The following is a 72,089-nucleotide window of genomic DNA, read 5'->3' as shown; positions in this document are numbered from 1 at the left end:
CCCATTTATAACAGTATAAAAACAGAATAACACAACTTTCAATTCAAATACTATATTCACAAATATTTCTAATTGATTGAGCAACGGTGGGGTGAAGCTTACAGGCAGTTACAATAATCACAACTCTTATTCTTCACAGTTATGATAAACAGGTCTTCTTAAAATAGCACTTACTGCAGTTGTAGAGACTATTGATGGGCAGAATATCAATGGGGCTCATCTGAGTCGCCTGCCAATAACTGCATTATTGTCAGGGATTGGAAGAATGGTGGGCTGTCTGTTCCTGGAGAAGGCAAACCTGGAACCATAGGGCAGAAAAGCTCTCACGCCATCAATTGAAATTAGAGGATGACTTGAGTAGACTATGAAAGGGAAAATTATCTTATTTTAGCCATGTAACATTACAGCTGTTATTGCAGTAAAGAAAACCTTTATATTAATTTCCTCAATTTACCTTGAGTAGTGCATGACAGAATTATAGTCATATGGAGTCCCCAAGTTTATCGTGTTGATCTTTCTGAAATTGAATTCCTTTCCTAGGATGGAAAATGTATGATAAGAAATGCTTTACAGATTATTATGAATGTTGTAAATGCTTATTAATTGTAAAGCTTATCATTCTTATAAATCATTCTCAATGTTTCTACATGTTTACAAATAATGCAATACTAATGTATTATTATTATTATTATCAAATAGTAGTACACTGTAAATAGTTTAATAAGGCTTTTCCATTAAAGTTATTAAAATATTACTAAGATTTCAGGAATAATATTTACATATCTTGTACACCATAGTATTCATTATTTTCCTATGAAATTATGTAAAAAATAAGCCAGCATCCATGGACGTAGAAAGCACTAACCAGGAATAATGTTCTGAGTCAGGATCTGAACATTGCTATCACGGTCACTGCGTGTTTGCTCGTGGTTGAAGCCCAAGGCATGCAGCAGTTCATGCTGCGCCACAGACAGAAAGATACATCCGTTCCTACTGAGACACCACCTGGCCATTGCCCCGGCGTCCAATAAACTAGGGTGTATACGGAAGACATAAAGGTGATAAAGTAATATTTTTATGTAGCAATAACAGTAAAGTAAATTGTCAAGTAAAAACTAAGTAAATAAGAGTGGCAGAAGACAAGTATAGCAGGCCTAGTACTGTAATGTGCAGTGGTCATACCCTGACTGAGACTGGATGTCTCAGATAGACCCTTACCCCTGTAGATCGGCCCTGAACAGGTGCCTTGATAAATGACGGCAGGATGCCCAGGATCAGTCTGTTGTGAACATGAGCAGAGCCCCACCTGTTTTGAAGCCCACATTTTTGGCCAAAAAAAAGAAGCCTGTTTTGCATGTTGTTTTCGCATTAATACGTGTCAGTTGCCAGTTGTCTTGAAAGCACCAGAAATCCAGAGAATGCCAGACTTTGATGACAAAGTTTGATGGCAAAATTTGCCCACGAAGGACCGCCGCGCCACCTTCCTGTTCAAGTGAGCACAGCACAACAAGGTGAGTCCAAAAATGTATTGTATGCTGCTGCATAAATTATGTAATATGCCAGGGAGATATGTATACTATAGCTAAGAAAGTAATATTAAGTGTATGTTGTGTAGTAAACTGTTAGTAGCCCATGTGCCTCACCCTAATAATTTGGTCTATTTTCCCGTCTTAATTTCGCCTACGGTTCTGACTTGGTGTACAGGGAGAATACTGTAAGAACGGCCCATGTTCTGAATTCTGTCGCTGTACATTTTTCAAAAGTGCTGAACAAGTAGTTATATTGACTACGTCCGTCCTAGCTCGCTCATTAATGTCTTAATCAAAATTACAGATTGCCTCTTATCTGCTTGTCGTCCCCTTATACCAGTTTGTACATCTCAATTGTCAGTAGAAACCACATTTGTTTAAGCAAGTCAGCCATATCAGCTATGTTTTTTTAAAAGGCAGTAAATGAGGCTGAATGAACTGTTTCGCTGCCAAACATGGCTCCGCTGATAGCCAGGTGTAGCAGTGGTAAGGTGTTGGGACTCTGCTGTTGGGACAGGTTTATGTAGGCCCTAACAGTTTGTGGGCACCGTTTGTCACCATTATAGTGCAATTAATGTATTGTTTTGTGTTTTGTGGCTTTTCTGCCATGCATCCCCACCAAGAAATGTTTTGTTTGCCCCACCAAGATTTAAATGCTAAAATTGCCACTGTATATGATAATCACCGTCAACGTACCATTTGCGATCAGAAAAATAAACATAAACCAAAACAAACATAGAGCGGGCTATCAAATACACATTACTACACGTTTATTGTGATAATGCTTCAGTAGTCTACAGTACTTTGCTTTGCCATACCAATGTTCTATCTATGATTGTCATGCCTGTTCCCGCTCCTCCTCCCTGGCGCTCAAGGGCGCCAGGCTGCCCATCATTACGCACACCTGTCACCATCGTTACGTGCATCAGCGCTTCATTGGACTCACCTGGACTTCATCACTGCTTGTCGTTATGTTTCCCCTGTCCAGACGCTGTCCGTGTTTTGTTTCATGTCTGTTTATATTAAATATTCACTCCCTGTACCTGCTTCTCATCTCCCAGCATCTGTCCTCACAATGATAAGCTATATCAGATCTGATATACGGACGTAAAGATATACTTGCACAAAAAATGGTTATCTGCATCTCAGTTCATTCTTTCAGCATAACATCATTTGTTTCTTGAGTTCATGTTCAAAGCTGAAAAGCAAGCTGTAACTGCAGTTACAATCCTCAGCAGACGCTCTACCATCGCACTTCTCAAATCAAATGTATTATTTATTGTTGTGGTGCGTAGTGGCTTTGATGGCATGCATCCCCCGCCAAAAAATGTGTTTGCCCCACCAAGATTGACATGCTAAAATCGCCACTGCTCTCGTGGCTGAATGGAAGCAAGTCCACACAGCAATGTTCCAACATCTAGTGGAAAGCCTTCCCAGAAGAGTGGAGGCTGTTATAGCAGCAAAGGGGGGACCAACTCCATATTAATGCCCATGATTTTGGAATCAGATGTTCGATGAGCAGATGTCCACATACTTTTTGGTCATGTAGTGTAGCGCTATTCTCCCAGGGGTTGAAGAACACAATCTTTAGATACTGTAGGCCTAATATCAAAGCAGATATTCTCTTTAATATTACATTTACATTTACATTTTAGTCATTTAGCAGACGCTCTTATCCAGAGCGACTTACAGGAGCAATTAGGGTTAAGTGCCTTGCTCAAGGGCACATTTACGTCATTTAGCAGACGCTCTTATCCAGAGCGACTCACAAATTGGTGCATTCACCCTATAGCCAGTGGGATAACCACTTTACAATTTTTTGGGGGGTAGAAGGATTACTTTATCCTATCCCAGGTGTTCCTTAAAGAGGTGGGGTTTCAAATGTCTCCGGAAGGTGGTGAGTGACTCCGCTGTCCTGGCGTCGTGAGGGAGCTTGTTCCACCATTGGGGTGCCAGAGCAGCGAACAGTTTTGACTGGACTGAGCGGGAACTATGCTTCCGCAGAGGAAGGGGAGCCAGCAGGCCAGAGGTGGATGAACGCAATGCTCTCGTTTGGGTGTAGGGACTGATCAGAGCCCGAAGGTACAGAGGTGCCGTTCCCCTCACTGCTCCATAGGCAAGCACCATGGTCTTGTAACGGATGCGAGCTTCAACTGGAAGCCAGTGGAGTGTGCGGAGGAGGGGGGTGACGTGAGAGAACTTGGGAAGGTTGAACACCAGACGGGCTGCGGCATTCTGGATGAGTTGTAGGGGTTTAATAGCACAGGCAGGGAGGCCAGCCAACAGTGAGTTGCAGTAATCCAGACGGGAGATGACAAGTGCCTGGATTAGGACCTGTGCCGCTTCCTGTGTAAGGCAGGGTCGTACTCTCCGAATGTTGTAGAGCATGAACCTGCAGGAGCGGGTCACCGCCTTGATGTTAGCGGAGAACGACAGGGTGTTGTCCAGGGTCACGCCAAGGCTCTTCGCACTCTGGGAGGAGGACACAACGGAGTTGTCAACCGTGATGGCGAGATCATGGAACGGGCAGTCCTTCCCCAGGAGGAAGAGCAGCTCCGTCTTGCCAGGGTTCAGCTTGAGGTGGTGATCCGTCATCCATACTGATATGTCTGCCAGACATGCAGAGATGCGATTCGCCACCTGGTTATCAGAAGGGGGAAAGGAGAAGATTAGTTGTGTATCGTCAGCGTAGCAATGATAGGAGAGGCCATGTGAGGATATGACAGAGCCAAGTGACTTGGTGTATGGGGGGATTCAGGAGGGAGGAAAATGTGGCAAAGAGCTTCCTAGGGTTAGAGGCAGATGCTTGGAATTTAGAGTGGTAGAAAGTGGCCTTAGCAGCAGAAACAGATGAAGAAAATGTAGAGAGGAGGGAGTGAAAAGATGCCAGGTCGGCAGGGAGTTTAGTTTTCTTCCATTTCCACTCCGCTGCCCGGAGCTCTGTTCTGTGAGCTCGCAATGAGTCATCAAGCCACGGAGCTGGAGGGGAGGACCGAGCCGGCCGGGAGGATAGGGGACACAGAGAGTCAAAGGATGCAGAAAGGGAGGAGAGGAGGGTTGAGGAGGCAGAATCAGGAGATTGGAGGGAGAAGGATTGAGCAGAGGGAAGAGATGATAGGATGGAAGAGGAGAGAGTAGTGGGAGAGAGAGAGCGAAGGTTGCGGCGGCGCATTACCATCTGTGTAGGGGCAGAGTGAGTAGTGTTGGAGGAGAGCGAGAGAGAAAAGGAAACAAAGTAGTGGTCGGAGACATGGAGGGGAGTTGCAGTGAGATTAGTAGAAGAGCAGCATCTAGTAAAGATGAGGTCAAGCGTATTGCCTGCCTTGTGAGTAGGGGGGACGGTGAGAGGGTGAGGTCAAAAGAGGAGAGGAGTGGAAAGAAGGAGGCAGAGAGAAATGAGTCAAATGTGGACATAGGGAGGTTGAAATCCCCCAAAACTGTGAGGGGTGAGCCATCCTCAGGAAAGGAACTTATCAAGGCGTCAAGCTCATTGATGAACTCTCCAAGGGAACCTGGAGGGCGATAGATGACAAGGATATTAAGCTTAAATGGGCTAGTGACTGTGACAGCATGGAATTCAAATGAGGAGATAGACAGGTGGGTTAGGGGAAAATTTTAGAATGTCCACTTGGGAGAGATGAGGATTCCTGTGCCACCACCCCTCTGACCAGATGCTCTCGGGGTATGCGAGAACACATGGTCAGACGAGGAGAGAGCAGTAGGAGTAGCAGTGTTTTCAGTGGTAATCCATGTTTCCGTCAGCGCCAGGAAGTCGAGGGACTGGAGGTTAGCATAGGCTGGGATGAAGTCAGCTTTGTTGGCAGCAGAACGGCAGTTCCAGAGGCTGCCTGAGACCTGGAACTCCAGGTGTGGGGTGCGTGCAGGGACCACCAGGTTAGAGAGGCAGCAGCCACGCGGTGTGAGGCGTTTGTGTAGCCTGTGCAGAGAGGAGAGAACAGGGATAGGCAGAGGCATAGTTGACAGGCTGTAGCAAATGGCTACAATAATGCAGAGGAGATCGGAATGAAATGAACTAAACATCTGGGAGAGGAGAGAGCAGGGCCTCCCTCACCAAAACTTCCACCTCAGAAACTATAATTGTTTCACTGAACCACCCGAACAAAAACTCTCCCAACTTCCACCTTTAGAAATCAGAATTGTTGTGAACCACAGCGGTTCAATGTTTAAAGGAATAGACTCAACCCACTTTATTCAGCTAGCTAACTATGACACCATAGCTAACTAGCATGCTAGCATCCAATAACACACAGTTTAGCACCAACACTTGGTCACAACAAACCACCAATAGTGTGTTAACACACTAAGCAGATAATTCGTGTCCGTGTCTAGTTCCTTTCATAACGCAGCAATAATTAAACGTTGGCTAGCTTAGCACAAATATATTGTATTTAGCTGCCACAGTACAGCACACAATGGCTACTGTGTTGACTCTGTTCGAAAAAACGGCTAGCTAGCTAGCTTCGTGCTACACCCGGCACCGCCGAAGACAATGCCAACCTACAGTAACTACCCACAACAGCCCACGATGCCTAACTATATTGAGTTCGACAGGTGGCCGAGGGACCTTGTGTCACACCCTGGCTTTGGGGACTCTATATGTTGAGCCAGGGTGTGTAGATTCTATGTGTTTATGTTCTGTGTGGGAGTTCTAGTTGTTGTATTTCTATGTTGGCCAGAGTGGCTCCCAATCAGAGGCAACGAGTGTCAGCTGTTGCTGGTTGTCTCTGATTGGGAGCCATATTTAAACAGTCTGTTTCCCTTAGTGTTTGTGGGATCTTGTTCCGTTTGGTTTGTTCCGTGTTGGTTGTTAACCTAGGACGTCACGTCATCGTTTTGTTTGTTCGTATTATCACTAAAGATAATAAAGATTAAATATGTTCGTTCATCACGCTGCGCCTTGGTCTACTCTCTTCAACGATCGTGACACCTTGCTGGTGAAAATATTTTTTTGTATCACAATGAAAGCAGATATACTATGAACCAAGGGGGAAATAATTATTAGATTTGTTTGAATTAATGTGGATGTATAGCAAACGCATTCTTGTCTATCTAATGCTAGTCTTGTCCATCTGGTCACAGGATCTTGTTCCGTTTGGTTTGTTCCGTGTTGGTTGTTAACCTAGGACGTCACGTCATTGTTTTGTTGTTTTGTTTGTTCGTATTATCACTAAAGATAATAAAGATTAAATATGTTCGTTCATCACGCTGCGCCTTGGTCTACTCTCTTCAACGATCGTGACAGAAGATCCCACCATACCAGGACCAAGCAGCGTGTCCAGGAGCAGGCAGCCTGGACGTGGGAGCAAATATTGGACGGGCAGGGGTCCTGGACCTGGGAGGAAATCCAGGCCGGGATGGATCGCCGTCCATGGAGTGAGACGGTAGAGGCGCGACGGAGAGAGGAGCAACGGCGTCAACAGTGTCGTCGTCGGATGGACGAGAGGCAACCCCAAAAAATTTTTAGGGGGGGGCCTACAGCATGGGCGACGGGGCAGCAGGAGGCAGCTACAGGGCGTAGTAGGAGGTTAGGTGAGGAGGCCACCAGGTTAAGGGGGCTATTGGTGCAGAGGGAGCAGGAGTTAGTGGTGCAGAGGGTAGAGTTACTGGAGGCGATAAGGGAGAAGGTGAGAATAGAGGCACGGCGAGAGGAACTAGGTAGGCAGCTGAGGGAGCGGAGGGTTATGACGAAACCCAGTCCCGCTCCTCACACCAAGCAAGTGGTGTGCGTCACCAGTCCGGTCCGGCCCGTTCCTGCTCCCCGCACTAAGTTAATGGTGCGCGTCGCCAGTCCGGCCCGACCTGTTCCTGCCCCTCGCACCAAGCCTAGGGTGCAAGTCGCCAGCCCGGCCCAGCCTGTTCCTGTCCCTCGCACCAAGCCTACGGTGCGCGTCGCCAGCCCGGCCCGGCCTGTTCCTGGTCCCCGCACCAAGCCTACGGTACGCGTCGCCAGCCCGGTCCGGCCTGTTCCTGCTCCACGCACCAAGCCTACGGTGCGCGTCGCCAGCCCGGCCCGGCCTGTTCCTGCTCCCCGCACCAAGCCTACGGTGTGCGTCGCCAGCCCGGCCCGGCCTGTTCCTGCCACTCGCACCACGCCTACAGTGCACGTCGCCAGCCCGGCCCGGCCTGTTCCTGCTCCACGCACCAAGCCTACGGTGCGCGTCACCAGCCCAGCCCGGCCTGTTCCTGCTCCACGCACCAAGCCTACGGTGCGCGTCGCCAGCCCGGCCCGGCCTGTTCCTGCTCCACGCACCAAGCCTACGGTGCACGTCGCCAGCCCGGCCCGGCCTGTTCCTGCCACTCGCACCAAGCCTACGGTGCGCGTCGCCAGCCCGGCCCGGCCTGTTCCTGCCACTCGCACCAAACCTACGGTGCGCGTCGCCAGCCCGGCCCGGCCTGTTCCTGCCACTCGCACCAAGCCTACGGTGCGCGTCGCCAGCCCGGCCCGGCCTGTTCCTGCCACTCGCACCAAGCCAGGGGTGCGAGTCGTCAGCCCGGTAAGGCCCGTTCCGGCTCCACGCACCAAGCCAGGGGTGCGCATCGTCAGCCCGGTCCGGCCCGTTCCTGCTCCACGCACCAAGCCAGGGGTGCGCGTCGTCAGCCCGGTCCGGCCCGTTGCTGCTCCACGCACCAAGCCTGCGGTGCGCACCGTCAGCCCGGTACGGCCCGTTCCGGCTCCACGCACCAAGCCGAAGTGCGCATCGTCAGCCCGGTCCGGCCCGTTCCTGCTCCACGCACCAAGCCAGGGGTGCGCATCGTCAGCCCGGTCCGGCCCGTTGCTGCTCCACGCACGCAAGCCTGGGGTGCGCATCGTCAGCCCGGTCCGGTCCGTTCCTGCTCCACGCACCAAGCCAGGGGTGCGGCGTCGTCAGTCCGGCACAACCCGTGCCTGGGTCACCGGTGCCTGGTCAGGTACCGGTCAGCTGCTCCACACCGGAGCTTAAGCAATCCGCTCCTACGATGTCCAGTCCAGCTCCAGCCAGCGGGGCCAGACCGGACCAGGGGCGCTACGGGGGATTATTGGAGGGTGGTGGGCAAGCCCGGAGCCGGAACCGCCTCCGAGGAGGAATGCCCACCCAGCCCTCCCCCTGGTTTGTCTATGTGGAGGCGCGGTCGCAGTCCGCGCCTTTGGGGGGTACTGTCACACCCTGGCTCTGGGGACTCTATATGTTGAGCCAGGGTGTGTAGATTCTATGTGTTTATGTTCTGTGTGGGAGTTCTAGTTGTTGTATTTCTATGTTGGCCAGAGTGGCTCCCAATCAGAGGCAACGAGTGTCAGCTGTTGCTGGTTGTCTCTGATTGGGAGCCATATTTAAACAGTCTGTTTCCCTTAGTGTTTGTGGGATCTTGTTCCGTTTGGTTTGTTCCGTGTTGGTTGTTAACCTAGGACGTCACGTCATCGTTTTGTTTGTTCGTATTATCACTAAAGATAATAAAGATTAAATATGTTCGTTCATCACGCTGCGCCTTGGTCTACTCTCTTCAACGATCGTGACACCTTGCTGGTGAAAATATTTTTTTGTATCACAATGAAAGCAGATATACTATGAACCAAGGTGGGAATAATTATTAGATTTGTTTGAATTAATGTGGATGTATAGCAAACGCATTCTTGTCTATCTAATGCTAGTCTTGTCCATCTGGTCACAGAGAGGTAATGTGATAACCTGCCTGCTCACTATGGTGTTTGATACAGTATATGAGCACCTTAGTGGGTTACATCACTGAGGTAGTATACCTACAGCATACAGACAGACAGTGACGGGTTTAAGACCTTGTTGAAGAACAGATGCTGGTTAAAAATACAACAGTTAATTCTCCTGATATGCTTCTTCTGGGAGAATCTGAGCAACAGCGGTGTATTGAAAATGTTTTTCACCCAATGTCCTCTGCATTATTCATCACTGTAATTATTGTAAAATAATAAATCCTTGTCCCTGTTTTTCTGGGACGACTTGTTTGTGTTGGAATACTTGCGGTTATCTGAGGTATTGTTGTGGACTAGGGGAGGGGGTTTGTGAGGTAGAAGTGCTTAGAGGGTTGTGAAAGGGTGATATGGCCAAGGTTATTGGGTCAGGAAATCCTTACATACTGCATAAAGATATCTATTGAAGTTGAAAACTCGTGTAACAGAGGTTGTTTGAATGTGGAATCACTTTAAAATAGCCTATATATAAACCACAGAGACAAAGGAATTGGCTACAGAGCAGGCCATCAGATATCAAAAGTTCAAGAACCTGCAGTGCTAAATGGGCCTATACTATGGCAGCACTGTAAGCACTATACCAATTGGTGGCTCAGTCTGACCATTGGTGGTCTCAGCAAGCTGGGTCTAACATCACTCATGGGTGCAGTCTGATAGTAGGAGGGTATGACACCATTTCTTTCCACAGGCTAAGTGTTGATTGAGTAGAAATGTTTGGTCCATGCCCCTCATGAGGTTAGCCCTCCTCACCTTTTGTCCCAAGAACTGGGTTTTGTTTAACCACTGGATGGCAGTAATTGTATGTCTATTGTATTGTATTGTATTGTATTTAATGTCTTTCATCAAGCTTTCATAAAACTGCATAATGCATAATTAGATATAAAAGTGTCAAACCAACATATTTTCTATTTTAAGAAATCAAATATTTGAAGTAGGTGTAAGCAAAGTATTTGAACTAATACTGAATATTCTAACAGAGGTTTCAGACCCCATCCCCCATACTGTGCGATGGCTGTTGTATCATATCTTCCCACTTACAACATATTTCTCAGTTGTTGCTTGGCTGACGGGAGGAAGGTTATTAGCTGTGAGATGGCGTGGCCGGTACACTGGGGCCTCCTCCTGCTCTGCATAGTGATCCTCTACTGCCAACCAGTGTCCACCGGCAACCGCAGCCCCCGGGGGCAGTCAGGTAGGTCCCAGAGCCAGCCCACACCAGCCCCCCCTGGCCCCCACAGGACTCATTATGGCTCCTGGCCACCAGTACGCCTAGCTCCGCTGGAATCTGAGCACGGCCAATACTAATGAGGTGAAAATAGGTGTTTGTGGTCAGCATGTGCTGATGCTACAATTACTGTAGTCTCTTGCCATGGTTCTCCTACAGCGACTGTGGGAAGAGTATACAAAATACTACAATAATCAACTATACATTCATAAATAACAAACAGGTAATTTTCAGTAATTGATTCCCTTGAGTTTTAATGACCAAGTGTTGAAATACACTACAAGTTTACATTTCCTGATGTGCAGCAAAATTCTCAACAACAAAAGAGTGATCAAATGAAGATCCTACATCTGTATGTGAAGACATGGAAGTGCACAAAAAACTTCACATCTTTTTGACTGATTTTAAGGACCTGTTGAATTTTTTTCATCCATCTCTATGCATGCTAGTCACGTTACCACCTTTCCTAAACCCTTTGTCTCAGGTTCATCACGGATAAAGACAGGTACCTGTAAAGTGGTGGACGCCCATCGCTGCTGAAATAAGAACAAGATTGAGGAGCGCTCTCAAACAGTCAAGTGTTCCTGCTTCCCTGACCAGGTCGCCGGGACAACAAGGGCAATGCCCTCTTGTGTTGAAGGTAGGATGCTTCATATAAGATGGTAGAGTTTCAGTACTTCAGGGGTTTGTATTACACCAACATATTGTCAATGTTACAGTTGTTATCTCGCCCATTTTTCCAGGCGGAAATCAGTGTTTCTTGAAGTGCTCTCCAAACAACACGCTGCATCTCATCTCACTCCAAGTGACTGACTGCCCACTGTGCTGTGTTCTCTCCTGTTCTCTTCAGCATCCATCATGCGTCAGAAGTGGTGGTACCAGATGCAGCCCTGTTTAAAGGGAGAGGAGTGTAAAGTACTGCCTGATCTCACTGGCTGGTCCTACAGCTCCGGAAACAAAGTCAAGACCACCAAGATTAGTTTATGTGAAGGGACAGTAAAGGAAATTACATTAATGACTTTGAATTCATGCATTATTACAGTACAGTTCGAAGGCAATGAATCCGACCTGTTAAGAAAACAATCATTAAATGACAAGCAAACTACACATCTGTTTCAACTAGCATTACATCAGGGAAATGGCACCAATGATACATACATGCTTCAAAGTGGTCCCTGTGTAAAGATTATGATAAATAACCTAAAGGCAATGAAATTGATTGTTTTGATAAAAGTAAGAAGAAATGTAAGCACTCTCTCTCTCTCTGCCCCCCTCTCCATGAAGCCTAATTATGTTTGCACATCTAGCTAATGCAAAGATTGAATGAGCACGTTTGTGCACAATCATCAAATGGGTTTACAGTACCTGCAATAAGCCTTGCTTTGATGATCAAATATCCCACAATCAGGCATGATTACTGCTCCCATATGCAGCATGATCACTACTGCTCCCAGTCAGCCACAGAGGGCTAAGCAAGCTTTATTTGGTAATTCTGTGGAAGATGGGGCCAAAAGTACAAACATGAAATGAGACCGTTTTATACATGTAAACCAGCTGATACAGAGATCTGAATGGGATGTGATTAAATCTGACAGCCTTTCATGCCAGTGGACAAACTGCTGCCTTTAGGAATGTGCAAATCTGTGATGTCTTGGCTTTTATCAGCTTGAAATTGATATGCAGTAGGGAAACGTATCATGAGAGTCAACTCAAAGAGAATAGAAAAACAGCTGAACATATACTGCATAAAGTAATGATTTGATAAAAACTGAAACAAACATTCCAACGTTAATCCCTCTGGACAGGTATAGTATACTGATTTGTAATTGCCTCAGGAAGAAACTCTGTTCTGCCATTTTCCTGTCCACTACATACAGTATGTCTAAGATTTGGATCAGGCAGTAGAAATAATGATGTCTAGTGAAGACTGTTGGTACAGGGTGACCCAGCATTTAATGGACCTTTTGAAAGTTTGTGGATTGCACCCGGTTGCAGGAGAACTTTCCTGCAATGCAGGAATGTTTTTACTTGTAGTGTATTTGAGGTTTAAAAAGGCTTCTGCAGTTTGTAATTTCCACTAAAACATTTCAGACTTGATTTTCCCTTGTGAAAAATTTATCAACCCCTACAAAAATGTCAATTAATTAGAATCCACATAATATATCCTGTTGCAGCAGGATTATTTTCCTGCTGTAGCAAACTGGCTCAAATTAAGATCCTACATCTGTTCTTCCTTTTACCTTTTCCAGGTGGCGCGATTGAAAAAACCCATCTCAGCCAATCGACTGAGACCCCGAATGTGCCCTGGCCTACAGTAAATCTCACTATTTTTTTTGCTTTGAAAAAAATGAAGATCTCCTTCAGTCCCTGGGATATAATGAGGAATACACTACCAAATGAGCAGCCCTACCAGATAAGTAAAGTGACTGGTGTGAATTAAAAGGAGAACTCAAGAGGAACTCAAGGATCCTATGCCATACAGTGTGTATCCCTACTCCCCTGCCTGGTCCTCTGAGAGACAGAGATGGGTTTAGCCATGGCAGCCAGCTTCTACCTAAGACTGAGGGGCAGATAAAAAAATATTGCTTGGCACATCTCTCAATTGGATTCCATATTGTGTTCTGTCAGATGGACATTGTCTTTCAGTGGTAGATAAATGCTTAGCTGGTGATTGGATGAGCCACACCCAGAAAGACAACTGGACATTTGAAATAGATTGTGAACTGGGACCAATGACTGTATGAACAGAGGCTTTTGTCTTGACTGTCTCAATGAAGCAATGTGCCCTGCTAGTGACAAGTGGAAGCACATTTGATTTGGGCATTCTTATCGATACGTTATGTGTAGAGTCACTGTCTTGATGTGATTTGTCCTGCCCAACGTTTTGGAGAAAGGGGCTGGATATGCCTGGGCTGTTCCTCGAGCTACTCCAGATTCAACCACACACACACACACACACACACACACACACACACACACACACACCGCAAGGATGTGATGGCATGCAAATAAACATGGAACTCAGATGCAAAACAACGGCTGTTTGAAATGCTAATCACTAGGAGAGGAGGAGAGAGGAAAGGGGCTTCTTCACTGCCGAGAGTATTTACATTATGCTTTAGTTTGTCTTTCTAACTCCTGTCTCCTGTTGAGAGCCGAGAGTATTTACATTATGCTTTAGTTTGTCTTTCTAACTCCTGTCTCCTGTTGAGAGGACCTGCGTTATAGTAATTATGTGAAATGGTACAGAATTGCCTGTGCCTTCAAGCAAATTGTGGCTACAAGCAAAATAGAACATTCACTCTACTGTAATTTACTTTCATCAGTTTCTGTCCTCTCAACACTTTTTGTACATCTATGTTTAGTGTTAAGTTGCGTAATTCGAATCTGGTATCAGAACAGAATTTAACACTAAGTCACTGAATATATTCTCAGCTTTTTTATTAATATAATTAGTCAAGCGAATAAATGGTAAATGCAATCTTCGTATATACGGGTTCACTGTAACACCTCGCAGGGCAAAACAGAGAACTAACTGTCCCAACTTGTCTCGAGAGTCAGCAACCACAGACATAGTTTCTTCTTCTTCATTGTTGCAGTACACGTCCTTGAGCGGTTTAACAAAGAGGCAGTGTGTGTGTGTGTGTCACAAGTCTATCTCAGCCTCCCCCTAACGGTTCCTCACATTAGTCACAGCTTGTTATGTTAAACAATCTATATCAGTACAGCACAAACCTATTATGTTTAATCATTAATGTATTCTTTTTAAGCTAGGCATCACATCTAATTATAAGAAAATAGATCCCAACATTAGTCATAATAATTGTCATTCTTTTGTTCATTCTTTAAAGTAGTTTAAGAAAGCAGTAGAGTTTTTAAAAACATTTTAACATGACAATGCAGAGATGATACAGAACTTCACTGATAGAAACCTATTTATTCCCAATACAACATTACATGACATCCCATCAGAACATGCCAAACAGCCATTTAGTCAGATTCAGCTTGTCAAACCTAACATAAGAGGTTTGCTCACCACCGCCAAAATTATTACCCTGTAAAATGATTTGGCAATTATATCTTCTGAGCTGGATCAGATGTAATGTTGTGTTTATGACATAATAATGAATGCTAGTGTACATGATGCCTAACCTACAATTTTACTCAACATTAACAGTTCTTCACAATGATTTATCTTCCTAATTTATTCAGAACAACTTTCTCTTAATGACCTAGAGATGACACAGCTAATTAATAAAGTGTGAATATGATAAATACAAACCATTATTGCACTGTGTGTTTGTGTGCATGCATGTGGGTGTGCATGCTTTGCCTGGAGAGCCAAGAATTAAAATCACACCGGTTTTAAAATGCCTTCAACTTACTCGGTGCAATAGACAGTGTAATTTGGTCATGGCTCAAAGATATGTACCATGTGTGTGATGGGTGATTTGAAGGAGTCAGGCGCAGGAGGGTAAATCACAGAATACATAATTTATTCCGGATAGCGTCAAACAGTCCAGTGCGCAAAACAGGCGCACTGGAACAAAACAGGCACACAGGGAAAATATACCCCGGCAATACAAAATACACGTAGCTCAACCGACCTACTCTCTTCTCACATTAAACAATCACCCACAAGGACATGGGGGCAGAGGGAACACTTATACACATACTAATGAGGGGATATGATCTAGGTGTGTGTAATAAACAAGACAAAACAAATGGAATGATGAGATGAGGAGCGGCAGTGGCTAGAAGGCCGGTGACAACGAATGCCGAAGCCTGCCCGAACAAGGAGAGGAGGCAGCTTCGGAGGAAGTCGTGACAATGTGTCTTGTCTTGTGCATGATGTCTAGAATTGAAATTACATTTAACATAATTAGAGAGTTGAACAATTATATTTGAATGAATATAATATTAATTGGAATAACAATGTTAGTTCATCTGCCTGTGTATAATTCATTCATGGTGCATGTATGGTCATGGCTCATGGTTGTAGGCAGATTGATGCATACTGTAGCTACTTGTAATCAAATGCATAAAACCATAGTTGAGTCTTTCTCCCTGTTTTCATCGTGCTGTGTCTGATGTCAATGATATCATATGGTAACTATGAGCTTTTCTGCAGTTAACATGGGTATACATGATTTAATATTTAAAATGCATGATGTAAACTACTGTATGACTTATAAAGCAACCATCATATCAGGACAGCCTAATTTCCTGAACTATTTTGAAGGTATCTTGCATGTGGGTAATTGAAATGTACTGTCACACTCTATTAAAGTCAACATGGTGAGCTCACAGCAGAAAAAATAAAATAACACACAGCAGTACACAACAGATAGGGAGAACACACAAAGACTCAGGCACTGCCTGTTTCATGTCATTCAAGGCAGTGTGATTACATTTCACATTCTGGACTAAGTAATATTGGTGTAACATTGTTATGTCCTGTTGTTACCAACTATGAATATGCCATCCACAGCAAAATGTATCTTCTCCAGAAAACTCTTAACATGCATTTGACAATTAATCAATTATTCACCTTTGTCTTCCGTGGGTTTACTTTACAAGGAAAATACTGTACGTTTAAACGTTTTGCCTCCTGAACATCAGCGGGGTAATGTTGATGTAAGGTACACTGAGTTTACAAGGTCAATGAGACAGGCCCACAACACATTAGCCCCGTTTATGCCTGGTTCTAACATGCATCCTTTGTCTTGATCTTATCCACATTCTGAATGTGCCCACATCTTTAGACAGGTGTGGACGATTAAAAGGCACATCATGATCTGATTGTGATCAGATCTTCCTGACCACCTCCAGAGGTGGTACGGGACCATTTGTATCTGGATACCAATCAATTGTAAACAGATCTGGATGATCAAACCATTTAAATCATCATTATACTGGTCTCTAAAATCATTGACAGGTAGCACCATTGACTTATGGCATCAATAATTGTCTTAAAGTAAATAAATGCATATTATTTTGAAAGGATATCTGTCAAATAATCTGCATATAGGGAGGCACCAAGAAATCTGGTCACAATGCAGAGACTGTGGACGGATAAGAGACACATTTTAAATACCATGTGTAGATGCAACGGCTACAATGTGGGCGCAATCAGAATGTGAATAAGATCAGGACAAATTACGCTTGTTAGAACCAGGTATAAGCGAGGCTGTAGTCAGTGTCAGTTTCAACACATGTCAAAGCAGGTCACCACTGACAAACTACCAACCCTGTAGATTTATCACTCTAGCACTTTGACAAAATATAGTGATTATATTAGAAAATATTTTAAAATATCACTTTGCCTGACCTTCATTCTCATTCGTATACTGTACAAGTATGTTATTACCGGTCATGCTATATGTATAATTTATAGTAATGAATCAGTGCATTAGATTACTGTCAAATTAATGTCATGACATGATGCCATACAGCAACAATTGTTACACAAACTCTTAATGATAACATGTTTAGTGGTGCTATGAGTCAACGGGCCTGCAGCCGTCAGTGCAGGCGACTGCCGACTGACTGATCTACAAATCACCTTGCATCATAAATAACTACTCATTATTTGTCGAGCATCTGCTAAATGACTAAAATGTGAATGTAGATCAGTCAGTCATAATTTGCCCACAATGCATCATGGATGTGATGCTCTCGAACACGGCCAACATCTCCTGGTATGTACTGTAGTAGTATGATTCATACATGACTCATTTGATGTCAACAAACGTTTTTAAGATAACAATCTAGGGGTTTTTAAACCATAAGAATCCGGTACTGTTTGTAAATGTGTTATTGTTTTTGTTTGCCTGATCAAGTCTTTAATCATTGATGGAGCCCAAATGGTTTGGCGGCACTGGTGTTCTCAGCATGAATGATTTAGATGAACGCTGGAGGAGCTGGGAGAGGAACCTGATGTCAACTTGAATTAGAATCCAGTTTGGTCCGCATTACCTTGACTTTGAAATCCCTGCATCCCACAGGGAAACAGGGAGACATTGCCTGGTTTGAGAGGATGTGATTAGACTTGGTAATATCTTGGTGGCTGGCTGCTGCCTGTTGTACTTGGAGAGAATGGCAAACACTAGAGCAGTTTGCTTTACTCTACTGTAGGCTATGTATTTGTATTTGTATTTATTATGGATCCCCATTAGCTGCTGCCAAGGCAGCAGCTACTCTTCCTGGAGTCCAGCAAAAATAAGGCAGTTATACATTTTAAAAACATTACAAAAACATTACAATACATTCATAACAGATTTCACAACCTATCTATAACACAAAATCCATGTGTACATGTGTGTATAGTGCGGATGTTATCGTGTGTTTGTATGCATGTGTCCATCTTCACAGTCCCCGCCGTTCCGAAAGGTGTATTTTTATCAGTTTTTTAAATCAAATTTTACTGCTGGCATGAGTTACTTGATGTGGAATAGAGTGCCATGTAGTCATGGCTCTATGTAGTACTGTGCGCCTCCCATAGTCTGTTCTTGACTTGGGGACTGTGAAGAGACCTCTGGTGGCATGTCTTGTGGGGTATGCATGGGTGTCCGAGCTGTATGTCAGTAGTTCAAACAGACAGCTCGGTTCATTCAACATGTCAATACCTCTCACAAATACAAGTAATGATGAAATCAATCTCTCCTCCACTTTGAGCCAGGAGAGATTGACATGCATTTTATTAATGTTAGCTCTCTGTGTACATCCAAGGGCCAGCCGTGCTGCCCTGTTCTGAGCCAATTGCAATTTTCCTAAGTCCCTTACCACACGGCTGAACAGTAGTCCAGGTGCGACAAAAGGGCCTGTAGGACCTGCCTTGTTGATAGTGCTGTTAAGAATGCAGAGCAGCACTTTATAGATATACTTCTCCCCATCCTAGCTACTGTTGTATCAATATGTTTTGACCATGACAGTTTACAATCCAGGGTTACTCCAAGCAATTTAGTCACCTCAACTTGCTCAATTTCCACATTCTTCAATACAAGATTTAGTTGAGGTTTAGGGTTTAGTAAATTATTTGTGGCCTGCTTAGTTTTTAGCCAGTTGTCCACATAAACTACTGTACATTACACATTCACCTAAATGTAGTGGTGGCTGAAGTGGTGGTATACACTTATTAATTGACTCCCTCTTGATACAATCATTGACTTTATATCTGACATCACCCATCATGATATTGAGTTTGATACTGACTGACTTAGAAAATGTGTAAATGGGTTGGTGCAGGTGTTGAGCATGAACACTGTCAGTGTCACCAAGTTTGAATATCACATGGGGAGCCAGCACTGAGGTATAATAAGAACTGGAGACTGCATCCAAGATGTTTCAAGGTAATCTACTCACGTTCGTAGACGTCGATTCATGGACCGTCTATATCCGGGTTGCATCCGGTTTATACGGAGCAACATCACATACACACTAGCACTCAGGGAGCAGCGCGAGCAGCGACGACGTCATCACGTCATCCAAAACCATGACACACATTGGATTAATAAAACATTTTAATATCTTTGGCTGTGAGTGATGAGAAAAAAAATCGGCCTCAGTGACAATCATTTAAATAATTCAATGGATGTTTTGTGCACAAAGGTGATAACTAAAGTGTCTTATTAGGAATGTTTAAATCTGACTTTTCTATGTGGCCGTCTACGGAAATTGTCTTTCTTGGGTGGGCATCAGTTAAACTGCAGTACCGAAGCAAAACTGTAGGAGTAGTCAAAACCGTGCTTCTAGACCAGAACCCTGGCCCCTTGGGATCCAGCAGGGAAGGGGTCCCATGGGTACCTCACTGTTGTCCCATGATGCCTCACTCAAGTCCTGACAGAAAGTCAAGGCGGATCAATGTCAGTTGTCACATATTTGTTACCATTCTGCACCCAAATGTGAGCCATCAGGCCCCGCGGGACCAGCCCAGAGAGTATCTGATTTTATGGAGCTGGTGCTTCTTCAGAATATCCTGCAGTTAGCTAACATTAAATTATCATTAGTGTCACAGTCTTTGGTAGTGTGATGGAGGATCTGTTTTGCTGTCAAACAAACAACTTTAGTTAGAAACAGAATATGGCTGAATGTCAGGTTCTGTGGAAGAGGGGGAGGAGAGCTGAAAGAGACAATTGGAAGCTGTGGTTGAGTAGCCATTGGTAGGATGAGCAGCCATGTTGGGAATCTATCCAGGCCAGGGCACTGGGGTTAACACCCCTGCTCTAGCCACAAGATTTTTAATGACCTCTGAGTCAGGGCCTCAGTTTCAACAGCTCATCCACAGATAATTGCAGATTATAACTTTTCAGAGTACTTCAATTTAGCCAATGATTCCCTCCATGAGGCACAATGCTGCATACCGGGGTTTCACCTTCAACTGCTGTTCACCTCTGTCTTATTTATCTTTTTCACAGAATCCCAGTAGCCCAGTCCCACCAGCTTAATCGTTTCATCTGCAGCATGATTGTAAAGGGAGCCTTTAAAGGAAGCACTACCTCCATTAAACAGCGGTTTAGTAATTAATTTGCTCTCTTAGGCTGTGTGCTTACACAGGTACCGTATGCACACTATCAGTTTATCAATAGTTGTTCAGATTGGAATACACTTTAGAACAGATTTCAGGATACAGTGCATTTACTTGCATGTTACATTGTGCTGTCCCTAGCCATGCCTGCCACTGGTGCGATGTGATTTCTGTGTGTGTTTTTGTACGCTGTGTTTGACCCACCAGCACATATGGAGATTCCAGACAACATGTGCCAGAGAGCAACACTAAGAAAAATCCCTACGGGGTGTCTGGTGGTTTTACATCTGCATGCTGACTGCTTGGTTCCCTGGTGCTTTGTAATAGAAAAATCGTTATATAATCTGCTTCATGCTTCATTGGCCATCCTTTGTTGAGCGGAAGACTTCAGAGTAAATATGTTTTTCATTGACTGTCCTTATTCGTCAAGCTCATTTCTTCTTTACAATGCGAGCAGAACACTTCAAAACCCCAGTCTGTTACGGTAGAATTCCCAGAGTGCTGCAGTTCTGTAGCTACTGTTTTAGGGAATCAACTGGTCTAGTAGGCTACCCAATACAAAATACACATGTACACAGGGGTGAAAGTAAATTGGTACGGTCCATTATGGCGTCCCGGCAAAATAAATAATGGGGGTAATCCTTACTGGTAAAACGTGAATCTATCACAATAATTAACACAAAATGCCAAGAAAACTACAGGCTATTACACTATTATTTAACATTACCACCAGTGATGTAGTGGAGGGTAAACAATGCTGTTTACCCACATGTTTTTGGGGCTGGACAGTTTACCCACCTTTTGCGGAAAAATGCATTGAAAATATAGGGAGTGTAACTTTTTTCATTGCTACCGGGGCGGTAAGAAATTAAATCTACTTTCAACCCTGAATGTACAAATTAAACATTGATATTCTGGTCATGTGATTTCCTCTACTTACTTAACCCAGTTAGCAAGCAAGTTGATTGTGATCGTTGTGCTTTCTGATATCTGTGCACTATGGATGCAATTATCATCACTTGTTATGATAAGCTGATTTGTTGATACTTCAAACAGCCAATGCAAAATAGATATTTAATTACATGACACACCGTAGTTTAATTTAATATTTATGCACAATGCAATGGTAGATTTTTTATGTTGTTGAAGAAGTTGACACACATAAGGCATCTAAAAGAGTAAAAAACAAACAATGTAAGCCTACTGTGTTTTTTGGTGAACAATCAACCGTTTGATGGATAACTGAACTATAAAAGGAAGCAACAGAGATGACCTAAGGAATTCAAATACAAAAACAGTTTTGATAACAAAAACATGTCTTGATATTGGCCAAATGTTTCATTTTAACAGTCAATGTACAGTTTCATCCTCACATGATCTACACCTATAGGTTATTGTATGTTTAAGAAACACTAGACCTTTGGCTGTGGTCTGGAATCTGGAACACATGGACAAGAACAGAACAGATCAGGGTTTGGAATCATTTACATTTCACCACCATCATACTGTAGACAATGTTCTTGTTCACATGAAGAGACTGAAACATGGTATATACAGAATCCTGAGTCCCCACAGCAAGTACTTGCTCAAAGTAACCCAGAAATGTCTCTCTCTCTCTCTCTCGCAGAGTCTGTCTGTTTGCTGATACCAGAGAACGGAGAGCTGGGACAGTGGAGGCAGTAGATTCTCAGACGAATATCAGACGCAGTTCAGATGTGCTGTACATCCAAATGCAGTGTTCCATCAAATTACAAAATTGTGAAATCACTGGGTTTCCCATTGATATCCTTCAGCTGCATCATTCCTCAGTGCCCTTGAGCAGCAGTTTCTTTGATAATTCACACCTTTCTATACAGGAAAGTTCACACTTATAACTGTAAGGTAAACTGAATGTCTGTTGGGTCCTTGGATTGATCTGAAACAAATAAAAGGGAGAGCACTCAGATATTGCGATACAGTATATTGCAGTGCAGCTATAATGTTAGTCTTGATTATTAGATGGTTTATGATAAGATGGTATACAGTAACAGCTCCATGGAAGATGGAACATGTCAAAGCTGACCTTTGCAGTTGGTCCATCTAAAGTTAGAGGTATCCTTTGCTTGCAGGTTGTTGGGTGTTCTAAAAAAGAAAAGAGAAAGTATCGCTCATATTCTTGAGTCAAAACCTTGTGCCTTTGTCTGTCAATAAAAAACTCTATATTGTTCTGTTGGTGCAAATCTCCCATGACTGTACCTATCCCTCCTCCAATATAACTCTGATTCAAATTGTAATGAGAGGTTATCTTACCCGGGTGGTTTTGATCTTGTTCCCAGCGTAACACATCCAGCCTGAGTTGTCAGGCAGCGTCTTGCACTCTTCTTCCTCCAGGCAGGGCTCCATCTCACACCACCACTTACCAATCACTATGGATGCTGCAGGCAACAAAACCATAATGTGACCTGAGTATTTCTTACCCAGTGGAAACTGAGGCAATATGAGATAGCAGTATATGACTTGAAGATGGATTGGTGACTAGCACTAAAGCAACCTTAGGTGTATTTAAAGCATTTCTTACATGCATTTTAAATCAAAGAGAAAGACAGATGTCTAGACATGTTAAGTGAAAGAGGGGGCATAGCTGTGACTAATGCAGACCGTATTCTTGCTCTGGGAAGAGAAAATTGCCTTAAATACAGGGTAAATGTCCACCACATCTTGAACATCTGACAGAGGAAAATACCCTGTCAGTCCTGACAGAAAAAAGAGACCTAAAATTCCCTCACTCTGTCTGTGTACTCTGCTCAGTAATTGTGGAAACATTTCCTAATGGTTAGAATCTAAAGAAGCATACAAGCAGGTGAGAAGTGATGCCTACTGTCAGGGCTGGCCCCAGGCATAAGCGACATAAGTGACCCCAAAAAAGAACAGTGTACAAAACATTAAGGACACCTTCCTAATATTGAGTTGCACCCCCCCTTTTGCCCTCAGAACGGCCTCAATTTGTCGGGCCATGGACTCTACAAGGTGTTGAAAGCGTTCCACAGGGATGCTGGCCCATGTTGACTCCAAATGCTTCCCACAGTTGTGTCAAATTGACTGGATGTCACTTGGGTGGTGGACCATTCTTGATACACACAGGAAACTGTTGAGCGTGAAAAACCTGGGTAGAAACCCTAGATTTGTGTCGGGACTATATCTCGTGGAAGGATGAAATAGTATCAAAATGACGTTTTTAATGAAAATATGTCAATCATCATTTGAATATGTTGGTAACCCATTGTATAAAAGTGATAATGCCCTCGAAGCTTGTGTTTGGAGGATATATTGGCACGGTTTGCCGGCCCGAGACGAAACAACACCCGTGCTGATATATCCTCCAAAACTGGCTTCTCGGGTGTTATCACTTAATTATAGTAATTATGGCCGAATACCGACTCGGTATGATTTTGTTAGTCACTCTCACTCAGATATCATTAACATGGCATAAGTCATGACAAAATGTGCAGAATTGCAAAAGATTAGCTTTAAAACTGCAAACATTTTTGCTTCACCCCATGTCAAAATGAGTAGAATTGCATGAAATTTGTTATAATATTGCAGCATTTTCTCTCTGCTGCACAGCATAGGAAGAAATACAGTATATAGTGAGTGACATAGGTTACTACTGTCTTCTGTTGGATCTCTACTAGAGATGGTAAAATTGTGCCTCATCTGTCAAAAAGCCAATACATACAATTCATAAAGCAACAGTACATTTCCACAGTACAAAATTAGGTAGTTGAGTATGGCCACAACTTCAGTAAATGTTTTGTTTGAGTGTTCTTGTCTGTCCTAGTCTAAGTGGTTTTCCAGCCATACATATTCAACACCCAAGAGGACCTCATTTTGACCTGTTCCTTACGGTAAAGAGGGTTACCGTGGTTTGTTGCCAGGAGTCGGATCGAACCAAGGTTATAGTGCATCTATTAAGCAACAACTCCTTAGGCTACTCTGCCTTAGACCTGACACGAATCAAAACAAACTGCATAATACATAAAGAACCATTGCTACTTCTCTAGGGAATGTATGCCATTGATGAATTGCGTATGTTTGCAGTGAGCTAATCAAAAGAAAGGGATGGGGCATCTCCATCTCTACTGGCCACCTGCTGTCCCAGATCTATTGGGAAAGGATGAAGCATCATATACAGTCAAAGTTATATATTGGATCACTTTTATGCAACCCTGAAAAAAAATATTCAAGAACTGGTGAATATGGGTTCTATAAGCAGCACCTGTGTGTGTGAGTCCAATCAGTGATAGGGCACACACTTCCCTTGCGCCTGCAATACCAATGGGGGTTGGGATGGTAGTCCTCCTCTACTCACCGTCGACACACGAGGGTCTGTTCCTGGTGGTCCCTGCCACCTTCCCTGGTAGACAGGAACACTTGACCGTCTGAGACCGCTCCTCAATCTTGTTCTTATTACAACATCTGTGAGCCGCAATCACCTCACACGTTCCTCCCTCTAGGAAAAGATAAACAACAGCAAACAAGTAAAAACTGTTCAGAATAACTTCTTAGGTTAGTCAATGGCAAAGTCAGCACAATCAACAATGATTTATGTAGCTATATTGGTAGACCCATTGTTGGCCTGTTAAATTCCTGTGTATGTTCTAGGCTGTATCTCTATATCAACATACTGTAGATGGTATCTCTTTATGCAAGATATCACAAGTGTATTACATGTGACAGCGATTAATATGTTTGCCTTAAACAAGAGTAATGGCTGTCGTGCGTTTTGTGCTTTGATTGAGTGAGGCCCCAGAGGCCCCTAATGTGTGTGATGGCTTGATGAAGATGCTGAAGAGAGAGTAGATAAAGCCATATCTATTAGCAGGATGAGAAGGCCTGCAGGGGCCCTCCCTCCGTCTCAGTCTGAATAATGTCCCTTCATGTAATTATCAGGAGGTTGGTTCACATTGCCTACAGGACACTGTCCCCCGCCATCAGGCTGGCTGTCTTACTCAGCCTACGGAACAGAGACTATCTCCTTATCAGGATGCCGCACCTGCTGTCCTCAACGGTCTGCCCTTACACCTAACAACACAACAAGTATGACCCATCCAGTAATTAGGCCTGTCTGTCGACCAAAGACAAGGAAAATGTATATGTGAATCAGGAGGAAAATATGAAATGTTCCCCATTTGGAGGAGTTTGTAGAGAGAAATGTATATGCCATTACGTTTTCAAAATGTGTTATGACTAGAGAATGTAATTGCAGAGCCGCAATGGTTATCACCTGCTGATGAAAGTAATACTATGGAACATATAGCCCATGAGACTTGGTTGAATAATAATGCTATCGCCTTACCCTGTGCAATATCCAAAGATTAATCAAATACAGCCAAAGGACTTTTTTCCAACTAGATAGAAATTAGATTTGTCTTCTAAGATTTCAAGTGAGACCCATATTCAGAGTCAAACCCAGATAGACATTTAAAAGAGTTTAAATTCAGGTTGGAGAGGAGTCGGTGTCAGCTTCATGCTATAATTCAGCCATCATGTTAAAGCCTGGAGAGATTATCTACCACGACCTCTCCTGAACGCTGGATGACCTCCTGACCCCTGATTGAAAGGAGACCACACAGCCCATACTCCTCTCCTACTGACTGACTCACTCATTCCACCACCTCATCTCATTAGCAAGAGGATTTCGTTTACACATTTTCAATACAACATGCAAAGAATTGTAGAGACTTTACCATTATTAGTTAGGGTTTAATTAGGACTTTTGATATACTTCACTCACACACTGCCTTTATGCATAACAATGTGTTTTTCAGAGTGTGCATTGTACATCACCCTGTCAGCTATCTGAAGTATTGTATGAGCCTAGCTCGACTGAGAAGTGACAGCAAATAACAGCAATAGAGATTGGAAGCTCCGTTGGAGACAGCCTAGAGGTTTAATTGGCAGAAATAATTGTAATAGAATAATTAAACAATGGTAATTGACTAAGTTTAATTGAGGGGGAGGAAATAAATTAAAAACCATCGCTTTCCAAATCTCTCTGTCTGACCAGATTTCCCAGTGGTTTCAGTGGGGTTTTTGTGACTCAAGGCTGGTGGTTGAGAAAACATCAACAGCCTTTGGCAGGAGTTGAGGAGAGACATAAACTGTGTCTCTGAACCTGTATAACAACGGGACATGTTTGCACAATGATAATCCTGATTTTATTTAGCAGTGGAAGCAGTAGGCCATCAGTTAAAACATCAACAGCCCACAGGGCTTTGTTCTCTTTAATGCATCTTCTTAATTGCATAAAACAAGACCCAGATTAATCCTTTGATCTATTAAAAACCACACTACTCAACAGAATCCACTTTGTTCGTTGCTTACGTTGCTTGCTGAGATGAGCAGTAACGAGAACAGAAGAAGTTTGAGTCTGGATATACTCTATATTTGGAAATCGTCACCTATGAAGAATATATTAAAATCAAATAAAAATGCAAATAGGCTTGGTTATTTCCAGCAGGTAGGTGTATTCGGTGGCTTTAAACAAAAGTAATGTGAAACTGATGAGCGTTCTTTAAGCTCAGTCGGCGTGGCTCAGTTTGTGACTGCCACACTCTTAATGCTCCGAGATGCCATCTCTACACACACACACACACAGGCTGCATGCTCAGAGACCATATCTCTGCATCATGAATATATCAGGGAGAGATGGAGAATAACATGGCTGGAGATGAATAGTGCCTCATCAGGTGACGGCTGCTGGAGCCATGCCAGGATGTAATTGTTTTCTGTATTTCCATTCCCTTTTCCATTATCAATCACTGAGAACAAAGTCAGCTGTCCTAATGACAAATGGCTTCAGAACTTGTGTGTGTGTGTTTGTGTAGTTATATGGCTCATGGAATTGTATGAAGGTTGGGTGGGTTTGTGTGTTTTCTGAAAAGCACAATAATATCCTATCTCTCCCTGAAAAGCACATGGTGTTAAGCAGGTCATGAGCCAGTTCCTGATCTCTTTCCTCATTGTTTCTCCCTCTGTTGTGTTGACTGACAGAGAACAGGAATCCTACTGAGACAGTCGTTCCAGGGGGTCGGGGGTAATGCAGGCAGGAACAGGAGGGGCTCTGCTAGTAACGCACTATTTTAGTTGCCATGCCATGCCATGTTTCTGCCAGTGCCCTCTTCCTGTCTATACAGTCATCTAAACATTGGGTTTGTCATAGGTGCCAACACACAATCTGCCACCCGAACATTTATTTAGCTAGAGACATTGACCTTTTGAAAGCACCTGCAAGTTTGCTGAGGTTATAGACTATTTTTCACTGCATATTGAGGAAAGATAAGGTACTGTCCTGATATTTGACAATGTACTTTTTGTGGCATTCAGGGGAAATAGTTGTAACACTTCAAACCAGTGTAAAAGGGGCTTGGGAGCTCTGGTTTGTGGGAGCTGCAGAGAAAGGCGTTTGTGTGAGCTCTTAATATTTTAGGAACTCATGATTTGGACAGGTCACAACACCTGGTGTCCACAGTAAATTCGTTTCTGAGGCGTAACAGAGGAGTAAATCAGTTTCTGGGGAGTAACAGAGGAGTAAATCAGTTTCTGAAGAGTAACAGGGTAAATCAGTTTCTGAGGAGTAACAGGGTAAATCCGTTTCTGAGGAGTAACAGAGGAGTAAATACGTTTCTGAGGAGTAAATCAGATTCTGAGGAGTAACAGAGGAGTAAATCAGTTTCTGAGGAGTAACATAGGAGTACAACCCAGGGAAAGCCAGCAGAAATCAGAAATTAGGACTTATTACCCCTGCTATAGAGGTTCATACTGTATTGTCAACCCATGTATGATAATACACACAACACTGACATTCTACAATCTACATCTGATAATCTCTGTGCCTAATGGATGTGAACAGGGGCCATATGGGACCAATAAATGGCTATTCACCAGTGATGAAGCTGCTATTGCTCAGAGGCAAATGTTTGCTACATCTCACTAGAAATGTCACTATATGCCATAAGCATGCCATGATTTGCTGTCTACTGTATTAAACACGTGTGAAGTAGTCTCCGGAGGATCTGAACGCATGTATTCTATCTCAATGGGTAGTGGGTACACTCTTTCCCTCTCCAGCAATCTGTGCTGTGTGTGTGTGTGTTGTGGTGTGTGTGTGTGTGTGTGTGTGTGTGTGTGTGTGTGTGTGTGTGTGTGTGTGTGTGTGTGTGTGTGGTGGTGGTGTGTGTGTGTGTGTGGTGGTGTGTGTGTGCGTGTGTGTGTGTGTGTGTGTGTGTGGTGGTAGTGTGTGTGTGTGTGTGGTGGTGCGTGTGCATGCGTGCGTGCATGCGCTGTGCTTGTCTAAAACGAAACATGAAACTGCAATTGAATGTACTGTGCTATCTCTGCTGTGTTTCACACTGCCATCCACTGATATTTGGCAATGTACTTTCTGTGGCATTCAGGGAAGATGGTTGTAACACTTCAGACCAGTGTAAAAGGGACTTGGGAGCCTTGGTTCGTGGGGGCTGCAGAGAAAGATGTTTGTGTGAGCTCTTAATATTTTAGGAACCCATGATTTGGACAGGTCACAACACCAGGTGTCCACAGTAAATTAGTTTCTAAAAAGAAATATGAAACTGCAATTGAATGTAATGTGCTATCTCTGCTGTGTTTCACACTGTCATCCACTTGGAAAGCCTTAGATGCTCAATTTAGCAGGTAACATGGCTCTTTTGCGAGGTTCTGTGAATGCACACATACTACGTTGTGAATGTATCCTTCCCATATACACACACATCTCCAAGAGTTCTGGCAAACCACAGCCCATGTTTGGAAGGGAAGTAGCCAGCCTGTCACCATTAAATAGAAGATTCGCTCAAGGTGACCTGTAATAGGCAGCTCTTATGGTTCATCCTCTGTGTCCATGCCAGCAGGCTACCACAGCCCTGTCAATGGCAGGAAATGACACAACCAGATTAGAAAATGTCAAATTAATGCAGATGGAAGACAGTGAGAGTCACAAAACATAAGCCTGCATGGTGTAAAATTGAAAGACTAGGTTTTTCCACCCAGTGAAGTCCTTGCAGTGCTGTATTCTGGTCTCAAATGCTTGGGGAAAACATGGAGACAAATATTGCATGATAAATTGTGTGCCGATCATGACAAATTTGTTTCTGCAAAAAAGAAAAACGGATGACAGTATGATATGATTGCCAATCATAACTTTGTATTTTGCAATTCAAAAGACAAAATGACATCTAGATAAATCGTGTGAGTCAAGGGAGAGAAAACAAAAACTGAATAGCTGAATGTTATGAACAATGTAAAATCAACGTTTCCTTTTCTCTCTTAGAGCAAATAACATGGCTTTGAAAAGCACTGAGAAGTCCTGATAATGCACTGATCAAGAAGGCTAAACTTGGAATTGACAGTCCCTTCTTGAGTGTGTGTGTGTGTGGTGTGTAAGTGTGTGTGTGGTGTGCGGTGTGTAAGTGCGTGTGTGTTGTGTAAGTGTGTGTGTGGTGTGTAAGTGTGTGTGTGGTGTGTAAGTGTGTGTGTGTGTTTACTTTTACCCTCGCAGACCAGAAAGAATTACTCTCCCCTCTCCCGCTCTGAATTGGATTTAGCAAAGTCCTTTTTCACAGCATGCACAATTTACACATGGCTGAAGAAAAATATAAATTGCTACTCAGAAAAAGTACGGCCCATGAGAAAATTAATATAAGCAAGGACATTTATGAAATATATGACAGGCAGCACTGTCACATAAAACAGCAGCAGCAGCTCCCTCCTCTTAGTAGTTATTTTGCATTTTAATAAAGTATTGTCCATTCTCAGTGGCCCGTTGCACAGGACCATATCTTTCACCCTCCTGTGTTAAAGATCTATGAACACAGCATGGAAGAGAGGAATCAGAGAGAGGAAGGGAAGAGAAGAACCAGAGAGAGAAGGGGAGGAATCAGAGAGAGAAAGGGAAGAGAGGAACCAGAGAGAGGACGGGAGGAGAGGAACCAGAGAGAGAAAGGGAAGAGAGGAACCAGAGAGAGGAAGGGAGGAGAGGAATCTGAGAGAGAGGAAGGGAGGAGAGGAACCAGAGAGAGGAAGGGAGGAGAGGAATCCGAGAGAGGAAGGGAGGAGAGGCACCAGAGAGAGGACGGGAGGAGAGGAACCAGAGAGAGAAAGGGAAGAGAGGAACCAGAGAGAGGAAGGGAGGAGAGGAATCTGAGAGAGAGGAAGGGAGGAGAGGAACCAGAGAGAGGAAGGGAGGAGAGGAATCCGAGAGAGGAAGGGAGGAGAGGAACCAGAGAGAGGAAGGGATGAGAGGAAACCGAGAGAGAGGACAGGGGGAGAGGAATCCGAGAGAGAAAGGGAAGAGAGGAACCAGAGAGAGGAAGGGAAGAGAGGAATCAGAGAGAGGAAGGGAGGAGAGGAACCAGAGAGAGAAAGGGAAGGGAGGAACCAGAGAGAGAAAGGGAATGGGTTTTTTCCATTTGCATCGGAGCCTCAAAACCTGTCTCCACAGCTGTCACACAGGGACTCAAAGGCTGCTGTAAAACTGGTATTGATCAAGGGCATGAAATCATATTCCCAGTCTTGAGGAGGAGGATCCTTATGTGACAAAATGTCCATGGTGATTTCGTTTTGCTGTGGATATACTATATGTGTTGTTGGGCGTGACAACAAACTACAGTAGCAACCATGCAATGAAACAAAAATCTGCCATTTGGTAAAAATAGGACAAGAAACATGGAACATTCTTCTTTATTCTCGTTTCAAAAATGTTATGTCAATGCTTTGTCTGCCTGTCTATCCATCTTGCCCTAGCTCTCTCTGTCTGCTACGTTTCCAGGTATTTAATATCAGTATGTAGCCTTCCCAGATGAAAGACTTTGTCTGCATGAAAAAGAAAGAGGGAAGATGAAAGGCGGGTACTATTCAAAGAGTCGTCAGAAAGCTGCTCAGCTTGGATCTGTAGCTACACTCTTAGAAAAAAGGTTCCAAAACGGTTCTTCGGCTGTCCCCATAGGAGAACCCTTTTTGGTTCCAGGTAAATCCTTCTGGGTTCCATGTAGAACCAATCTGTGGAAAGGGTTCTACATTGAACTAAAAAGGGTTCTTCAAACTGTTCTCCTATGGGGACAGACGAAGAACCCTTTTAGGTTCTTGATAGCACCTTTTTTGTATGAGTTTAGGTACTCTCCTCTCAGGGCTGGACGGACGGTGCAGGGTACGAGTGTGTCTGGCTTCCCTTCTACTGCACTCTGCTGCAACATGTGCTCTGTGTAAATAATGTACAGCATAATAGAATGCTTAAATTACCTATTATACAATAAGACATGTACTCTCCTGGGTTGGATAGCAATGATTACCTAAGTTTCGCAGGGTGACGGGGCTGGTAATGGGAGTTGAAGGAAATGGTTAATTACTAATCCAATATGCTTGTGTTGTGCAGAGATGTCTTAGGTAATAAGTACTTTCAATTATCTTAATTGTGCATTGAGAATAGACTAGATATGTGGGTGTTGGTGACGTATGTCGCCTATTGTATGAAAAGTACAATAATTGTACTCTTTACGCTTGCTATTAGTATACCACTTGGTTAGAGTGAGGGGACAGTACACCATTCATCATCCCTATTAACATTGTGTAGGTGTTTTCCTATCACATGTCCCATGTGAGAACAACACACACTACTCATTCTCTGCCCCAATTGATTCTCTCTAGGCTAACTCCATCACTCTTCCTATGATAGGGTTCTCGTTATTGCAACAGAGCAGTCATTTCTATCATACCACACCACTCTATCTCGGCATGCTGCATGCTTATCACCAACTCTGAACCTGCTGCTATTGGATCTGTGGTTTGAATATGCAAAGTTATTTGTGGCACACCAAGGAGGTATTAGAGGCATAAGAAGCTGAAATCTGCAACAGAGTCTGATACTCACAGTATTAATTACCTTGATTATTTATCATACCAACCCTCCCCCTTGGACCCAATTAGGAATTCAAGATGCTATTTTACTAGCTAATGAGGTTTAAGTCATGATAATGAATTGCATATCCCTGTCGAGCATTTGAAATAAATAAGAATGGAGGGTAACAACTCAGTAAGGGATCAACCTGCAGAAATACTGTAGGTGTACTGGACATATAGTTTCCTTTACTGACAAGTCATGAATTTTTATGAAAGGGTTAGGGTTATGTCTCGGGTTAGGGTTGAACCGTGGTGTGGACATGAAGCTAGGGTAAGAGTTAGGGTTAGGGTAATGGTTAGGGTTGTGGCTAGGTTTACGGTTGAACCTTGGTGTGGACATGAAGCTAGGGTTAGGGTTAGGGTAAGGGTAAGGGTGTCAAGGGGTGCTGAAGGTGGGTGTGGTGCATGAATCAAGCGCAGGACGCTGAAGCTCAGTCCAAAAGACTTTAGTGCAATATTCACGTAGAAAATAAGCACAATAAGCCCGAAGGCGAAATAACGGCGCACACAGGCGTCAATCAAACGGCGCACTAACATGTGCGAAAAACCTCTCCAAAACACTGGAGGGAAGTACGTAGCTCCAACACGAAACAGAAGAGCAATCACACACAAAGACAAACACACACAACGAGAACTAAATAGGACACTAACGAGGACTAACAAGACACAGGTGTACAACATCAAGACAAAACCAAACGAACATGAAACATAGATCGGTGGCAGCTAGTACTCCGGGGACGACGACCGCCGAAGCCTGCCCGAACCAGGAGGAGGAGCAGCCTCGGCCGAAACCGTGACAGTACCCCCCCCTTGACGCGCGGCTCCAGCCGTGCGCCGACCCCGGCCTCGGGGACGACCCAGGAGGACGCGGAGCAGGGCGCGCGGGATGGTCCCGGTGGAACTCCGACAGGAGAGATGGGTCTAGGATGTCCCTCCGCGGCACCCAGCACCGCTCCTCCGGGCCGTACCCCTCCCACTCCACGAGATACTGGAGACCCCCCATCCGGCGTCTTGAGTCCAAGATGGACCGAACGGTGTCGCCGGAGCCCCCTCGATGTCCAGTGGGGGCGGAGGAGTCTCCCCTATCTCATTGTCCTGGAGTGGACCAGCTACCACCGGCCTGAGAAGAGACACATGGAACGAGGGGTTAATATTCTTATACTCAACAGGTAGATGTAACCTATAACACACCTCGTTCAATCTTCTCAGGACTTTAAAGGGCCCCACAAACCGCCGACCCAGCTTCCGGCAGGGCAGGCGGAGGGGTAGGTTTCTGGTAGAGAGCCAGACTCGATCTCCGGGTGCGTACACCGGCCCCTCACTGCGGTGGAGATCGGCGCTCGCCTTGTGACGAAGGACGGCCCGCTGCAGGTGGACGTGGGCAGCGTTCCACGTCTCTTCCGAGCGCCTCATCCAATCATCCACCGCAGGGGCCTCGATCTGGCTCTGCTGCCAAGGTGCCAGAACCGGCTGGTAACCTAACACACATTGGAAGGGGGTTAGGTTGGTAGAGGAGTGGCGGAGAGAGTTCTGGGCCATCTCGGCCCAGGGAATGTACCGTGCCCACTCCTCCGGCCGGCCCTGGCAATACGACCTCAGAAACCTACCCACATCCTGGTTGACACGTTCTACCTGCCCGTTACTCTCCGGGTGGTACCCTGAGGTAAGGCTAACCGAGACCCCCAAACGCTCCATGAACGCTCTCCAAACACGGGAGGTAAACTGGGGGCCTCGATCAGACACTATATCCTTGGGTACCCCGTAATGCCGGAAGACGTGGGTAAATAGGGCCTCAGCGGTCTGTAGGGCAGTAGGAAGACCCGACATAGGGAGAAGACGACAGGCCTTAGAGAACCGGTCCACAACGACCAGGATGGTGGTATTCCCCCTGAGAGAGGGGAAGGTCTGTCACAAAATCCACCGAGAGGTGGGACCATGGTCGTTGTGGAACGGGCAGGGGTTGTAACTTACCCCTGGGCAGATGTCGGGGCGCCTTACACTGGGCGCACACCGAGCAGGAGGAGACATAAACCCTCACATCCCTAGCCAAAGTGGGCCACCAGTATTTAGTGCTAAGGCAATGCACTGTCCAGCCAATACCCGGATGTCCAGAGGAGGGTGACGTGTGAGCCCAGTAAATGAGTCGATCCCGAATCTCGAGCGGAACGTACTTCCGACCCTCAGGACACTGTGGAGGGCTGGGGTCGGTACGCAATGCTCGCTCGATTTCGGCATCGACCTCCCACACCACCGGTGCCACAAGGCAAGACTCCGGTAGTATGGGAGTAGGCTCAACGGACCTCTCCTCCGTGTCATACCGCCGGGACAGCGCATCTGCCTTACCATTCTGGGACCCAGGGATGTATGTGATTTTAAATACGAACCTGGTGAGAAACATACTCCATCGAGCCTGGCGAGGGTTCAGTCTCCTCGCTGCCCGGATGTACTCCAGGTTCCGATAGTCAGTCAAAATGAGGAAAGGGTGTTGAGCCCCCTCAAGCCAATGCCTCCACACCTTAAGGGCTTGAACTACAGCTAACAGCTCCCTGTCCCCAACGTCATAGTTACGCTCCGCCGGGCTGAGCTTTTTTGAGTAAAAAGCACAGGGGCGGAGTTTAGGTGGCGTGCCGGACCGTTGAGAGAGAACGGCCCCTATACCAGCCTCAGACGCGTCTACCTCAACCTGAAAGGGTAATGCGGGATCCGGATGCGCCAGCACCGAGCCGACGTAAACAGGTCCTTCAGTCTCCTAAAGGCCCTGTCCGCATCAGCTGACCACTGCAGGCGCACCGGACCCCCTTTCAGAAGGGGACGTGATGGGAGCTGCCACCTGTCCAAAACCCCGGATAAACCTCCGGTAGTAATTCGCAAAGCCCAAGAACTGCTGCACCTCTTTTACAGTGGTTGGAGTTTGCCAATTACGCACAGCGGACACACGATCCACCTCCATTCTCACCCCTGACGCGGACAACCGATAACCCAAAAAGGAGACCGACTCCTGGAAAAACAGACATTTCTCTGGCTTGACATATAGGTCGTGCTCCAACAGCCTCCTCAATACACGACGCACCAGGGTTATATGCTCGGCTCGGGTAGACGAGTACACCAGAATGTCATCAATGTACACGACCACCCCTTGTCCCTGCATATCCCGGAAAATGTCATCTACGAAGGATTGGAAGACTGATGGAGCATTCATCAACCCATATGGCATGACGAGATATTCGAAATGACCTGGTGTGGTACTAAACGCTGTCTTCCATTCGTCGCCCTCCCTAATGCGCACCAAGTTATACGCGCTCCTGAGATCCAATTTTGTGAAAAACCGCGCTCCATGCAATGACTCTGTCATGGTCGCAATCAGAGGGAGTGGATAACTGTATTTCACAGTAATCTGATTGAGACCACGGTAATCAATGCACGGGCGCAACCCTCCATCTTTCTTCTTCACAAAAAAGAAACTTGAGGAGGCGGGAGAAGTGGAGGGCCGAATGTATCCCTGTCTCAAAGATTCGGCTATGTAAGTCTCCATAGCTTTTCTCTCCTCTTGAGACAAAGGATACACGTGGCTCCGTGGGAGCGCTGCTCCTGCCTGGAGATCAATCGCACAATCCCCCTATCTATGAGGAGGCAACTGCGTCGCCCTAGTTTTACTAAACACGAGAGCTAAATCCCCATATTCAGGCGGAATGTGCAGTGCGGGCACTTGGTTTGGACTTTCCACCGAAGTCGCCCCCACGGAAACACCCAGACATCGCCCCTCGCACTGAGCAGACCACCCATCGAGAGCCCTCTGTTGCCACGAAATAGCAGGGTTATGGGTGCTTAACCAGGGGGAATTCCCAGCACCACTGGGTACGCAGGAGAGTCGATCAGATACAGCTGTATAGTCTCTTCATGACCCCCTGCGCACACATCCTAAGTGGTGCTGTGATCTCCCCTAATCAACCCCGACCCCAACGGGCGGCTATCTAAGGCATGAACGGGAAAAGGTTTGTCAACAGGTAGGAGAGGGATCCCTAAATCTAAACAAAACTTCCGATCAACAAAATTCCCAGCTGCGCCTGAATCTACTAGCGCCTTATGCTGGGAATGAGGTGCAACCTGTGGAAAACACACAGGTATACAAAAGTGCGCAACAGAAAGCTCTGGGTAAGTGGGACGTCTACTCACCTGGGAGGCCCCCAGTGCGTGGCCTGTTGTCTTCTCCCCCGGAGAACCCTCCCCAGCACCTGGCCGCAGTGTGCCCTCCACGACCGCACTTGGTGCAGGAGACAGGCCCCCTCGGGCTCCTCCTCCTCCTTTCTCTAGCGCCGGCACCCCCGAGCTCCATAGGGCTCGGCTCGGAGGTGCCGGAGGGCGGAATGGACGGACCCCCCTCGGGACGTCCACGGGTGGCCAGCAGGGTGTCCAGACGGATGGACATATCGACCAACTGGTCGAAGGTGAGATGGGTATCCCTGCAGGCCAACTCACGTTGAACGTCCTCCCGTAGGCTACATCGAAAATGGTCGATGAGGGCCCGTTCATTCCACCCTGCGTCCGCCGCTAGAGTCCGGAACTCTAGAGCAAACGCCTGTGCACTCCTCCTCCCCTGTCTCAGGTGGACTAGACGCTCCCCCGAGAACTCGGCGTAGGAGATGGTGTTGGCGTCCATCTTCCTCCACTCGGCGTTAGCCCACTCCAACGCCTTGCCCGTGAGACAGGAGATGAGGGCGGAAACGCTCTCGTGTCCCGAGGGCACCGGGTGTACAGTGGCCAGGTAGAGCTCCACCTGCAGGAGGAACCCCTGACACCCGGCAGCTGTTCCGTCATACGCCCTCGGGAGCGAGAGCCGAATCCCCCTGGGTTCCAGACCTGGGACTGGTGGACCGGCCGATGGGGTTGGCAGGGTAGGTGGAGGTGTGGGTACCCCGCTGGCCTCCCATCGGTGCAGGGTGTTGATGACGTCCTGTAGAGCGGTCCCCAGTTGTCGTATCTGGTCATCTTGGCCGCGAACATGCTCCTCGAGCGACTCAGGCGTAACTGCAGATCCTGCTGATTCCATTTTGGTGTGTGATGCTGTCAAGGGGTGCTGAAGGTGGGTGTGGTGCATGAATCAAGCGCAGGACGAGAAGCTCAGTCCAAAAGACTTTAGTGCAATATTCACGTAGAAAATAAGCACAATAAGCCCGAAGGCGAAATAACGGCGCACACAGGCGTCAATCAAACGGCGCACTAACATGTGCGAAAAACCTCTCCAAAACACTGGAGGGAAGTACGTAGCTCCAACACGAAACAGAAGAGCAATCACACACAAAGACAAACACACACAACGAGAACTAAATAGGACACTAACGAGGACTAACAAGACACAGGTGTACAACATCAAGACAAAACCAAACGAACATGAAACATAGATCGGTGGCAGCTAGTACTCCGGGGACGACGACCGCCGAAGCCTGCCCGAACCAGGAGGAGGAGCAGCCTCGGCCGAAACCGTGACAAAGGGTCACATGCTGACACCACATGTGTCGCATGCGCGAGCGTTGCAAAATAAATGTACACATACATGTTATTCAATCATTGCACCCACACTGCTCGCGCGCGTCAACGAGCGTCTGTGTGGCCAGGCGCTAAAATAGAACTTGGTTCTATTTGTGACGCTTAACACGCTGCAAGTCCTTCCTCTCCCATCTCCTCATTGGTTTTTAGGAGCATCTACCCACGTGGGTGATTGAAAGATGAACTAAAGTCTACGCTCCAGTCCAGTTGGTTGTGGTAATGCACCAAAAAGTTGGTTGCCAACCGCCATATAAAGTCCAGGAGTCCAAGCCTGAAGGAGGAGAGATTACTAGAAAACTAACTTTTACCGTTTTATCTGTGGATTAATTGTCGGAGTACAGGACCTTGTGCATTTCAGGTAAAATAACAACCCAATGTTTATATCCCAGGACAAATTAACTAGCAACAGCAAGCTAGCTAGCTAAATTGCCATAAATGTTTAATGCTTTTCGACCTGTCCCGAAATTAATATAATTGGTTCAGAGTTTGTTTTGATATTTCAACCTGCGTGTCCTGATTGTGTCTGGTGTGTGGGGACAAAATCAACTTGCGCCCGATGGCGCATGCGCGCGTGCGGTCTGGGTAGCATGTTAGGGTTATGTCTAGGGTTAGGGTTGAACCGTGGTGTGGACATGAAGCAAGGGTAAGAGTTAGGGTCAGGTTTACGGTTAGGGTTAGGGTTATGGCCATGGTTGGGGTTGAGCCGGGGTCTGGACATGAAGCTAGGTTACGGTTGGGGTTAGGGTTAAATGGCTTAACACCTTTTTTGCAATGGATAGGCATCATTAACTAGGACAAGAAAATACACTGCAGATTAAAAATTATATAAGAAAATCCCAAATTCATTTGTTTTGGGGTTGTTACAGCTATATCCCAAACATAATCTGATGGGGGGGATCTTTTTTGAGGAAGGCCTAAGAGTCCTGACTTCTCACTGAGATACACACCAGACTCACAACATTAAAATTGGAATACTGATTAGAGCCACCCCCAGGTGGTGAGGGTGGGCATCAACACATCCGCAACGCTGACTCTCAACACGGGGGTCCTCATGGGTGCGTGTTTAGTCTCCTCCTATCATTAAGTTTGCAGACGAGGCCTCCCGAGTGACGCAGCGGTCTAAGGGACTACATCGCAGTGCTTGAGGCGTCAGATCCGGGTTCGATCCTAGTCTGTGTCACAACCGGCCGTGACCGGGTGTCCCATAGGGCGGCACACAATTGGCCCAGTGTCGTCCGGGTTAGGGGAGGGTTTGGCCAGAGGGGCTTTACTTGGCTCATCGCGCTCTAGCGACTCCTTGTGGCGGGCCAGGTGCCTACAGGCTGACTTCGGTCGTCAGTTTCCTCCGACACATTGGTCTCCTTCCCGGATTCAGATCAGGTTGTAGGCACTCCTCAGGTCCAACTTGGTAAAGTACCAGTCCCTTGTAGCTGCTCGATGGCCGACGGAACCAGAGGGAGGGGGTATCGGTACTTGGTGACTGCGTTCAACCCCCTGTAGTCAATGCATGGTCTCAGTCCTCCATCTTTTTTAGCCACGAAGAAGAAGCTGGCAGAGGCAGGAGAGGTAGAGCATCTGATGAACCTGTGTCAGGGTCTCCGCCACATACTTCTCCATGGCCTCAGTCTCCGCCATGGAAAGGGGGTAAATGCGACTCTTTGAGGGGTGTTGTCCCTCCAGCAGGTCAATGGCGCAGTCCCAGGGCCTGTGAGGAGGGAGACACATAGCCTTAGATGAAGAGAAGATATCGGAGAGATCTGCGTACTCACGTGGAATGTTGGGCTTGAGGGCGGACTCTGGACTCTCCACTGACGTGGAACAACAAACCACCAGCAGGCAGGTCTTCCGGCATGAGGTGGACCAGGCTGTGATCCTCTTGGTGATCCAATTGATGGTGGGGTTGTGTAGTCTGAGCCAGGGCAATCCCAAGACGATCCGGTGAAGGGGTGACGTGACGATGTGGAATGACAGTGTGACGTCATCTCCTATCACAACATGGTTAAAACTATACTGTACATTCGATATAATGGACGGTCAGTCCTTGCATCCATAGCATTGTCTATGGATTTGAGAGTGGTTGCATTTCTCCAGCCCCATTCCTCAGCTTTTTACCGCAACTGTGGCGGGGAGGCCACTTTGTTAATGTTTCAATTAAGGATTGCCGCTTTAAACACCTTTAATAGAGTAATAGTGTTATTATATGCTGCAATCCTCTAGTGAGTGAGTTACTGTTGTGCCATTAATATCCAGCATAACTTTGAGAATGAAAATCTTAGCATTACTAACAAAAAGAATGAAATTGAAAGCAAAACATAGACTCAAAAGTAGTAGAAAACCCAAATATTGCAAGGAAATATTTTTTTTATGTGAGAGCAAATTAATTGTAAATTGACTTTTCAGAGATTTTTTTTTTCCTGCAATTTTCCCTATATTTTTTTATGTTACCCTGGACTTTGCTTTCACTACCTTTTTCCAGGTGCAAGTTTTGGCACATTCATCCCAAATCATTTTCTTTTTTTTAATGTCACATGGTTCGTAAACAATTGGTGTGGACTAACAGTGAAATGCTTACTTACGGGCACTTCCCAACAATATACAGAAATAATTGAAAAGTAAAACACGGAATAATAAAAGTAATAATAAATACACAATGAGTAACGATAACTTGACCATATACATGGGGTACCAGTACCGAGTCGATGTGCAGGGGTACGAGGTAATTGAGGTAGATACACTACATGACCAAAAGTATGTGGACACCTGCTCATCAAATATCTAATTCCTAAATCATGGGCATTAATATGGAGTTGGTCCCCCATTTGCTGCTACAACAGCCTCCACTCTTCTGGGAAGGCTTTCCACTAGATGTTGGAACATTGCTGCGGGGACTTCCATTTAGCCAGAAGAGGTTAGGCCTGGCTCGCAGTCAACGTTCCAATTCATCGCAAATGTGTTTGACGGGGTTGAGGTCAGGGCTCTGTGTAGGCCAGTCAGGTTCTTCCACACCGATCTCGACAAACAATTTCTGTATGGACCTCGCTTTGTGCATGGGGGCATTGTCATACTGAAACAGGGAACGGCCTTCCCTAAACTGTTGCCACAAAGTTGGAAGCACACAATCGTCTAGAATGTCATTGTATGCTGTAGCGTTACGATTTCCCTTCACTGGAACTAAGGGCCTAGCCCGAACCATGACAAACAGCCCCAGACCATTGTTCCTCCTACAGTTGGCACTATGCATTTGGGCAGGTAGCATTCTCCTGGCATCCGCCAAACCCAGATTTGTCTGTTGGACTGCCAGATGGAAAAGCATGATTCATCACTCCAGAGAACGCATTTCCACTGCTCTAGAGTCCAAGCTTCACACCACTCCAGCCGACGCTTGGCATTGTGCATGGTGATCTTAGGCTTGTGTACGGCTGCTCGGCCATGGAAACCCATTTCATGAAGCTCCCGACGAACACTTATTGTGCTGACGTTGCTTCCAGAGGCAGTTTGGAACACGGTAGTGAGTATTGCAACCGAGGACAGACAATTTTTACGCGCTACAGCACTCGGCGGTCCCATTCTGTGAGATTGTGTGGCCTACCACTTCGCGGCTGAGCCGTTGTTGCTCCTAGATGTTTCCACTTCACAATAACAGCACTTCCTGTTGACCGGGGCAGCTCTAGCAGGGCAGAAATTTGACGAACTGACTTGTTGGAAAGGTGGCATCCTATTACGGTGCCACATTGAAAGTCACTAAGCTCTTCAGTAAGGCCATTCTACAGCCAATGTTTGTCTATGGAGATTGCATGGCGGTGTGCTCAATATTATACACCTGTCAGCAACGGGTGTGGCTGAAATAGCCAAATCTACTAATTTAAACCCCTACAACTTATCCAGAACGCTGCAGCCCGTCTGGTGTTCAACCTTCCCAAGTTCTCTCATGTCAACCCGCTCCTCCACACACTCCACTGGCTTCCAGTTGAGGCTCGCATCTACTACAAGACCATGGTGCTTGCCGACGGAGCTGTGAGGGGAACGGCACCTCCTTACCTTCAGGCTCTGATCCTACACCCAAACGAGGGCACTACGTTCATCCACCTCTGGCCTGCTAGCTCCCCTACCTCTACGGAAGCACAGTTCCCGCTCAGCCCAGTCAAAGCTATTCGCTGCTCTGGCACCCCAATGGTGGAACAAGCTCCCCCACGACGCCAGGACAGCGGAGTCACTGACCACCTTCCGGAGACACTTGAATCCCTACCTCTTTAAGGAATACCTGGAATAGTATAAAGTAATCCTTCTACCCCCCCCCCCCTATCATAAGTTGAATGCACCAATTTGTAAGTCGCTCTGGATAAGAGCGTCTGCTAAATAATGTAAATGTAAATGTAAAGTGTGTCCACATACTTTGTATATATAGTGTATGTACATATAACTAGGAATAAAGTGAGATAATGAACAGTCGCAGAAGCGTATGAGTTATAAAATTTAGTGCAAAAAGGGTCAATGCAGATAGTCCGGGCAGCGCCTTGTGAGCTAAAGGGTAGAGCTGCCGCCTTCAAGGAGCGGGACTCTAACCCGGACGCTTATAAGAAATCCCCCTATGCTCTCCGACGAGCCATCAAACAGGCAAAGAGTCAATACAGGACTAAGATTGAATCGTACTACACCGGCTCTGACGCTCGTCGGATGTGACAGGGCTTGAAAACTATTACAGACTACAAAGGGAGAACACTAAGATAACCTCTCTAAATGACTACCGACCCATAGCACTCACTTCTGTAGCCATGAAGTGCTTTGAAAGGCTGGTCATGGCTCACATCAACACCATTATCCCAGAAACCCTAGACCCACTCCAATTTGCTTACCGCCCCAACAGATCCACAAATGATGCAATCTCTATTGCACTCCACACTGCCCTTTCCCACCTGGACAAGAGGAACACCTATGTGAGAATGCTATTCATTGACTACAGCTCAGCGTTCAACACCATAGTGCCCTCAAAGCTCATCACTAAACTAAGGACCCTGGGACTAAACACCTCCCTCTGCAACTGGATCCTGGACTTCCTGACGGGCCGCCCCCAGGTGGTAAGGGTAGGTAACAACACATCTGCCACGCTGATCCTCAACACGGGGGCCCCTCAGGGGTGCGTGCTCAGTCCCCTCCTGTACTCCCTGTTCACCCATGACTGCATGGCCAGGCACAACTCCAATACCATCATTAAGTTTGCAGACGATACTACAGTGGTAGGCCTGATCACCGACAATGATGAGACAGCCTATAGGGAGGAGGTCAGAGACCTGGCCGTGTGGTACCAGGATTACAACCTCTCCCTCAACGTGCTCAAGACAAAGGAGATGATTGTGGACTACAGGGAAAAAAAAGAGGACTGAGCACGGCCCCATTCTCATCGACAGGGCTGTAGTGGAACAGGTTGAGAGCTTCAAGTTCCTTGGTGTCCACATCACCAACAAATTATCATGGTCCAAACACACCAAGACAGTTGTGAAGAGGGCACGACAAAGCCTATTCCCCCTCAGGAGACTGAAAAGATTTGGCATGGGTCATCAGATCCTCAAAAGTTATACAGCTGCACCATCGAGAGCATCCTGACTGGTTGCGTCACTGTCTGGTATGGCAACTGCTCGTCCTCCGACCGCAAGGCACTCAGAGGGTAGTGCGTACGGCCCAGTACATCACTGGGGCCAAGCTTCCTGCCATTCAGGACCTCTATACCAGGCGGTGTCGGAGGAAGGCCCTAAAAATTATCAAAGACTCCTGCCACCCTAGTCATAGACTGTTCTCTCTGCTACCGCACGGCAAGCGGTACCGGAGCACCAAGTCTAGGTCCAAAAGGCTTCTTAACAGCTTCTACCCCCAAGCCATAAGACTCCTGAACAGCTTATCATGGCTACCCGGACTATTTGGGGGGGACATACAGACGTTTTCATGAGAAGACCGATTTCTGGGATGTCTCATGGTCTGACAAACACCGCTGTAGCTCGCCCACCTTCCACCGCAGATGCGGAAGGCCAACATAGGCGGCGGATGAGGTGGATTGAGTCGCAGCCCATGCAAAACACCTGATATCTCTAGCTTAAACTGACGGTATTTGATGGTGATTTTTTTATTATGTTACTTAGATTGACGCACGGGTGACTCTCAAGGACTTTGAAACACTTCTACATTAATGTGGATGCTACCATGATTACAGATAGTCCTGAATTAATCGTGAATAATTATGAGTGAGAATGTTACAGATGCACAAATATCCTACCCCCAAGACATGCTAACCTCTCACCATTACAATAACGGGGGAGGTTAGCATTTTTGGGGGGGTATGAAGTTTATACCTCTGTAACTTTCTCCCTCATCATTATTCAAGATTCATTCAGGATTATCCGTAATCATGGTAGCATCCACATTAATGTAGAAGTGTTTACAAACACATTCTATTCTTTTTTACAATAAAAGTGACTCCAAAATGACACAATACATTATTTACCATGAATTTCTATTGGGCACAAAATAATCTCAAACACAACCAAAACAAACAGCAAATGCATCCAACACGTTTATAGAGTCACAAGCTTGATGTAATCATTGCGTGCTATGAATATGGGACCAATTACTTTACTTTTTACTACTTTAATGCACAAATAAATGGATTTGTCCCAATACTTTTGCTCCCCTAAAATGGGGGGACTATGTACAAAAAGTGCTGTAATTTCTAAATGGTTCACCTGATATGGATGAAAATATACTCAAATTATAACGACACAGGATGAGACCCAGATGCAGACACAGGGGGCAGATGGTTCGATTCTCTGATATTTATTAAAATACAAGGGGCAGGCAAGAGGTAGTTCGGGGACAGGCAGAAGTTCGTAAACCAGGTCTGAGTCCGAAAGGTACAGGGCGGCAGGCAGGCTCGAGGTCAGGGCAGGCTGAATGGTATGGCAGGCGGGCTCAGTGTCAGGGCAGGCTGAATGGTATGGCAGGCGGGCTCAGTGTCAGGGCAGGCTGAATGGTATGGCAGGCGGGCTCAGTGTCAGGGCAGGCAGAAAAGGTCGGAACCGGGAGGACTAGAAAACAGGAACTAGGAAAAAAAGTACGGAACACCACGCTGGTAGACTTGACGAGACAAGACGAACTGGCAACAGGCAGAATAAAACACCGGGGGATAATGGGAACAAATGGGAGACACCTGGTGGAGGGTGGAGACAAGCACAAGACAGGTGAAAAAGATCAGGGTGTAACACAAATTAAAGCTGACAATCTGCACTTTAACCTCATAGTCATTGTATAATTTCAAATCCAAAGTGCTAGAGTACAGAGCCAAAACAACAACAAAATGTGTCACTGTCCCAATACTTTTGGAGCTCACTGTAGGTGTTCCTCTTGTCCAGGTGAGAGAGGGCAGTATGGAGTCCAATAGAGATTACGTCATCTGTGGATCTGTTGGGGCGGTGTGCGAATTGGAGTGGGTCCAGGGTTTCTGGGATGATGGTGTTGATGTGAGCCATGACCAGCCTTTCAAAGGATTTCATGGCTACAGATGTGAGTGCTATGGGGCGATAGTAATGTAGACAGGTTCCCTTGGCGTTATTGGGTACAAGGACTATGGTGGTCTGCTTGAAACATGTAGGTATTACAGACTGGGTCAGGGACAGGTTGAAAATGTCAGTGAAGACACTTACCAGCTGGTCAGCGCATGTTCTGAGTATGCGTCCTGGTTATCCGTCTGGCCCTGCGGCCTTGTGAATGTTAACCTGTTTAAACACCTACTCATTCCAGGGTTTTTCTTAATTTTTACTATTTTCTACATTGTAGAATAATAGTGAAGACATCAAAACTATGAAAAAACACATATGAGATCATGTAGTAACCAAAAAAGTGTTAAACAAATCAAAATATATTTTATATTTGAGATTCTTCAAGTAGCCACCATTTGCCTTGATGACAGCTTTGCACACTCTTGGCATTCTCTCAACCAGCTTCACCTGGAATGCTTTTCCAACAGTCCACATATGCTGAGCACTTGTTGACTACTTTTCCTTCACTCTGCCCAAACCATCTCAATTGGTTTGAGGTCGGGTGATTGAGAGGCCAAGTAATCTGATGCAGCACTCCATCACTCTCCTTCTTGGTCAAATAGCCCTTATACGGCCTGCAGGTGTGTTGGGTCATTGTCCTGTTGAAAAACAAATGATAGTCCCACTAAGTGCAAACCAGATGGGATGGCGTATCACTGCAGAACGCTGTGGTAGCCATGCTGGTTAAGTGTGCCTTGAATGCTAAATAAATTACAGCCAGTGTCACCAGCAAAGCACCCCCACACCATCACACCTCCTCCTCCATGCTTCACAGTGGGAACCACACATGCAGAGATCATCCGTTCACCTACACTGCCTCTCACAAAGACACGGCAGTTGGAACCCAAAATCTCCAATTTGGTCTCATCAGACTAAAGGACAGATTTCTACCAGTCTAATGTCCATTGCTCGTGTTTCTTGGCCCAAGCAAGTATCTTCTTCTTATTGGTGTCCTTTAGTAGTGGTTTCTTTGCAGCAATTCGACCATGAAGGCCTGATTCATGCAGTCTCCTCTGAACAGTTGATGTTGAGATATGTCTGTTACTTGAACTATGTGAAGCATATATTTGGGCTGCAATTTCTGCGGCTGGTAACTCTAATGAACTTCTCCTTTGCAGCAGAGGTAACTATGGGTCTTCCTTTCCTGTGGCGGTCCTCATGAGAGCCACTTTCATCATAGTGCTTGCTGGTTTTTGCAAATGCACTTGAAGAAACTTTAAAAGTTATTGAAATTGACTGACCTTCATGTCTTAAAGTAATGATGGACTGTTGTTTCTCTTTGCTTATTTGAGCTGTTCTTGCCATAATATGGACTTGGTCTTTTACCAAATAGGGCTATCTTCTGTATACCACCCCTACCTTGTCACAACACAACTGATTGGCTCAAACGCATTAAGAATGTGCTGGGGTGGTGTTGAAGGAGTCAGGCGCAGGAGAGTAAATCACAGAATAACAGGCTTTAATCCGCAAAATACAGGTTTACGCAGAAATGCGTCAACCATACTCCAGGGCAAAAAACAGACGCACTGGAAAATACAAGGCACACGGGAAAATACTCCCGTCGATACAAAATACACGAGCTCCACCGAGCTTCACTAACCTCCATAATAAACAATCACCCACACAGACAAGGAAGCAGATGAAACACTTATACAATTACTAATGAGGGAATAAGGACCAGGTATGTGTGATTGAAGACAAGACAAATGGAGTGATGATAAATGGATCGGCAGTAGCTAGTAAGCCGGTGACGCCGAACACCAAAACCTGCCCAAACAAGGAGGGGAGGCAGCCTCGGCGGAAGTCGTGACAAAGAAGGAAAGAAATTCCACAAATTAACTTTTAACAAGGCACACCTGTTAATTGAAATGCATTCCAGGTGACTACCTCATGAAGCTGGTTGAGAGAATGCCAAGAGTGGGCAAAGCTGTCATCAAGGCAAAGGGTGGCTACTTTGAAGAATCTCAAAAATAAAATATATTTTGACTTGTTTAACACTTTTTTTGGTTACTACATGATTCCATATGTGTTATTTCATAGTTTTGATGTCTTCACTATTATTATACAATGTAAACAATAAAGAAAAACCCTGGAATGAGTAGGTGTGTCCACACTTTTGACTGGTACTGTATATATTTATATACAGTATATATATTTTTTTTGGTGAAATTTCATGTGATTTAAGTTCACACGTGTCTGAAAACCACGTTTTTTTTCACGTGATTTTTTCATGTGTTTTATTGTTGTTGTAAGGGCTGCATCCCTTTTTACCCAACCACATCAACCACTGTGTAGTGAATTTGCTATGGCTGACAACATATTTTTGTTGTTGACATGTCATGTGGATGTTGTGGCTAATGGATATCGCAACACAAAGCCATTTGCCTGTGGGTCAACTTGCCCCGTCAGTCACTGAGGCATGATCTCATCCAAGGTTAGGATGAACAGCATTCTTCTGCCCTTCATCCTCACACAGTGTGTTGTGGAGAAGAAATTGTGAAAAGTGAATAGAGGATGATCAAATTGAATGTGGGGGCTGTTTGACACTGTGTTGATGGTGGCCTTGACTCCAACATGCAAAACAAAACAATTCCCCTCCACTCTACACTTTGTGTGTGTTTGTGAATGTGTGTGTTTGTGTATGTATGTGTGTGTGTGTGTGTGCACGTGTGTGTTCTTGGAGAACCCCCTGTGCTAGTAGCCACTGAGTCTGGTGGGAGTGATGTAGCATGGTTATTAATGCATGAGGATCCTCGTACAGAGTATCTAAGGCTGCTAACAGCTGGCAGAGGAGAGTGAGTGCTGGGTAATTAATTAAGCTTTAGGCCTCCGAAATTCATTTTGCACACACACGTTATGACCACAAACCATAGCCCATTGCACAATGCTGCTGCATGTACGTTTTCTATTAACATGCTGTATAAACCAATATCTACAAGCACTAAGCACACTTGGTCCAAGAGAGAACATGTAGTATTGAGTATTGTAAAATCCAATATCGCGCCTATACTGAACATAATCAGGCATGTGTAAAGTGTTGTATCCAAATATGATTACTCTTCACACAAAATAACTGACAAAATGTAGCCCAGATCCAAAATCCAAAACTGGCACATCAGTTCTCCCCTGAAAGAGACCTCGGTGTCTTGTCAGAAACCCATTATCATGAATGTGGCATGTGGCAAACGATATGGAAATATTACTTTATAGACTGGCATTAGTCTAAGAACGTTCCCTCATAGCATAATGGCAGTGGTGTAAAGTACTTAGGTAAAAATACTTTAAAGTACTACTTAAGCGGTTTATTTTAGTATCTGTACTTTACTTTACTATTTATATTTTTGACAACCTTTACTTTTACTTTATTACATTCCTGAAGAAAATAATGTACTTTTTACTCCATACATTCCCTGACACCCAAAAGTACTTGTTACATTTTGAATGATTAGCAGCACAGGAAAATGGTCCAATTCACACACTTATCAAGAGAACATCCCTGGTCATCTCTACTGCCTCTGATCTGGCGGACTCACTAAACACAAATGCTTTATTTGTAAATGATTTCTGAGTGTTGGAGTGTGCCCCTAGCTATCCATAAATTTAAAAAACAAGAAAATTGTGCCGTCTGGTTGGCTTATACTTTTACTTTTACTTTTGATACTTAAGTATATTTTAGTAATTACATTTACTTTTGATACTTAAGTACATTTAAAACTAAATACTTTTAGACTTTTACTCAAGTAGTATTTTACAGGGTGACTTTCACTTTTACTTGAGTCATTTTCTATGAAGATATCTTTACTTTTACTCAAGTATGACAATTGAGTACTTTTTCCATCACTGCATAATGGAGTTGTATGGAATGTTGGTCCCCTGGGGTCACACTGTTGCATGTATGGAGAATATTGGGACAAAGTGGGCTTGGCAGGTACCAGATGTAGCAGGGCCTGAGGCTCAGGCTGCATGCCACTTCCCGTAGACACTGCAGGTAGGCTGGGATGAGACTGGTGAGAGCATGGCTTCCTGGCTCAGAGGCAGACCTGGGTTCAAATACTATTATAATTTTTTTCAAATATTGTACCTGTGCTTGATTAAGCTTTCCTGTTGCAATGCAAAGTCTCAAAAGTGTAAACCTCTCACACCTGGTGCTCCATGCAGACTGAATCAAACGCTCAAAGTATATGAAAGATTTCAAATAGTATTTGAACCCAAGCCTCCTTAGAGGTCTGAGGGGAGGATGAGGGACATGTAAGTCAAAAGAATGTGCCTGCAGGAGGCATTATGTAAGGCTATTAAACTGTCACTGTCTAGAAGGATGTAACCTTTGTTTGCGACTGCTGACAATCAATTTTTCATGTTTGTTTCTGGCGAGGAGGTAGCGCTGTACTATGTCTCTCCTTTGTTAGAGAGCATGGGGAAATGTTTTTGCTCCTTCTTTTTTTTTATCTCACTCTCTTTTACAGAGAGATACACAATGAAAAACATGTTGCTTGCAAGCAACATTAACATGGTATAGCCTACCTATAACCACTGCCTCTAATCTAAATATTATACGTTGACGAGTGTGGTTTCAGTTCTGATTTCTATATAATTTGGGGTGTAATGTTTGGGTGTCTGTCAGTTTAAGTATGTATTTGTATTGAGAATAAACATACTGGGAGTCCAGTACACAAAAAATATGTTGATGTATTTTCAGGGCTATTAGGAAAGAACCATTCAGCCGAGTGAAGTTCAACCCAGTACTGTCTGAGTTCAAACCCTGCCAGCCGTAGTGTAGGTGAGAGGGAGTTTATGAGTGAGACCACCTCAGGCTTCTGTCTCCTCCTAACTCCTCTTTGTTGTCTCTCTGTTCACACCCAGTGCCGCCTCTAGCATTTTGGGGGCCCTAAGCAAGATTTGGTTGGGGGCCCCCCCTACCTCGCAGGCAAAACATTTTAGTGCCCCCACCCCTCTTGGCAGTGGACTTTTTTTGGTTCAGTGTTAAAGGGCCATGTACATATCATATCTGTGTGAGAGTGACTAACAAATGCAATGGGGGGGTCCCTGAACACATGCCCTGCGTGCCCGGTTGGTAATTTGGTGATGATTAGGCCTAATTCAAGATTTAGATAGCTGGTTAGACTACCTTACCTAGCAATCCCCCAAAAATTTAACTGCCCAGGGATAATTGAGGGACTGACATAACAAGTGGAAAACTGCTGATGAACTACCAAATTTCGAAATTGCACCTTGTGTATTCTACTTTTCTAACTCTCAACAGTAAGTTGAGACCCTAACTGAATTCCTTTTTTTTGGGGGGGGCTAGAGTGTGTGGAGCCGTACACGCAACGCGTAGTCTGTGTATAGGAAGAGGCGGCTCTGTTGACACCTTCAGATGGAACTGAAATTTAGGCCAACCACTCAATAGAATTCTTCCCATTTAAAAACAAATCTTTCCTCCTATTTCAAAATTACAACACAATCACTCCAGATTAATTTAAGATAGCATTATGTTTCCCTCTTCTCTATATACATCACTCTTAAGTGCACACACACCACATGGGGAAATGGACTGTCTGACAGATAGCATTAAGCATTTTAAATATTAAACCAAGTCCCTGTCAACACACCCCTTTCATACACTTAAATACTGTATAACCATATCATTTATATATAACCATATCACTACAGATTAATTGTAGGTGGCGTTGTTTGTTTGTTTGTTTTGAGCAATATGGTTCAGTTTGTAAAGTAAGTTCAAACCATAGGACAAATCCTTATGTATGAGTTCTAGAGATAAAGTGTGATCAGAAAAACACAATAAAACTTTGTAACAGTGGCAAGAGTGCTTTATGTGTGAGTGTTCTAGTGTGTTTCCTATGGTCCCTGTTGGGGGTGGATGGTTGCATGTCAACTCATGACCCTAAAAACAGAACCGATGCCCCTTATGCATGCACGACAACCACAATCGGTTCCCGCTGCTGTTCACGCTCCTTGCACGGAATAAATATGGCACCTTGTGAATCATGTGACCGTAGCTCAGCAAACTGCTCCGTTTTCACCAGAGGAGCGTAAAACAGCCCACAGCACGTCTGAGAGTGAAGCTCCAGCTGCTGCTGCATCCTATAAGTACAGCTGCAGGGTGGAGAGGAGTACACTACCTCCTCCTGATTCACTGGACATACATAATCATCTATTCAGGAATCCTACCTCCAGCTAGAGTTAGCGTGTGCTGGCCCTGGGACCCTTGGGATGCTTTGTGTTGTTTTTGCAATACATATTTCAAAATTGGCTCAAGCAATTATACACGTAGACCAACCTTTGTTCAAGGCTTTCAAAATCAATGTCTGTTGTTTGGAATTAGGTGTTGTTCGTGTTCATATTGGACCATGTGAGTTGCATTTAGCCGTAATCAGGATATTAAGAATCACAACCTTTCATTGCACTATGCCTACCATTTATCATACTTAGAAACCTGTTTACCCCTACAGCCCAACACTTTTCATTGGCAAGGAAACAACTGATCTCCAGCCACTTGTGATCTCAATTTCCTGTGGTAGTACCAGTCACTGTGAACTTAAGACATGTCACCGGCTTCAATGATTGGTCTACAGCCAATGGCCTTCCTGCCACCAATTCATGACCCGTCAACCCCAATACTGCTACCAATCCAACAGCCACACAACACACAACACATAACAAATGCCCTGATGTCACAGTCAATCCAGGCATCCCATTCTGTTTCTCTTAACACTGGCATTCCATTTATCCTAGCATGAGGACAAGCCAAATTATGGTATTCAGGAATAGCAAGGTTTGTACTCTTTCCCCTGATCCAGAAAATTAAGGATTGAATGCTTTCTACAAGATTAACTAACCGGTATTCAAATTTTTGGTTGAATTTGTAATCTCTCTCAAATGCTTGTCTGAAATGTGTGTTTGTAGAGTGTATTGTCTTTACAGCTGTATGCCAACATCCCAAGTGATTGATTCTTCAATGGGAGAATGTAATTATGGTCTGTACCATCACAAAGCTCATAGAACAGCAATAAGCACTGATGTCTCAGAGGAGATTTCATAAGGTAATTACTTGGTAGCTAGGGCCCTCGAGCTCAGCAAACATATTCTCCTTCATTGTTGTTTAGAAATGTTTATGGGACAGACACGCAACTGAAACATTCAGCATTAGAGTCCTATATTAGTCCCATCTAATCTGTGTCTCTATGCATTATGTATCTGTGTACAAGGCCATCCCATTAAACTGGGTTTTGTGTAGTTTTAAATTGCACTCTAATTTTAAATAGTGCCCTGTTTAGTTTTAAATGGCGATCTGTGTAGTTTTAAATAGTGCCCTGTTTAGTTTTAAATGGTGCCCTGTTTAGTTTTAAATGGTGCTCTGTTTAGTTTTAAATGGTGCTCTGTTTAGTTTTAAATGGTGCCCTGTTTAGTTTTAAATGGTGCCCTGTTTAGTTTTAAATGGTGCCCTGTTTAGTTTTAAATAGTGCTCTGTGTAGTTTTTACTCTCAAGGACTAGAGCTACTAATATGGCATCCATGTTGTGTTACTCATCCGTCATTGCTTTATGATTGGAGCAGCTAGGCTAATTAGCTGCTTTCAGTACCGGCACAATCAATCTTTTCAGGAAAGCTTATGATCAGGGGCGTCTAAACAACAAAGACTCACAAGAGAGCAGTAACTCCAATCAGGCTCACAGCGTTCTCCAAATAAATCTCACTAAAGCGGAGATTTGACATGGAAAAGAACAGAACCCAATAAGCATTTAGTCTACTGAATGTTGTGCTGACATTACATTCACCCAAGAAAAAGTTTGAATTAACACACAAAATGTACTTTTAGTAGTCAAAAAATACTGTAGGAAGATCTGTAAAACCTTTGAAATTGTGCATTTGAGGCTATATTGTGACACAGTGTCTTTTGAACCAGTCCTTATTGCTGCCTCAGTAGCCTCTGTAGGCATCAGGACACGAACATGGAATATTATAATGCCCTGGGATTTGGCTTGGCCTGTATTTGTCTGCATTTGATAGCACACTCACGTGTGACTGAGCGATGAAACAAAGGTGGTGTAGTGAGAATTACTGTCCTAACCACTGACATTAAATGTTGAATACAAGGATCAGTTGACATGCTTTACCACTACTAGGGCGTTGGAAATATAACAACCACTGAGGAGTGCTGCACGCTCAGTTAAAAGCATTGGCACAGCTATCTGTGCAAAGCCTTGACAAGATTCACTATACAGCTTGGAAATGCTTCTCTCTTATGTATACTTCCATTCACAATATCCATAACTCTCATCAGGCCTCCTGAAAACAAAAGTACCAGTAGTCCAATTTCAATTCAGCTCAATTTCATAGAGATTGTAATCACCCGAACCAGAAGGAGGAGAATCGTTTGTTGGTAAATTAGCTCATATATCAGCATGGGAGTTATTGGGGCTGAGGTGGACCCAATAGTAAATATTTCTGTCAGATCCTGCAAACTGTAGCTCAAAATGACTAAACACACAATCTTGCCACGTTTGTTTGGACTTTTGAAGCAAAACCTCTGTGCACAAAAGACAAATGTAACACAGTGCAAAGTGCATGCTACTTGTAACGCCAGGGTAGTGGGTTCGATCCCCGGGACCACCCATACGTAAAAATGTATGCACACATGACTGTAAGTCGCTTTGGATAAAAGCGTCTGCTAAATGGCATGTTATTATTATATTATTAGTCCTAGCTTATTAGCCTGTCATCCATTAGAAAATAATGGCTTTGTCAAAAGACGCCCCCACAGACACCACACACACCATAACCTTTTCTAAAGCGGTTAGCAGGTTGACGTTTATTGGGATGACTCTTGTCCTTTAGGCAGAGCTGAGCGACTTCCGCTAGATGGGCCAGCTGCAAAGTCAAAATTGGCTATATTGTAAGAATGTATGAATACAGAAATTCACTTTTTGGCCTTATTTTAAGGTTAGGGTTAGGTATAAGGGTTAGCAGTGTGGTTAAGGTTAGGGTTAAGGTTAGGGTTAGGTTTAAAATCAGATTGTATGACTTTGTGGCTGTGCCAGCTAGTGACCACTCTGCAGAGCTGCCTCCAGAACAAGATTCATGACGAAAAACACTAACCTGCAAGATGTTAGGGAAAGTGACTATTTACAAAGAACACACAACGTTCTACATAGAATATATGTATATTGCCCAAGCCCTTCTCCCTATCCGGTCTTGTTCCAGTAAACAACCAGTACTCTGTACTGCAATTATCCATACAAAGGCTATAAACAGGGACAAAACCTTTTGCAATGTCCATTAGACTTACATTCACACATCTCAAAGGTGGAACAAAGCAGAGGTAGAAATGGAGGAGGGTGTTGTTGATGACTCACCAATCATGTGAATGGAAGTCCTTCCAGACCGTGTCACATGGTGCTGCTGTAGCTGTATGGTCTCATAGAAGGTGGCCTGGCAGAGCTGGATGGCCATCCCACTGACCCAGAGGGCCAGGCAAAGCAGCCAGGACATGACAGCACACATCTGCTATAGCGGGGGGAGAGCACAGTCAATGGCATAGGTCATCATCTCACACACAGAAACACACACGCAAGCACAGATGCACTCATGACCAAATGAAAGCACACGCGCGCACGCACACACAGGAACACACAGAGAAAACCGTGTCCTGGCACATTGACCCAGATGAACTTCCACATAATCATCATAATAAACAGTGTATCATTCAGCGTGATTATCAACTGCTCATTTGTGTTATTTTTATTCCTGCCCTATCTTGTCCCTGAGCCACAGCGCAGCAGCAAATGTGGAATGGTCCCTGGGGACTTTTTCCATGCAGCTGAGATTTACCCTGACAGGCTGAATCCCTCTCTTCAACTCCTGACTATCTCTTCTTGCTTGCCTTTAAACCAAAATTAGAAATAAAAAAGATACGATTTCTCTCCTGGCAGTTAGCTGCCAACTCTTTTCTATGGGTGTCTTTTGGATGTCACAAGACTGTGACAGTGAGAACCATAATGGGAATCAACAATCAAATAATGTCTCTCACAAAGCTGTTTAAATAAGGGGGCTTCAAGACACATGCAGATCCCAGGTTAAGGTTAGGGTTGGGTTGAGAATTATTCAATATTTTAAATAATTGCCTCTGTAAAAATATATTTACATCAACAAACATTGTGGTGATAGCATTAAATTGTGATTGTGTTCAACAGATTACAAAATTATTCATTTTTTGTGAAGCGTGTAATAAGATTTTTATTATATTCAGTTTCAGTGTTGTTTTTTTCTCAGTGATAATCGAAATAATGACCTCTGTCAAAATATCTTTACATCAACAAACTAGAGTTGTTGCCTGCAAGCAGTGTTTCTGTTCAACAAATTATAAAATGTGAATTTTTTCAAGGAGCATGTCAAAGGAAAATTAGCATTTAAGCAGATGTCTTTTATAGGTAATGAGATGTTGTATTAGATTAGGTTTCAGATATTTTTTTGAATGTAGCCTACTGTGTCTGTGTGACATTTGACTACAGTGTGCTTCTACCTTGGATTGGCTTTCAAGGATACCACTTCCAAGAAAAAAATGTAGCTGGCCTTTTCTTATTCATTCCACATATCCTACAGTACAGATGTAGGATCTTCATTTGAGGCAGTTTGCTACAGCAAGAAATGTGAATTATTATGTGGATTATAATAAATTTTTCGTAACAGAAATTACAAACTTCAGAAGCCTTTTTAAACCTCAAATACGTTACAAGTGTTACATTTTCTGAAGATCCTATAGTAGTTCAGCCTAGATATTAATCTCTCTGTTTTCCTTGTTTAAAGGATCTTATGTCTGTAAAAAGGTGGCATAGTCTGCAAAACACATTACATTTATTTTCTTTCTGATGCTCTATCAATGTTCTCATGTGTGTTCATGTACAGTAAAGTACTGTACATAGCATAAATGGTCCAGAAAACCTCAATAAACTGTCAGTACATTTGATAGTTCAATGCATTATATATTTGAACAGGCTGGATGTAATCTTTGGAATAAATCAGCAACATGAAATCCACAAGATTATGCAAACAGTAAATATTATTTATGTAAAAGTAATGTTACTACAAATAGCAAGCAAAAGTATGTAATAAAAACAGAGCACAGCACCTCTAAGGAATTTGCTTAATGCAGTAACTATGTACAAACTCACTTAATTCTTTATGAACATGTTAAACATTTAAGTGATGCCGATTTTATAAAACTGTCTCCATATTAATTCATTTGAAGTCCCTTCGGTACAGTTTTACTTCTACTACCCTCCAAACACTAAACATCTCTTTCTCCTTTAGACAGTAAATATCTTACCTGAGTAAAGATCCTGGTAATCCTGGTAGAATAAAGAATTATTCTATCACATTATCTTAAATCGATCCATCCCGAGGCTGATGTGGAATCCCCCTACAACTCTGTCCTTGATTTAGGTGTAGAGACTCCCAAACTCCTCTGACTCTTCAAACCTTGCCCTTCTTCACTTTGTCTGAGGACAACCAACAGCAATGAGCACAGAGACTGAAACAGATTTCGGGACTTGACATTTCCTCCTTTGAAATATCACTGTATTCCCTCGAGGAGACTCTGGCACTGACACAGAATAGATTTGCCTCTTCGCGTTTACAGGCACATACAGAGCGATCCTTAATTAACTGCTGTAGAATCTCCCATTTCGCTCTCTCTTTCTCTCTCTCTCGCTCTGTCTGTCTGCGTCCTCCTCCCATTGACAGGCAGCCTCTGAGCACACGTTCTAGCTCTGTCCCCCTCAGCGAGCACTAAGTAATGACTGTTCTTCTACAGCCTGCCTGAGTGTAAAGACTGTATCACGTCTTAAAGCAAGATTGCCCCAGTATCACACTGAAACGGCATGGTACCTTATGGTCAGACCTGATTATCAGCCTCTTACCATTGCAAATCTACACAGGTGGTCTTACATAGGAACACCCACTTAAGAACACCTATAGACACTAACATAGATTATATTTACCTAGTACATCTTACATAGATTTTTGGATGCACTTCTCTCCACAGCGTTAGATATAACATGGTAATTACCTAGTCCTGTGTAGCTCAGTTAGTAGAGCATGGCGCTTGCAACGCCAGGGTTGTGGTTTCGATTCCCATGGGGGACTAGTATGAAAAAAGTATGAAAATGTATGTAAGTCGCTCTGGATAAGGGCGTCTGCTAAATGACGTAAATGTAGGGGTGTAACGATCCATCTACTACATCGATGTATCGATTTATATTCCTATGATCCAACTACATCGATCTGTGCTCGGCGAGTTGGCCTTTTGGACAACATATATCAATCTAACATAGTTTTTCTCCAGGTTCCCTTGGAGAGTTCATCAATGAGCTTGACGCCTTGATAAGTTCCTTCCCTGAGGATGGCTCACCCCTCACAGTTTTGGGGGATTTCAACCTCCCTATGTCCACATTTGACTCATTTCTCTCTGCCTCCTTCTTTCCACTTCTCTCCTCTTTTGACCTCACCCTCTCACCGTCCCCCCCTACTCACAAGGCAGGCAATACGCTTGACCTCATCTTCACTAGATGCTGCTCCTCTACTAATCTCACTGCAACTCCCCTCCATGTCTCCGACCACTACTTTGTTTCCTTTTCTCTCTCACTCTCCTCCCACACTACTCACTCTGCCCCTACACAGATGGTAATGCGCCGCCGCAACCTTCGCTCTCTCTCTCCCACTACTCTCTCCTCTTCCATCCTATCATCTCTTCCCTCTGCTCAATCCTTCTCCCTCCAATCTCCTGATTCTGCCTCCTCAACCCTCCTCTCCTCCCTTTCTGCATCCTTTGACTCTCTGTGTCCCCTATCCTCCCGGCCGGCTCGGTCCTCCCCTCCAGCTCCGTGGCTTGATGACTCATTGCGAGCTCACAGAACAGAGCTCCGGGCAGCGGAGCGGAAATGGAAGAAAACTAAACTCCCTGCCGACCTGGCATCTTTTCACTCCCTCCTCTCTACATTTTCTTCATCTGTTTCTGCTGCTAAGGCCACCTTCTACCACTCTAAATTCCAAGCATCTGCCTCTAACCCTAGGAAGCTCTTTGCCACATTTTCCTCCCTCCTGAATCCCCCCTCCTCTCTCTCTGTGGATGACTTTGTCAACCACTTTGAAAAGAAGGTTGACGACATCCGATCCTCGTTTGTTAAGTCTAATAACACTGCTGGTCCTGCTCACACTGCCCTACCCTATGCTTTGACTTCTTTCTCCCCTCTCTCTCCAGATAAAATCCTGCGACTTGTGACTGCAGGCCGCCCAACAACCTGCCCGCTTGACCCCATCCCCTCCTCCCTTCTCCAGACCATCTCCGGTGACCTTCTCCCCTACCTCACCTCGCTGATCAACTCATCCTTGACCGCTGGCCATGTCCCTTCCGTCTTCAAGAGAGCGAGAGTTGCTCCCCTTCTCAAAAAACCAACACTCGACCCCACTGATGTCAACAACTACAGACCAGTATCCCTTCTTTCTTTTCTTTCCAAAACTATTGAGCGTGCCGTCTTTAGCCAACTCTCTTGCTATCTCTCTCAGAATGACCTTCTTGATCCAAACCAATCAGGTTTCAGGACTGGTCATTCAACTGAGACTGCTCTTCTCTGTGTCACGGAGACTCTCCGCACTGCTAAAGCTAACTCTCTCTCCTCTGCTCTTGTCCTTCTAGACCTGTCTGCTGCCTTTGATACTGTGAACCATCAGATCCTCCTCTCCACCCTCTCCGAGCTGGGCATCTCCGGCGCGGCTCACTCCTGGATTGCGTCCTACCTGACCGGTCGCTCCTACCAAGTGGCGTGGCGGGAAGCTGTCTCCGCACCACGTGCTCTCACCACTGGTGTCCCCCAGGGCTCGGTTCTAGGCCCTCTCCTTTTCTCCCTATACACCAAGTCACTTGGCTCTGTCATATCCTCACATGGCCTTTCCTATCATTGCTACGCTGACGATACACAACTAATCTTCTCCTTTCCCCCTTCTGATAACCAGGTGGCGAATCGCATCTCTGCATGTCTGGCAGACATATCAGTATGGATGACGGATCACCACCTCAAGCTGAACCCTGGCAAGACGGAGCTGCTCTTCCTCCCGGGGAAGGACTGCCCGTTCCATGATCTCGCCATCACGGTTGACAACTCCGCTCTGTCCTCCTCCCAGAGTGCGAAGAGCCTAGGCGTGACCCTGGACAACACCCTGTCGTTCTCCGCCAACATCAAGGCGGTGACCCGCTCCTGCAGGTTCATGCTCTACAACATTCGGAGAGTGCGACCCTGCCTTACACAGGAAGCGGCGCAGGTCCTGGTCCAGGCACTTGTCATCTCCCGTCTGGACTACTGCAACTCGCTGTTGGCTGGCCTCCCTGCCTGTGCCATTAAACCCCTACAACTCATCCAGAATGCCGCAGCCCGTCTGGTGTTCAACCTTCCCAAGTTCTCTCACGTCACCCCCCTCCTCCGCACACTCCACTGGCTTCCAGTTGAAGCTCGCATCCGCTACAAGACCATGGTGCTTGCCTATGGAGCAGTGAGGGGAACGGCACCTCTGTACCTTCAGGCTCTGATCAGTCCCTACACCCAAACGAGGGCATTGCGTTCATCCACCTCTGGCCTGCTGGCTCCCTTCCTCTGCGGAAGCATAGCTCCCGCTCAGCCCAGTCAAAACTGTTCGCTGCTCTGGCACCCCAATGGTGGAACAAGCTCCCTCACAACGCCAGGACAGCGGAGTCACTCACCACCTTCCGGAGACATTTGAAACCCCACCTCTTTAAGGAATACCTGGGATAGGATAAAGTATTCCTTCTAACCCCCCCCAAATTGTAAAGTGGTTATCCCACTGGCTATAGGGTGAACGCACCAATTTGTGAGTCGCTCTGGCTAAGAGCGTCTGCTAAATGACGTTAATGTGCCCTTGAGCAAGGCACTTAACCCTAATTGCTCCTGTAAGTCGCTCTGGATAAGAGCGTCTGCTAAATGACTAAAATGTAAATGTAATGTAAATGTTTTAAAATGTAATAAATCGATTGTATCGATACTAGGAAATAACCCATTGGATTTAAGCACGTCAGACTTTATATGGATGTTTTTTCTTAGCACTTTTAATGATAAAGGCTTTAAACATTACTCGATTCAGTCTGCCTATCCGTGACGTCATCGCCCCGCGCCAGCAGCAGCGCAAAGGCGCAAAGACAACAAAACATAGCATGGCGGACGACAGAGGAGAAGCCGACGAGCGAGAAATTATCAAGCCACCATTGCGGTCCTTACAAGAAACAGGAATCTAGGAAACTTCACCTGCACTGTCCAGTATCCAGGTATTTATTTCAGTCACACTGGTTGAATTCTTGGCTAAAAGGTTACTGAATCGATTTCAAGTCACTGAATCGTTTCGGATCGGATCGTTCTAAATGAACCAATATCGTCCTTGAATCGTATCGACAACCACGAATCGTGATACAAATCGAATCGTTGTTAAAACGAATCGTTACACCCCTACGTAAATGTAAATGTAATATGACATGCAAGTGAGTGCAATCAAACTAGGCTACATTTCATGTAGGGAAATTCCACGGTAAGGGAGTGATTTTACAAAAACACATTTACTTGAAAAACAGTGCAGATGCAACGTTGTGCTGTGACGTTTTGTACTGTTGTTGTGTCGTCATTCCGTCACCAAACTTTGCATCTGCATAGAGTTGTATGTTTTTGTTTAACTTTGTAATCATTGGTTTTTGTTTGGCAGTCTCAGTATCACCCCGTTAACATCTAATTGCCCTGTACATTTCATATGCTTGATCCTCTTCATGGTGACTGCAGATCATACATATTCATAACCAAATCGCCACCCATTGGAAATAAGACGTTTGAAGAAGAGAGCTGAAACCAACCTTCTGGTGAAGGATCATTAACCATAGGTTGTTCATAGACTGGACTGCTAAGGGGCATATTCAAATAGTCAAGTTCATCAGTCACATGATGGAGGTTTAATGGCTCCCATAGGAAATAAGGGAGAGGTAAGTGCCATTACAGGGAGTAAGTCAGCCTTGATCAGTATGTGTGGGAGACAGCAAGGCTGAGAGAGGCTGTCCTCCCTCCTCTATACCCATGGTATGACTGAAAGCCAGCTCCACTCCTCCACTGCATTTTTTCTAGGCTTTATCGCTGGTATACAGAACACTCCTCCAGCACCTGAAATCCCACTGCTCTGAAAGTGGTGAAAAAAATGTCAGCTTGATTGGAAAGGTGAGGTTCATTCTCATAGAGGCCAAGGAGTGAATAAAAACTTGGAGCAAGAGGAGAAAGTGTGACACACTCCTCTCAGGGGTTATAGGCATAATGTCACTTTGAATGAGCATCTCTGCTGTTAGGCTATGGAATAATCAACACTGATGGGGATGGAGGAGACACGATGTGAAGGAGAGGATAACACAGAAACAAATAGAGACAACTTAAATATCTTAGAGCAGAATCAGAGTTAGACAATCATTCCCAGCCTCAGACATCTTCAGCATGCAGCCCACAACAGGGCTGTTTTACCATTGAATGAATGAGATTTGTCTTTGACAGCGTTAGGAGCGAACGATATGCTTCAAAGCTCCATTGGATTAAGCTACTTTGTCAAAGCAGTGAAACGATGCAAGGAGCTCATTGAAAAACAATAAGCCCTGGCATCAACAGAGCACACGTTAAGTTTCTGCAGCTCTGAATGCTCAGTCTCCAGGGTAGTAAATTCTCTAATCTCTGAGGGACTATTTTTCTTTATTGTGACTATATGACTTATATGACTATATCTTTATGATATACAGGGAACTGACCAAATAAAGGAAACAACTGTATGTAACTCTACTGGAGAGATATGACACCCCTCTTGCACAAGAAATTCCACAATTTTGTGTTTTGTTGATGGTGGTGGAAAACGCAGTCTCAGGCACCGTTGCAGAAAGTGTTCAATTGGGTTGAGATCTGGTGACTGAGACACACACACACACACACACACACACATTTTAAACCCCCTATGCTCCTATGAGACCCCTCTTGCAAAGTCACTGAGATCTCTTCTTCTAGCCATGGTAGCCAAAATAATGGGCAACTGGGCATTTTTATACATGACCCTAAGCATGACGGGATGTTAATTGCTTAATTAACTCAGGAACCACACCAGTGTGGAAGCATCTGCTTTCAATATACTTTGTATCCCTCATTTACTCAAGTGTTTCCATTATTTTGGCAGTTAACCTCTATCTCAAAACCTCTCCGTGAGATGGTGGCAGTAATGTACGTGTGTCTAAAGGGAAAAGTGCATATACAGAGATACAATTGTGAGCTGCAGTATGCCAAACTAGTTCATATTTTCCTCTCAGCAACAGTAATGTCTACCGCTGTCGTGAGTGACCAAAATTCTGAAAGGTTTTGGTGTTCCAAAAACCGCACATGACATTTGGAAATTATATTAATGCTGACATTGACATTTACTCCTGAAGGCTCATTGTTTTAAGACTTCATGGAGTGTGTCAAAATTCTTAATTATACCAGTACTGTTGTTCATTCAGAATAATACAACATGTTGAACCTACTACAAAGAGTTCATAGCTCATACTAAATGCATTGCTTTACACATGTGTAGCTCAGTGAGGGGCATAGGTGTGGCTGAACAGCTCCTGTTTCAGCACCATTGACAGGTCTACTCACTACAGCACTATCAAGATGCCCTAGTTCAGTTCCATGGACAGCTCTGTTCACTGCATCACAATGAAGAAAACCAATTTCTGCACCCTGGACAGCTACAGCCCCAATCACTACAGCACCATGCTGGCCAAGGACAGCCCCTTGTCACTCAACACACCTGTATAGCATTAATAATCAACACACCTGCAAGGCATTCTCTAATCAACACAGTGGCATTAAGGCTCCACACCAGTGGTGCAATTGGAAGGACACAGCAACCGCAGACCCACTTATCCTCAGAAGGATAACTTATTTTAACCCTTCCGGAGAAGCCAAGACGCTGTCTTAGTAAGGGAAGCCAAGCAGTTAGGATCTTTAGCCACCACTCACCTGAGGGATCTGTGAACTTGTTTCTTTGAGAGCCTTGGTTGTGTGCTTTACTCATTGTCACCTGTGTATTCAGGCACACCCAACTTTTCCCAACCTCATGGTGTATGTAGAAAGAGGAGGAAGGGAAGCGCTACTAAGGTACACAATAGTAAATGTTGGTAGACAGGTGGTGTATGTGTTTTGTTTTTGCAACAGGAATGGGCATTCATTTCTCTGTCTTTCCCGAGACAGATGGAGTGGGTTCGATTAATCTTGCCCTGAGTACCTGTGTAGGCGTGTTGTGCATCATCTGAAAGTTGATTGCATTCGATTTGGAAACGTTCTGCCTCCCGGGCGTGAGACAGGTGCCCCATTCAAACCCCAAGGTGAAGTCAGCTCAAAACAAAAGTGATGTATTTAAGCACGTTTAGGATTCGGTGTTTTCCCATGCAAAGGAGATAAATGATAAAAACGCTTTATCTGCCTTCCCAATGTAAAATAGTTAGACAATTCAAACATGTATTTCATGGAAATTAATGTTTTTGTATGTTTCTGGACGATGCACCATGCTGCCTTGTTGACAAAATGACAGAGCGGCACAGATTACTGTTCGATTTGAGAAGGGAGCTCTTCCCTCCCCGCTTTCGCCCGATGACGTAACGGGCCATAGAACAGTTCGACGCGGTTTAGCATAATCAAATCTGCCCATGGAGACAGACAGATACAGATTCAGAGACTAAAACAGAGACAGACACAGAGACGGAGACAGACGTGTTTGCAGTCTTGAGCTGTGAATGTGCCGGCCACCCCACCAGGCTCTGTTGTTCATAATCTAATTATAATTTCCTCAACTGACATTAATAAAGAGTATCATTTAAAACCCATTTTAGTGCTGAGAAAACACTCTTAAGACTTTTTAAAGAGGAGGAAAAGCCTTCCCTTTATTGTTGGGTCTAAATGCATTTAAACCACACTGGGAAGACAGCATGAGACGATGAGGGATTATCTTCAACTTCCAAACATTAGCATTTTCATTGAGTGCTTCTGTTTTAAGCAGCAATCGTGGCTTGTTCCTTTTAAAGGTCAATGGTAAACAGTTAGGGGCTGGTCCATCTGCATGAGCCACCTTGCGGGTTCAGCCAAGTAAGAAATTTGATTGATCTTTAAAGGGAGACCTAGTCTAAATGTCTGAAAGCCAAGGCCTTGAATCTTATATTGTGTTGCGTTAATGTTTGGTAGGATCCCATCAAGCCACTATTAGAATAACTGAGGTCTCGATCTGAGGAAGCTGGGTATTTGTCAATTTACTGACTTCTCGTGTTTAATGGAAATTGAGTGTCTCCACATTTTACACCTGATGATCTTAACATTTAATAGATATTTGTTATGGATGAGAGTGAGACACAGTTGGAATCTTTCCCCCAGGAAACACTTCATTAATTTACCAGGCACAAACTTCACTATTCTTACCCCGATGTGACATCAGTTGGAAACTGAGACAGCAGTTTAAAGGGGAACTGCACCTGCTGATTTGGCCTCGTTTTTTGGCTTGCTCCTCAATAAATGCTGGTGGCCATGACAGCAACAAAACGTGTGTTGGCTTGGGGGTGTGGTTTGATGTGGGTGTTTCTTGGGTGTGTCCTTGCCACCACCAAGACACACCCATCTGTCAGAACCTTGCCCGCAGCTGTTTCCCCACACTCAATCACAACAACCAAACCTCCTGCAGGTTGAGTTCAATTGCTACAGGCAGATAGATGTATGGTGAGATGCCGGAGGAAGCTTTGAATAGGTCAATACCCTACAGAGTAATATGAGATTGCTGAATTTATGTAGATATTATAAACTAAGTGTTTTGATAACTTTCAAATGTAGTAACAGGTCCATGTAGAATAAACAACCCTTTACATAATACCATAGAATCAGTGCTCTGCTAAATAACAATGTGTACCTTTCACCTTTCATTGTCATTCCCAGCCGATACAGATACTGTGCCTATCGACATTTTGTCTGGTGGTAATGGGGCTAACCTGGCAAACATGTCAGAGTGGTCATACCTTCCTGTGTGGTGTCCCGTATACAACCGGAGTTCCCTGATCCTGGTGCAGAATACATAGGGTTTCTCCCTCCCCATATTGACTAACACCATTTAATTCAATAATAGAACAAATACAATATAAGTAAAAGTTGTGTCTAGTAAAAGTGTAATGCCGAGTGCCAGGTCTCTCTCCATTTAGAGACATCAGTATCAAGCCCGTCAGTCTGGAGTTCATCACATCATCTTGCAAGTCTCCAAGTGCTGGCTCCATAGATCTGTGAACACATACACAGTCAATGTTCTATTGCCAATGGCAGTTAGGATAGGTGATATCTGACAAACAATCATATACTATGTCGAAGTTTGAACAGGTCAGACTAAACCTACCTAATTCTGGTCTCCCCATCGACGACCGTTGTTGAGCAGGCGAGAGGTGAGGCTGGAGGTAAGGTCTTTGCCAGTGCCCCATTTATGGGCATGACAGCGTAGATACTAGTCGGTCAAACACACACACACACACAGAGCACTGATTACTTTATCAATGGTGGTTATGATTAGCATGGTGGAACCAATCTGATCACTGCATTCACCTTTCTAGTTCACTACAGATATCATGATATGTGAAGTGAAATAGAATGGTAAACACAGCAATCAGGCTGATTCCACCAGGCTAGGTTATGAAGGTGAATTGGGACAAAACTCAAAACGATTTTTACCTTTGACTAGGTTAAATGTCACCAACCTGATTAAAGTTTACTCCCTGTTTCATTTATAGGAATGCTCACAGCGAGGGCATGTCTGTGTGATGCAGACGGTCCCCTTGCTGGTCTTCTCTATGTTGCATGTTCAGCTGCAAAATTGACATCTCACTTTAATAATATTTACATATCTTGCACTACTCATCTCATATGTACAGTGAGGGAAAAAAGTATTTGATCCCCTGCTGATTTTGTATGTTTGCCCACTGACAAAGAAATTATCAGTCTATAATTTTAATGGTAGGTTTATTTGAACAGTGAGAGACAGAATAACAACAAAAAAATCCAGAAAAACGCATGTCAAAAATGTTATAAATTGATTTGCATTTTAATGAGGGAAATAAGTATTTGACCCCTCTGCAAAACATGACTTAGTACTTGGTGGCAAAACCCTTGTTGGCAATCACAGAGGTCAGACGTTTCTTGTAGTTGGCCCCCTGGTTTGCACACATCTCAGGAGGGATTTTTTCCCACTCCTCTTTGCAGATCTTCTCCAAGTCATTAAGGTTTCGAGGCTGACGTTTGGCAACTCGAACCTTCAGCTCCCTCCACATATTTTCTATGGGATTAAGGTCTGGAGACTGGCTAGGCCAGTCCAGTACCTTAATGTGCTTCTTCTTGAGCCATTCCTTTGTTGCCTTGGCCGTGTGTTTTGGGTCATTGTCATGCTGGAATACCCATCCATGACCCATTTTCAATGCCCTGGCTGAGGGAAGGAGGTTCTCACCCAAGATTTGACGGTACATGGCCCCGTCCATCGTCCCTTTGATGCGGTGAAGTTGTCCTGTCCCCTTAGCAGAAAAACAACCCCAAAGCAACCCCAAAGCATCTGACCACAACACTTTCACCCAGTTCTCCTCTGAATCATTCAGATGTTCATTGGCAAACTTCAGACGGGCCTGTATATGTGCTTTCTTGAGCAGGGGGACCTTGCGGGCGCTGCAGGATTTCAGTCCTTCATGGCGTAGTGTGTTACCAATTGTTTTCTTGGTGACTATGGTCCCAGCTGCCTTGAGATCATTGACAATATCCTCCAGTGTAGTTCTGGGCTGATTCCTCACCGCTCTCATGATCATTGCAACTCCGCGAGGTGAGATCTTGCATGGAGCCCCAGGCCGAGGAAGATTGACAGTTCTTTTGTGTTTCTTCCATTTGCGTCACCTTCTCACCAAGCTGCTTGGCGATGGTCTTGTAGCCCATTCCAGCCTTGTGTAGGTCTACAATCTTGTCCCTGACATCCTTGGAGAGCTCTTTGGTCTTGGCCATGGTGGAGAGTTTGGAATCTGATTGATTGATTGCTTCTGTGGACAGGTGTCTTTTATACAGGTAACAAACTGAGATTAGGAGCACTCCCTTTAAGAGTGTGCTCCTAATCTCAGCTCGTTACCTGTATAAAAGACACCTGGGAGCCAGAAATCTTTCTGATTGAGAGGGGGTCAAATACTTATTTCCCTCATTAAAATGCAAATCAATTTATAACATTTTGACATGCGATTTTCTGGATGTTTTTGTTGTTATTCTGTCTCTCACTGTTCAAATAAACCTACCATTAAAATTATAGACTGATCATTTCTTTGTCATTGGGCAAACGTACAAAATCAGCAGGGGATCATATACTTTTTTCCCTCACTGTATATACTGTATTCTATAATATTCTACTGTATCTTAGACCATGCCGCTCTGTCATTGCTTGTCCATATACGTATATTTTCTTAAATTCCATTCCTGTGTTTATTGGGTATATTTTGTGAAATTGTTAGATATTACTTGTTAGATATTACTGCACTGTCGTTTATACAACTTTTCACATTACACACATTACCGTTGTTGATGAAGCCATCTGTGTCGTCAGGTCAGTAACTCGGGTCAAGCCTAATTCTAGGTTGTCACTAGTTATCACAGCCACAAAGTCATACAGAATACACTTGTATGAGCTACGAACTAACTTGCAAATCCAACTTGTAGGCTAACCTTAGCAAGCCTGTAGCTAGCTAGCCTGCCTTTCTAGCATTATCAAATGATAACATTACATAACCAGCAATATCTAGACAATACAGAATAAACTTGTATGAGCTACGACCTAACTAAGTTGTAATGAGGTAGCTAGCTTGCTAGTTATCTAGCTAGCAATCTAGCTATGCTAATGTTAGCTAGCATGGCTCGTTAGCTAACGTTAGCTAGCCTGCCTCGCTTTATCAAAGATAGCTACCTACATAACCAGCAATAAAGTTATCTAACATCGTTAGCTAAGTTATACCAGAGAGGTCATTATGTTCCAGTATCTCTGATTATACTCACCACCACCGTTTATTGCACACCAAGCTAACATGCAGACTTGGAGACCAACAAACTCCAAGCACCTATTTCGACCGCAAACTAGGGTCCTTCGGCCCATGATCCTTTGAATGCATTTGGGGCCGATGAAACAACGGAGCCCCATTCAATGAAGGGAAGTGAAGTGGGCGGAGGGGCGATTTGCACGTGGAGCTTGGCCAAAGGGGTCATTATTTGTTGACATAATTGTAATCCAAACCCAACCTTCATTTACTCCTTGTGAAGCACTGAGGTTCCAAACTCTGTTTTAGACGAGACTGACTTTATGTCCAAAATTATCCTATTTACACTTTTCAATTTTCACATTAGAATAAATGTTTCTGACTCATATCGATGCCACATAGGCCGTTTTCAAACGAATTCGTTGTTCTATAGGGGGAGTCACTTTTTAAGATGTTTACATAATGTATGTTCTGGTTTTTGGTTTCTAGTAGGCGCTGGTCTAAAAAAAGACTGTGCAATATGCAAAGCCTCTCTGGATAAGTCGTCTTTTTGAGATCATTGTGGGACAATTACCCCCATTTTTACGTTTTTACGCTTTTACAGCTAAGTAGTAACATCAATGCATGCACATGCAATTTAGAAAGTGATGAATACAGTAGTGCAATCTTAGGCAGAAAATAAAGGACATACAGATAAATTTGTTCATAACTCACCATTCTTTTATCCCAAACTGCTGATGACAGTCTCTTGGGAGAGCAGATGCTTTGCCTTCTGGCCCAGGGCCTCACTGTTCCATCTCAGTAAGTGCCTCTGCTTCTCCCCAGATCTACTAAAACAACTCTCTATTATTCCCTTCCTGCAACCAGGTGCGGAAAAGATTCAATTATACAGACAGTATATTATTTTCTTGCTTTTAACAATGTCTCTGTAGCTCTGTTGGCCTAACTTTTATAGATAACTTTGACACCTTTAGGAAACAGAAGATGCTCTACAGGAATGACGTAGTCCATCCAAATCATATTGGCTCCTGGACCCTGTCATTCATTTCAAGGCTGCGTTAAGACAATGACTTATCAGTGACCCAAGACCTGCTCAGATAATCCCTACCATTGTGTTGCTGAGTTGTCCCAGAGGCGTTGGCAGTCACAATGTAAGTAACCTAATTTATGTCCCTCTAACCCCCCTGAATGCCTCTGTCAATCCTACAGCTATTGTATACAGTAATCATGTGCTTATGAACCAGAGTTATACTGTTAGCACTGAGGCAGTTGGCCCTAGTAGGAAGACCACTGTGTGCAGCTCACCCTGCACTATCAGCTCAAACATAAATATTACTGTCATGTCTACCTCTGATAAGCCTCCCAGTAAAGCAATAAAAACAAAACAATCAAGAATCCCAGAAAAGTGCTAATAATAGCCCACATTAATATATATAGCTAAGATTCATGAAATCGATATCTTGCTAGTAACAGATAACATTCATATACTGACTATCTCTGAAACTCACTTTGATGATACAGTGGTAGCAATACATGGTTTCAATATCTTCAGAAGAGACAGGAATGCCAATGGTGGAGGTGTTGCCATTTATGTTCAGCGTCATATTCCTGTAAAAATTAGAGAGGATCTCATGTCATATGCTGTTGAAGTAATATGGCTACAGGTTCACCTGCCTCACCTAAAGCCCATTCATGATGGAAGCTGCTATAGACCACCATGTGCTAACAGTCAGTATCTGGATAATATGTGTGAAATGCATGATAATGTAAGTGATATCAACAGAGAGGTATATTTTCTGGGTGACCTAAATATTGACTGGCTTTCATTAAGCAGCCCACTCAAGAAAATCTTCAAACTATAACCAGTGCCTGTAACCTGGTTCAGATTATCAGTCAACCTACCAGGGTATTTACAAACAGCACAGGAATGAAATCATCCACATGTATTGATCACATCTTTACCAATGCTGCAGAAATCTGCTCTAAAGCACAATCCAAATCCATCAGATGTAGTGATCATAATATAGCAGCCATATCTAGGAAAACCAAAGTTCTAAAGGCTGGGCCTAATATAGTGTATAAGAGGTCATACAATATGTTTTGTAGTTATTCCTATGTTGCAGATGTAAATAATATTTGCTGGTCTGTGGTGTGTAATGAGGAGCAGCCAGACGCTGCACTTGACACATTTATGAAATTGCTTAATCATCCATTAAGAAAAACTGTTAAATCCCCAGGGATTGATGAGGAATTTCAAAATTGTATGAGTGAGGGGAATGAGGCAAAAGGAATGGCAAATAAGTCTGGCTGCACAGCCGATTGGCAAACGTACTGTAAATTGAGAAATCATGTGACTAAACTGAACAAAAATAAGAAGAAACTGTACTATGAAACAATGATAAATGACATAAAGAATGATAGTAAAAAGCTTTGGAGCACCTTACAGTGAGGGAAAAAAGTATTTGATCCCCTGCTGATTTTGTACGTTTGCCCAATGACAAAGAAATGATCAGTCTATAATTTTAATGGTAGGTTTATTTGAACAGTGAGAGACAGAATAACAAAAAAAAAATCCAGAAAAATGCATGTAAAAAATGTTATAAATTGATTTGCATTTTAATGAGGGAAATAAGTATTTGACCCCCTGTCAATCAGAAAGATTTCTGGCTCCCAGGTGTCTTTTATACAGGTAACGAGCTGAGATTAGGAGCACACTCTTAAAGGGAGTGCTCCTAATCTCAGTTTGTTACCTGTATAAAAGACACCTGTCCACAGAAGCAATCAATCAATCAGATTCCAAACTCTCCACCATGGCCAAGACCAAAGAGCTCTCCAAGGATGTCAGGGACAAGATTGTAGACCTACACAAGGCTGGAATGGGCTACAAGACCATCGCCAAGCAGCTTGGTGAGAAGGTGACAACAGTTGGTGCGATTATTCGCAAATGGAAGAAACACAAAATAACTGTCAATCTCCCTCGGCCTGGGGCTCCATGCAAGATCTCACCTCGTGGAGTTGCAATGATCATGAGAACGGTGAGGAATCAGCCCAGAACTACACGGGAGGATCTTGTCAATGATCTCAAGGCAGCTAGGACCATAGTCACCAAGAAAACAATTGGTAACACACTACGCTGTGAAGGACTGAAATCCTGCAGTGCCCGCAAGGTCCCCCTGCTCAAGAAAGCACATATACAGGCCCGTCTGAAGTTTGCCAATGAACATCTGAATGATTCAGAGGAGAACTGGGTGAAAGTGTTGTGGTCAGATGAGACCAAAATCGAGCTCTTTGGCATCAACTCAACTCGCCGTGTTTGGAGGAGGAGGAATGCTACCTATGACCCCAAGAACACCATCCCCACCGTCAAACATGGAAGTGGAAACATTATGCTTTGGGGGTGTTTTTCTGCTAAGGGGACAGGACAACTTCACCGCATCAAAGGGACGATGGACGGGGCCATGTACCGTCAAATCTTGGGTGAGAACCTCCTTCCCTCAGCCAGGGCATTGAAAATGGGTCGTGGATGGGTATTCCAGCATGACAATGACCCAAAACACACGGCCAAGGCAACAAAGGAGAGCTCAAGAAGAAGCACATTTAGGTCCTGGAGTGGCCTAGCCATTCTCCAGACCTTAATCCCATAGAAAATCTGTGGAGGGAGCTGAAGGTTCGAGTTGCCAAACGTCAGGCTCGAAACCTTAATGACTTGGAGAAGATCTGCAAAGAGGAGTGGGACAAAATCCCTCCTAAGATGTGTGCAAACCTGGTGGCCAACTACAAGAAATGTCTGACCTCTGTGATTGCCAACAAGGGTTTTGCCACCAAGTACTAAGTCATGTTTTGCAGAGGGGTCAAATACTTATTTCCCTCA

At 44.5% G+C, this 72,089-nt stretch overlaps 1 protein-coding gene, 1 long non-coding RNA gene and 1 pseudogene across 3 annotated transcripts; 1 reads left to right on the top strand and 2 right to left on the bottom strand.

The window, feature by feature from the left end:
• Window positions 1-139: 139 nt before the first annotated feature.
• LOC121537273 lies at window positions 140-2,593 on the bottom strand (annotated as a pseudogene).
• A 7,735-nt stretch (window positions 2,594-10,328) lies between these two features.
• On the top strand, window positions 10,329-11,632 carry LOC121537529. The gene is made up of 3 exons (XR_005995096.2): window positions 10,329-10,444; window positions 10,962-11,117; window positions 11,328-11,632. It is a non-coding gene; the product is annotated as an uncharacterized LOC121537529 (long non-coding RNA).
• A 9,490-nt stretch (window positions 11,633-21,122) lies between these two features.
• LOC121537530 (chemokine-like protein TAFA-1) lies at window positions 21,123-56,871 on the bottom strand. Of its 2 annotated transcripts, none has more exons than XM_041845140.2 (6): window positions 56,423-56,871; window positions 54,453-54,603; window positions 24,352-24,492; window positions 22,293-22,417; window positions 22,066-22,124; window positions 21,123-21,918 (listed from the first exon to the last, which is right to left on the bottom strand). In XM_041845140.2, exons 2-5 carry the CDS (start codon window positions 54,598-54,600, stop codon window positions 22,089-22,091), a joined length of 450 nt encoding a protein of 149 aa, XP_041701074.1. In that variant the 5' UTR covers window positions 54,601-54,603; window positions 56,423-56,871; the 3' UTR covers window positions 21,123-21,918; window positions 22,066-22,088. The 2 variants fall into 2 exon arrangements, with proteins under 2 accessions (XP_041701074.1, XP_041701073.1); XM_041845139.2 differs by having other exon boundaries at window positions 54,453-54,600.
• Between the last annotated feature and the right edge of the window lie 15,218 nt (window positions 56,872-72,089).

Source organism: Coregonus clupeaformis, chromosome 24 (assembly GCF_020615455.1).
Source record: "Coregonus clupeaformis isolate EN_2021a chromosome 24, ASM2061545v1, whole genome shotgun sequence".
Lineage (NCBI taxonomy): Eukaryota > Metazoa > Chordata > Actinopteri > Salmoniformes > Salmonidae > Coregonus > Coregonus clupeaformis.
The sequence above is the reverse complement of the archived record's forward strand: the minus strand, read 5'-3'. Positions and strand labels throughout refer to the sequence as shown.

Excerpts from the sequence above, each read along its gene's own strand:
- LOC121537530 (XM_041845140.2), bottom strand. The coding sequence starts at position 54,600 with ATGTGTGCTGTCATGTCCTGGCTGCTTTGCCTGGCCCTCTGGGTCAGT. Across the intron at positions 24,493-54,452 it reads GACTTCCATTCACATGATTG|AGGGAGGAACGTGTGAGGTG; the intron begins GTGAGTCATCAA and ends ATCTTTTCCTAG. Across the intron at positions 22,418-24,351 it reads CAGACCCTCGTGTGTCGACG|CATCCATAGTGATTGGTAAG; the intron begins GTGAGTAGAGGA and ends TGTTGCCTGCAG.